This window comes from Alosa pseudoharengus, unplaced genomic scaffold (genome assembly GCF_046254945.1).
Source record: "Alosa pseudoharengus isolate Yale_2024_CS ecotype anadromous, Long Island Sound unplaced genomic scaffold, YU_APseudo_1.1 YU_APseudo_1.1_scf_5, whole genome shotgun sequence".
Lineage (NCBI taxonomy): Eukaryota > Metazoa > Chordata > Actinopteri > Clupeiformes > Clupeidae > Alosa > Alosa pseudoharengus.
In genome coordinates, this window is record NW_027468837.1 from 41,627,641 (window position 1) to 41,699,729 (window position 72,089).

Genomic DNA, 72,089 nt, shown 5'->3' on the forward strand with positions numbered 1-72,089 from the left:
ACTTCACATTACACGTCATTACGTAGCAACATTGAGGTCAGCTTAATGTAGCTGTGTAGATCAGCTACACAGCATTTGGAAGAACACCATGGGTGGCCACGTAGCATGTAGCCTACGCAGCGTGTAGCGCAATGTGCTATTTGGTTACCAACTAACACTGTTAGCTAATTCACTAACTTAAGACTTCAGTGCCATCATATACAACGTTTTTTTGCACAACAAATACAGAAAGGATGGAGGCAGCAAAAGTAGAGGAGTAATTTCAGATGGGGCAAGAACAAGGTGAATTTGTATGCTTGTCAAAACGTAGTCCTACCCTGCATTAGAGGAGCTGATCATCATACCGAACACACTCGCTGTTTAAAGTCATACACCACGGTAAACTAAACCTAAAATGTTAAAGGTGGCAAAATTAATATAGGCTATTATTAGCCATGACATTACTAGGCTATGAATCGTTCGTTCATTTTTTTTTTGGGGGGGGGGGGTTTACAAACTTATTCAAAATCATCCCCCCCTCTGGTTTTTACACATCGCACCCTGCATATAACGTAACGTTCTGTAATTTTTCTCTGGGGATGAATAAAGTTAACCTGATCCTAGCCAGATGAATTTCGCTCCGCCTAGCTCCACTCATCCATCTGGGACCAATCCATTGAAGTGTTGCTTCAGAAGGCTGGGCCTAATCAAAAAATGCTTGCATATGATTGAATAAGCCACTTGTCCGTCATCTATTGACGTGCTACTTCAACCACTCACATCGAAGCCAACCCGTGACGCTGATAACAGTCTCACGGTCGCTTCTCCACTACGTCACATCTATGAAACTCCCGCCCTGCGTCCTGATTGGCTGAACCATAAAGTCGGTTGCAGAAATCACTCTCAATGGAAGAGGTCCCAGATGGATGTGAGTGAAGCTAGGCGGAGCTAAGCGGAATGAAATTCATCTGGCTAGGGTCAGGTTAGAATAAAGTATCTATCTATCTAACGTAGCAATTAGCTTACCTTTAGCAGGTTAGCAGCTAGCTTCTAACCTTTAGCAGGTTATCTAATGAGCTAAGCTAACGTCTAGCATGTTAGCAGCTCATTAGCCTACCTTAGTCTACGGCAACATACAGTTTATGAAGTTGTGCGTCTATGAACAAAATAGGTTCATTGCAGATATGTAAATTATGTAGCACTTACGTTTTGAGTTTAACGTTGATGTATAACGTTACAAACTAGGGAATGGATTTTTTTCAAATTCATGTTAGCTGATGTGATGCTTGGTGTACGTTAAAGGGAAACTTGGCAGGATTTCCCCCTCTGCTGGAGAAATTGTGCATTATGCTATTTCAAACTGTGGGAAAAGGTAACGATAAAGTACATGGATTTGTTTACAAGCTAGCGAACGGTTAGCATAAGTTTGGCAGAACTATGTGGATGTTACAAGGTAAGAAACACGATTTAAAACAAGTTTCTTGTTTCTCTCTTCTCTCGGGACGGTAGTCTCAATGTTGCAAGGTTGGTTTTCCGCCTGGGGACGCTAGGCGCAGCGGGGAAAGTCACCATTTTCACCGGAACAGGTCATTTAACCATCCAAATGATTTCTAAACGGGTTTATTACATTGAAATAGTTGCCAATATCCCCTTTAAAATGTGCATTTCTTCAGATAACTGTCATTATGTGATGCATGAAATATGCTCTAAATAGGCAATGGTTTATCTAACCTAGGGTGACCAGATTTGGGTTTGTGAAAAAGAGGACACTTCAGTGGTGGGGTGGGGGGTGGGGTGGGGTGTCAACAGACAAGGTGACTATGTATGATAATGAGCTTGATTGGCCGGCCCAACGCTAACAGAAAAACACTGCCTCAAAAGACTATTTTGAACACTTGAAAGTTTTCAATGTGCAAGAACAATAATTACAATAAAAGCGAGCTCTATACGCGCAAGATATATTTGGATGGAAACCCATCTTTAATGTTGCATATCTCTAAATTTGATCCAAGGTGTTTCTGAAAATACAAACTGAATCTTTTACAGTAGCCTAGCTCTATAATTTTGAACAATCTGTTTTAGAGTTTAATAATCCTGACCTGTGAAAACAGTTGTGTTGATGGCGACTGATGTGGATATGTTGTCCATTTTCTTATATCTATTCAATCATGTCTGGTCTATTATTAGGCTTAGCCTACCTCTTTTCAAACCATTATTATTAGATATGTTTTTGTAAAGAAATAGGCCTATACATCTATCCCTTATGTTAAGCCAACATATTTAATTCACCTGCATATAGGCTACAGTAGCCTAGATAGAGGATTATTGATATCTGCTGTTGTCAGTGTCCAGGCTATCCCTTAAAGGCAGTTTAAAGGGATAAACAAAGTGCAGTTTCCTACCCAAAGCTAGAAAGTTGGTCGGTCCAGAGAAGGCCGCTCAGACAATGGCAGAAGTGTTCGTCATGTTACAGTCTATGGTTATGATTTGATGTGCCATCAACATGTTTTTGGAGACGTAATGTTAAAAGGTCGAAAAACTCTGTCACTTTAGCTGATGAGCTCTCACCCCTCGCTGCCGTTCGATGCTTTGCTGAATATTGTGTAGCCTACCTGTAGGTCGGTCGTTGGCACCTTTATTTGCGACCGACATGTAAGTGCCTGCTTTGCAGGTTAGGCACTCAGCTTTATGTGGAGTGCCTAACCTGCATCGTTGGAAACGTTTTAGTTCGTCAGTGAACTTACACTAAACAAGGAAGTTTGCGCTATTGAGGTGACTGACTGACCAATTAAATGTTTGAGATTACTATCGACCAATGACGGTAGCGGTCAGACTCAACACCCTACACTTTCCACTCAATGCAAAGCGAACTGTAGGGGGAGGGCGTGACTAGTAAGACAAGAAAGACATAGATATATAGGCTATCCATGAATGAAACTTGAATGAAAATGCAAATTCGCTGTAAACCCGTTTGAGGCTAAAATAAACAAAATCCCGGACGACTTTGAAATTCCGCCCGGACACATTTTTAGGTTTCAAAAAGAGGACATGTCCGGGCAAAAGAGGACGTCTGGTCACCCTAATCTAACCTAGTCATGTACTTATTATCTGTTTTATTTTGAGAACCACACACACGGCCGAATTGGGGCTGAACCAAGGACTTTTGGAGCTGAATACGATGCAATAAAACTAGAGAAATTTTAAAAACCACGTAGCATTTGTTTAGTGTTGCCTAGCAACAGAAGTAACTTCGCTTAATTTGTAAAACAAAAACGATCTGCATTGCAGAAGAATTAAGAATACTGCTTCTTCATGACTTGTTTAAATGTCATTGTAATTTATTTGACGCATGCTCGCGTTTAAGTGTCAAGCATTGCTGTCCCCGATGTCACAGCAGCTCCTTGTGGAAACAGCAAAGAAGAGCGCACATATCCAATGACATTTCTGATGAGGAGCAGAAGATCTCTGGCCTTACCAGAGCCTTACTGTTTATGAATAAAAAATAATATGGAATAGAAACATCTGGAATATATTTCGTTCAGCTTAATGTTGGCTACAAAGAGCATTCATAGCCTAGAGAAAACGATAATTTTTTTTTATCTGAAATGTTCCAGGAAGATAGGCTATTTTAGGCTGTCCCTGTTTGATCACAGGTTCAAGAAAACGCCTTAGAGTGGATATAACTTCATTCTGCATTCTAGTTATATTTCATGTACTTTATTTCATGTTGAGTTTTGCTTCCCAGCATGCATTGCAATTCATTTACCGCATTTTAGGCTATTATTAGTTAGTTTTGAATTTTGAAACAATATGTTTGGAACAATTTAGCTTAGGCTAGCCTAGGCCTACTCTGCCTATTAAAAAATCGTATTAGTTATTATGAACAAGACATCGTAGATGTAAAAAGTATCATATCTAGCCCGGTATAAATGTCCATGTCTACTTAACAACCTTATAATGCATAAGGAGGATGTGATATGCTCTCGCTTTGACCACTCATGCATGAGTCCAACGGTAAGTATAACTGATTGTGTAGTTGTCGGGCAAATCATAAATGCGATCTCATGTTAAGATATCGCTCTCCTAGCAGTCTATGTCCATTCATATCGAAGCTTTCATGAAGCCTACAGGATGTAATAACATCGCCGAAATATAAACGTTGCGCACATAACGTTGCGGTGACCATTAGAAGTACGTTCCCTCAAAGTTTCAGGGACGTCCCGAAAACAGGTCCGCGGGACGTCAAGGGAACCCTACACAATGTCGAGGAGGGGACGTTTGGCAGGGGACCTGTAGAGGACTTATTTTGTTTGCTGGGGAGCTTAATAGACACATTAGCGCTTCCAGCCTAATGACTTTCACACATTATTTGAATGATTTACAGTAGACACATTAGCACTCCACGTGTAGAGTCTGTGCAGAATACAATATGTGAATGGTGTTCAATGATTTGCCAATATAATAGTCTTCTGCTGGGTTGCATGTAGCCTACATGTTTTTAGGCTTTATTGGTTAAATGACCATTTTTATTACGAAAATATTTCTAAAACTTTAAAAACTCAGTGTCTGAAACTCAGTGTCGTTCAGACTCAACCCTCTTGTTGCTTGCAGTTTGTTAAATAAAGCGCTGCAGATTACATTATTTATTTCTGATTAATTTCGTCTTTCGATGTCTTTTGCAACATCTGCTTGTTAGGCTGGGCTACTGTCAATGTCCTTGTACAGGTAAATGTTCAACTTCAATTGCTGGTTTACAGGCTATAATCAATTAGCTAAATCATTTGTCCAGCTGTTTAAAAAAAAAATTGTGCTACATTCAAATGCAAAAAGTGCTCTGATATCTTTTTCGTTGTCGTTTGAACGTTGGCAAGTAGGCATGTTGCGTTTGCAATTTAAGTGAAATTTCTACAATATCTCAACCTATCCCACTCTGATATTTAGAGTTGTTTCGTTAAGATAACATTCTTATTTAAATTTTGGGTTTGGGCAATGCTTATCCGCCCTGGCAAACTTCGTCCATTATGCATCGATCAGGAATCAAACCCTGCTCGCCCTCGTCACAGTCCTGTGCATTCTTATTAGTCTGGCAACTCCATGTGAACGAAGTGACAAATGGCTCAACTGTCTCTGACTGTTATACTGACTTGGGTTAAACAATATGAAAAGGCCTTTTTTTTAGAATCTTCGCTGCACCAGTTCCATTGATTATAGCGGAAAATAGGGTACGTCTTTGACTTAACGCATCCGTCTCTGGTGTCTCATGTGCTATCGTTACACTATCAAATCTATAAGTAACCGTGACAAATAGGGTATAAGATATAGAAACTCACGCTATTGTATTATCATATATGTTTGCTAATGCCTCAACTGTCTCTGATTGTTCTTGGAAACTGGATGCGTCATGGAAGCAGTAAGTCAAGTCGCATCAAAAATAGTAGTGGCAGAACTCCCAAGTGCCACCTGGCGGTTGTTAGGGTCAACTGCAGTTTGTGCCATTTCTTCCGAGAATATGGTGCGCGATTCGTGCGTGATTCATGCAGGAAACCGTTCAAACTTAACTGATACCCACTGTACAGAGGGGGGCTCATTGATGCAGCTGAAGCTGAACATAGACATAAACTGTACCACAATGCATGTTCGATCTTCATGTTTGACTTCACATGGAAGCAGAAGACATGGTGGTAGGTTCAGAATGACTAATTTGTTTAGATTACTATAGTGAGAAGTCTGAAGTAAAGATCTCATGTTGCACTTTAACTTGCATCAACTATGCATCGAACATCTATACTTGTAATGAATGTTGGCATTAGTGTAATGTAGTTGCTTACAAATTAAAGTACAATTCAAAAGTATTACTATAAACGTCTGTTTAGTGCATGATGTTTGTACATATGCAGCATTAATGGAGCACTTGAAGATGGGTCATTTGGACGACTGGTAAACGAGGAGCACAAGGCACCAAATTGCAGAATGAAGTTGATCGAAGCAGATGGGAAGCCACGTCTCTGCCTTTCTGCATTGAAGGAAATTACGTCTGGAACTGAAATCACTTATGACTATGGTGGGAAAGAATGGCCCTGGCCTAAAGAGTTGGGTCATTTTGATTTTCTCCCCTATGAATTGATGTCAAGGTTTAAAAAATATAGCCTATATTTTGACATCTTGATAAAAATGAAATCATCTCTTTGTGTTAAGCTGTGTCAGTTTCATGATGCCACAGAGATTACACAATACCTATCACTTGTTAGTGCCAACAATCATAACCAAAAAACAGAAGTCAATGCTTGGTGAGAATTCACATCTTGGTGGTCTTCAATCTGGTTTTCAGTCAATCGTGTCTCTCTCCCAGATGATGCCAGCAAGCTTATCTGTGTCTTGTAGATTCCCCCTACTGTTACAAGCACTGCTGCCCAAGAGTCTATTAAACACTGCTTCCAAGAGTCTATTAAAGACTGCTGCCCAAGAGTCTATTAAAGACTGCTTCCAAGAGTCTATTAAAGACTGCTTCCAAGAGTCTATTAAAACTGCTTCCAAGAGTCTATTAAAGACTGCTGCCCAAGAGTCTATTAAAGACTGCTTCCAAGAGTCTATTAAAGACTGCTGCCCAAGAGGCTATTAAAGACTGCTTCCAAGAGGCTATTAAAGACTGCTTCCAAGAGGCTTCCAAGCCCAAATCATGCCATCCAGTCTGTATTGCAGGTCAGTGACTGTTTGACTAAATGTTTTATCTAGTTGTCAATGGTGTGCTATACACGAATCCGGCGAGCGTTTTGTGTAGGCTGCCATCTTGTGGCGACGCCATTACTGAGCTGTCACTGGTATGTAAACAAACCTCCGTGAAAACGCACCCGCAATGACAGCTACAGCCAGGCAGTATGGCTTCTTGGGTTGATGATGTTAGACAGTGGCCTCCAGTCACAAATGAAGGTACAAGCGATCTTACAGATTATTTATGAAAATAGCTTAGAGTAGAGAATAGGGAAATAACGACATAATTGGGACTAGGTTGATATTATATCTACTTAACTACTGTAGCTAGCTAACGTTAGCAATAACTATGCTAGCTAGGCTAGCTAACGAGGAAACTATAAAAATATCTGTCCATTTGGCAACAATAAATAAATAATAAATAAATAAATGGATATCAAATAAACGTATTCATGTGTTTCATTTGTGACCATTGCTTATCTAATTTTCACATTTCAAAAGGAAAGAGTAAGGTAAAAAAAATAAAATAAAAATTAAATGCTGTGTTTGCTGGATGCACAGCTACGAGATATGGTCAATCAGCTGAGCCTTTAGCTAGAAAATGGTTTGAAGAGGCCACAGGGCAGACAGTTGAGAGCACAGGTGTTATTGTACATGAGAAGGAAAACTGGCTTGGTGCCAGTCTAGATGGAGTAGTTGACAAAGATACCATCCTTGAGATTAAGTGTCCTACACCAAAGAAACTTGAGGCACACGATGGCAGTCTGAAAAAAATGATTGAATCAAACACATATGATGTGAAATATGTAAACGGAATGTATGCCCTTAGGCAAACTGCCTCAGGATTAGGCTACTTCTATCAGATTCAAGTAGCAATGTATTGTGCAAAAAAAAATAAATGCATGTTCCTGGTATGGACCCCAAAAGAACAGATTATCCTAGAAGTACCATACAACCAAGAGTGGACTGAAGAACACATCTCCCACCTGAAGAAGGTTTACTTCGAGCATCTCTTACCTGCAATAGCTACCAGAATTTCACATGGTGTAATGACAGTGCGTGGACTCAAGTGATGTAGCTCTTGATTTTAGTAATAATCAACTGAATCAAAAGTCAACACATGTTGGTACGATCTTTTTCATAGTACATACATTTATTCATAGTACATACTGTATGTGATTAAAACTGCCTCTTGTTAAGTTGTTAAATGAGGCCACAACAAAATGAAATAAACATGAAATTAATGATTTTCAGAGCAATGAAAGATTAAGATTAAAATAGAACTGTAGGAGACTGTCTAGACTCGAGTCTATGTGTGTATCTCTGTGTGTGTGTGTGTGTGGCAGGCAGCTCTTCACATCACATATGTAACTATACAGTACACAATAATACTAAAACAAGTGGTTTCCCTCAATGTCCTCTGCCATGTCTCATGAGTATTCATCACCTTCTTGTTGCTCATCAATGTGCTCATCTTCATCCAGATCAGATGCTTCTCCCTCAATTTCCTCTCGAATTAACTGAGGTTGCAAGTTACAAAGCCCCGCACAAATAGTTACAATGTCATCAACATGTTGTATTCTACCTGGGATAATATTACTCAAAATGTTAAAACCTTTCAATCGTCTAATAGCTCTACGTGAATTCTGACATTTGCCAAGCGACGTGTCCGTGTAACTTCATGCTCCGGAAGTTCTTTACAGCCACGTAAACGCTTTACAGCCACGTGTAAACGCTTTACAGCCACGTAAACGCTTTACAGCCACGTGTAAACGCTTTACAGCCACGTGTAAACGCTTTACAGCCACGTGTAAACGCTTTACAGCCACGTGTAAATGCTTTACAGCCACGTAAACGCTTTACAGCCACGTAAACGCTTTACAGCCACGTGTAAACGCTTTACAGCCACGTGTAAACGCTGGTATGGCCAACGTCACTCCTGGAGGCAAAACATCTGTGATGGTGAATCCACGGTCTGCCAAAACTTGATCACCAGGAATCAGATGACTAATAAGACCACTGTTCCGTGTGATAAAAGTATCACTAGCCCTCCCACCAAACAATTTGGACACAAACATCACAAAGCCATTGGGAGCTATGCAATATAGGGCTTTGTATGTGTTATGGTGCTTGTAATTACTGTATGTTTGGGCTCGTTTCCTTAAGTTCTTTGACCTTTGTACAAATATCTCTGTACAGTCTATAATGCATGTTGCTTTGGGATAACGTACACTGAAGCTCTGAGGCCTTATTCTCTCCAGAGTATCTCTAGGCAACCAAGCTATTATTTTTTCTTTCATAAACCTTGCGAGTATAGGTCTCAAGACCGCAAAGATCTCACAAGCTGTAGTCCTACTTATTCCAAACCGCTTTCCTAGATCTGTGAACATCAAGCCAAGGTGGAGCCTCATCAGAACAAGCAACAATTGGTGATGCACTGCCAACTTAATGGTCCTTGGGACCGTTAAAAAATCTGTGAGGGCAAACAAAAGCTGCCAAAAACTGGCGATATGTATGCCTGTGAAAAACCTACTGTCTTTGTCATCCAAGTCATAGGCTGAGATTGATGGTGCAGGATCCGTTTGTGTTGAACTGTCTTTTGTTGACTTGCTTGAACAATAGTTGTGCTCTGAAATCTCTGGCCACTGGACGCCAACGTCACACTTCTGCGGAGGAATGTTCTCCAGATTATCCACATCAACCTCTACATCAGCAGGTTCAGCAGCAAATCTGTTGACTTGCAGGGCGTTGACTGTAAGGGGCTCAACACATCTTTTTGGGGGGGCTCGACCAGGTGGCAGAAGTCCCTGTGGAAGGAAAGGAAAACAACGAAAATTTGCTCACATTATTATGTAACATATAATACACAGTATTATTGGAATTGGTTAGACACAGAGAGGTAATAAGAAAATAATTTTAATTAGGATCTATTCTGCAAAACATTATCACAGAATAAATGAAAAACAAGGATAAAATGTCAGAAAGCAATAGTTCTTACCAGCATAGCTGGATAACCCCATGGTATTCACACCAATTAGCACCCTCTTCCCTGCAAGATACAGCTACAATACCCCCATCTCACAAATGTTCCTTGCCCTCAGATAAGAATAATGGTAAAGAAATCAACTTACAGCATGAGGTTCATATCCCATCTGCAATACTGGGTATGGGTGCTCTTTAGTTGGTCTGCCATCAGGGAAGTGTATTCCACGGACCTTGAATAGTAAATAACATAGACAGATAGATAGATACTGTGACAACCAGGAATCGTTCTGTATTGCTCAGTCAAGTTTTATTGACGTTCAAGCAAGATCAGGTTTATTTTCACAGATGACGAAGCACAATGCTAACAGCAAGGGGTAGCTCTGCCCCAGTTTCCATAACAATGGTGGCAAACTCATAACAACGTGAATTAACTCATCCACCTCAACATTATGAATGTGACATGTACACAATAACATCCCCGTACATTAAACATTCCCAAACAACAGTTTAAAGACATTAACATAAACAACATAACCCACTCCCAGCATGCCCAGTTACAGGAAGTAACAGGCACAGCCCTGTTACACTGCCCCCCTCTAAGAAGAGAAAGACATGGCTTAAAACTTACACACAAAATCCCTCAGGTGCTGAGGCCGCTGCCTACGCCTCCCTCTAGTTCTCTGCTCTAGGGGAACTGGCTCAGTTTGAGTTTCTACAGGGTCACCTGTAGGGGGGGCAAGCTCATTTTCAGTTTCAGACCCCCAATAGTGCTCCTCTTGCTCATTCCCAGCACTATTTTGTGGCACGTCTGGGTGTGTTTCCCCGGTTGTCAATCCGTATTCGTTGCTGTCGGCAAACTCAGTTCGGCCTACATAAGGGGCCAGCCGGTCCCTATGCAGCACCACTACTCGCTGTCTTGTCCTCAGCTTGACTTTGTACACTACCTCTGAGATTCTCCCCAGTATCAGACATGGCCCCTCCCAGGCGCTATCCAGTTTCGGGCAACGGCCCTTTTTCCTACGGGGGTTGAACACCCACACCCGCTCGCCCTCCTGGAACTCCCGCCCCTTGCCGTAAGCGTCGTAGGCCTTCTTCTGCCGGAACCCAGCCTGGGCTAAGTTTTCCCGGGCTACGGCGTGGACGGTATCCATGTGTTCCTGCAGCCGGTGGAGGTAGTCGAGCCCTGGGGCCAACGGGGCCCTTTCCTCAGGAGGTCGCCCGTATACCAGGTCTGCAGGGGTTCTCAACTCTCTCCCCATCATGAGCTGAGCTGGGGTGCACATGGTGGACTCCTGCACTGCGGACCTATAGGAGAACAGGATTAAGGGTAACTGCTCATCCCAATCATGCTGATCCTCCGAGGTGAGTATCGCTAACTGGGTGGCCAGTGTCCGGTTAAACCTCTCTACCAGCCCGTCACTTTGAGGATGCAGGGGCGTTGTCCTGGTCTTTTTGATCCCCAGTCGGTCACAGAGTGCAGCAAAGAGGCGCGACTCAAAGTTGCGGCCTTGGTCGCTATGGAGCTCTAAGGGAATGCCGAATCTGCTAAACATACCCCCCAAGAGGCAATCGATGATGGTGGAGGTCTCTTGATCCGGAACCGCGTAGGCCTCCGGCCACTTAGAAAAGTAATCCATGGCCACCAGCACAAATCGGTTCCCTCTGTTGGACAGCGGAAAGGGCCCCATTACGTCCACTCCAACTCTCTCCATCGGGGAGCCCACCTGATATTGCTGGAGGGGAGCATGGGATTGCCCGGCAGGTCCCTTCTTGGCCACACATTCATCGCACTTACGGCAGAAAATCTCCACATCCTTGTGATGTCGGCCCCAGTAAAACTTCTCCTGAAGCTTGCGCAAGGTCTTGTAGAAGCCGAAGTGCCCAGCTCCAGGTGCTCCATGCACTGCCTTCAGCACGTTCTCCCGTAATGACTTAGGTACCACCAGCTGCCATCTCACTTGACCTCTGGGGGCCTGCCAGTTCCGGTACAGCACACCCTCCTGTAGACTCAGGGACTCCCACTGTGCCAGCAGCCCTTTAATGGCAGGAGAGAATGGAGCACTTTCCTTTCGCCCAGGTTTCACGCCCTCCTGCTTCCACATCAGGATTGGACCGAGGTCTGGGTCAGCCCTCTGGTGGTCTCTGAGCTCGTCGACTGATAGCTCCGTCAGCGGCGACCTGGCTTGTGGTCCCCTAACTTGAGTCACCAGTGCCTTGCTTTGCGCCCTCTCCTCCAACCTGGAACAGTGCCTGCAACCTCCTTCTGCACATGGGCGTCTTGATAACGCGTCCGCATTACCATGCATAGGCCCTGCTCTGTGTTGAATTTGGAAGTCGTACCCCTGGAGGATTTCTATCCATCTGGCCACCTGGCCTTCCGGTTCCTTGAAACTGAGCAGCCAGCAGAGGGCAGCATGGTCTGTCCTCAACAAGAAACGCCTACCATACAGGTATGGGTGGAAGTGTCGGATGGCGAGTACCACAGCTAACAGCTCCCGTCTGGTGACACAGTAGTTTCGCTCTGGGCCACTAAGCGACTTGCTGTAGTATGCAATGACAGGCTCCCCTTCTGTCTGCTGGGATAACACCGCACCCACAGCACTGTCACTCGCATCAGTGTCCAGTACAAATGAATGGTCCAGGGTAGGCGACACAAGGGTGGGTGCATTCATCAGGGCTTGCTGTAGTGCTTCAAACGCCTGCTGGCAGTCTGGGTCCCACTTAAACTCCCTCCCTTTTTCCATGAGCTTGTGCAGTGGTCTGGCAATCTCAGCAAAAGAGCGAATGAAGCGACGATAATAGGACGCCAGCCCGACGAATCCTCTGACTTCCTTTCTGCACCTCGGAATAGGCCACTCCCTCACAGCTCGGACCTTCTCCGGATCTGTCGACACACCTTGGGGACCTACCACATGTCCAAGGAAGTGTGTCTCTCTTTGCAGGAGCGAGCATTTCTTGGGGTTCATCCGGAGGTTAGCTAACTGGAAGCATTCGAATACCTTACGAAGGTTACTCACAGCCGAACTGAAGTTGATCCCATGAACCAACACGTCGTCAAGGTACACGACACAGGTGGAGCGTGGTACAGGCTTTAACACTTTATCCATTAGCCTCTCAAAACTGGCTGGGGCATTACACAGTCCGAAAGGCATGACTGTGTACTGCCACAGGCCCCGACCAATGGAGAAAGCCGTCTTCGGTTTGGCGTCGGGTGACAGCTCTACCTGCCAATACCCGCTTCTCAGATCCAGGGAGCTAAACCACTGTGAGCCAGCTATTGTGTCAAGGGTATCGTCAACCCTAGGGACTGGGTACGAATCTTTCCGCGTCACCTCATTCACACGCCTGTAGTCATGGCACAGTCTTAGCCCACCATTTTTCTTTGTAACGGGTACCACTGGTGACAACCATGGGCTGTCGCTTGGCTCAATCACCCCTGCAGCTTCCATTCGACTTATCTCTGCCTCCACTGCCTCCAGTTTTGCTAAGGGTAAGCGCCTGGGTCTTTGTCGAATTGGGGTGGCGTTCCCAGTATCAATGCTGTGTTGCACTAATTTGGTTCGAGTACACTCACCATCCGTTGCAGCAAACAGGTGACGATACTCCATCAGCAACCCTCTCAGCTCCTGTTGCTCATCCGATGACAGCCCCTCCTTGCTGCGGTTCCACAGGTCTTCCAGTGCGGCTGTTGTCTCTGAGGAGACACCCTCCCAGCACAGATCATCTCCCAGAGCTTGCCCCCCTACAGAAGTGGAAGCATTCACTGTATAGAGAGCATGGTTAGGGTTATTGAGTGTGACAGGTGAACCACCCACTAGCACAGTGCTCTTCCCCACATCCACAACAGCCCCAACAGCCCCCAAACAGTCAACCCCCAAAATGCAATCCTCTTTTATGTTAGCTAACCAAAACTCAGCCATTACATTAACACTTCCCAGCACAAGTGATAAGGTACATGAACCTTGCATAGGAGCTAAATCACCAGTTACAGTTTCCATAACCTTATTAGCAGGCTTAAATGTAACATTTGGTAGCACTCCGGGTCTAACTAGGCTAATGTCTGACCCGGTGTCGATCGATCAAGGCCATACAAAACACGCCTTGCAGCTGGCATGACACTCGTAGAGTTCCTCCGACCCCAAATCTACCCACACACAGTCTCTCTGGTTCCTCCGGGGAGACAGAGGGACTACGGGCCAGCGTTTCCCCGGCTATGCTGACCCGCTGCCGTTTCCCGATGCAGTTGGCCGTCTGGCGTTGCAGTGTCGACGCAGGTGCCCGGTGTCTCCACAGTTCCAACACCGCCGCGGCTCTGCGGGACTCGCTGCGCTGACGCTGGGGTGGCTCTCCTGCACATCCGATGCAGCTCGTACCACTGGATGTTGGGCGACTGACGAAGCTCCGTCCATCAGGATGTCCTCGATCTCCTCCGCCCGGCTCAGTGCTGTCTCTATTGTAGTCGGGTTAGCCAGCCGCACTTGCTGACGCAGTTGACTCGGCCTCAGCCCTCTCAGAAAGGCATCTAGGGCCAAGCTCTGGACTGATGCTGGTGGTAGCTCGGGGTATGCACGACTGGCCAGGCGCAGAACATCAGCAGCCAGAACACCCAGTCTCTCCTTGGCCTGCCGGCAACGCTGGTGGAGCTGGTCTCTCAGGCCTAGAATGGATACAGGCTCCCCAAATCGCCGCTGCAACGCTGCCAGCATCTCGGAGTAGGAGACCCCGCCACGATGACAAATGTCCAGTAGGGCCTGGCGGGCGGTCCCCTCCAATGCAGTCGCCAAACTTGCTGCTTTTTGTGTGTCAGTCCATTTTGCAGTAGCAGCTACCAGCTCAAACTGAAACAAATAGGCTTCCCAGTTACTAGTGCCATCATAACGTCCCAGCTTGGGTATTGCAGTAGTCGGCTGCAGGGATTTTTCTTGGCTAGGCGCTGGTGTATTTAAAGAGTTCATTAACTGTGACAGAGCCTGCCCCATGTCTGCAATTTGTTGCTGTAAGCCAATGATCACATCCTGCTGTTGCACAGGCTTAACACTGCTATTCAATCCCTCGACGGTGTTTTGTGTACCTCCCTCCATCTGGTGGCGCTGCTCCAATACCTCGCTGCCGTGGTCCACATCTCGCTCGCTGCTCGCTGTGGCTCCGAGTGAATGGACATCCGCTGCCGCTGCTCCGCCCCCGTGGCTCCTCTGCGTGGCTGAAGCCGATGTGTCGACGGCCGCTGTCGGTGTTCCTCTCTCCTGAACTCGCGTCGGCGATCCATCTTCTCCTCCGGCAAACCGATCCCTCTTTCTCCTGGTAACCCGTGCAGCGCTCCTTCCATCTGGCAAACGGCAGTACCCATCGAACTCCGTCGGGCGGAGCGCAGCATCCTCGACAGCCATCACCTCCGCTGAAAGATCTAACTTCCGCTCCAGCTCGCTTGTCAACCACTTGTTGAAAATTGAGGCGGGATCCATGATGACTTCTGACACCAATGTGACAACCAGGAATCGTTCTGTATTGCTCAGTCAAGTTTTATTGACGTTCAAGCAAGATCAGGTTTATTTTCACAGATGACGAAGCACAATGCTAACAGCAAGGGGTAGCTCTGCCCCAGTTTCCATAACAATGGTGGCAAACTCATAACAACGTGAATTAACTCATCCACCTCAACATTATGAATGTGACATGTACACAATAACATCCCCGTACATTAAACATTCCCAAACAACAGTTTAAAGACATTAACATAAACAACATAACCCACTCCCAGCATGCCCAGTTACAGGAAGTAACAGGCACAGCCCTGTTACAATACTTTATGGATCCCCAAGGGAGAATTCCAGGTCTTAAGGCCCATTCACACCAAGAACGATAACGATAATGATAACTATATACATAACGATAAAAGCATTCACACTGAACAACGATAAACAAAGTCTCTCCTTGTGTTAATGAATGTGACGGCTAAAATTCGATGGGTTCTGATTGGTTTTAGCATTTTATCATTGTGAAAATCGCTCTGAAAGTGATCCCCAACGATATCTTCATGTCTTTATCGTTATAGTTTATGTGTGAACCTCGTCATTCATATTAATGAGAACGATATTTATTTATAGTTAGATCGTTCTTGGTGTGAATGGGCCTTAAAGGAATTATCCGGAGTAAAATGCACTTTAGATCGATTTCCGGATGATTGGGGGTACATACGTTGAGTTGACATCAAAATTATGTCATTCGGATGTGTTTTGAGAAAGTTCGATTGTACCGTTTTCAGTCACAACTCGTAGCCTGGAAGTGAGCGGGGCATTTCAATTGCGCCGCTACAAAACGCTATTTTTATACCTCTTCTACAGTTCCAAACAACATAACACTTACGTGGTAGTGAGTAGAGGGTCCCTAAAGCCAAACCGAAGTATCCCGAGGTCTTTATGTGGTCGAATAGAGAGTCCAGAATGAATTTCATCAAGCCAGTACCTTTCCGGAAATCTTTGCCGCCACCTTCAGGGGAAAGTCCGTAGGAGTCTTATTGCTGTGTAACACGCTCTGGAAATTCACAATTTCGTCGCCGTTTTAAAAAAAAAAACATAGTCCAGTCCATACAACTTCATTTCAATTTCGAAAGAAATACTGGACTATGTTTTTTTGTTTTTTTTAAAACGGCGACGAAATTGTGAATTTCCAGAGCGTGTTACAACACACTCAGCAATAAGACTCCTACGTATGTACGTATGTACCCCCAATCATCCGGAAATCGATCTAAAGTGCATTTTACTCCGGATAATTCCTTTAAGTAGCTTAGAAACACACACATAAGCTTAGCTGCTATGCCATACACCTTAAACATAAACATAACAAATAAAAATAATAAGCAGGCATGCCTAGTTGGACAGTGAAGTATAATGAATACAGCAGTACACAAAAATAGGGTACTTATCTAACAGTACTGTCGATATTTTACACAAATAACAGTGTTTCTTGTCACTGACAAGCAGTGTTGGGAGTAATGCGTTACAAAAGTAATGTAATTACTGTAATATATTGCTGTTTGCGGTAACTCGGTAATGTAAGGCATTACAAAAAAAAATTGGGTAATATTTACTCGGTACAAACTTCAGTAACGCGCGTTACAATGCAGTTTAACCCAAAATTAAGCGCTTGTTTTGTTTTGATACATATTCGCAAACACCACGCGAGAACAACAGAGGAGAAAAAATCCGCGCAAAATAGTAGAACGTTATCTCCTGATACTGGTTGAATATGACTGTGGCTGCAGCAGACTCGCAGGCGGACTCTATTTGCGGGAATACACCGAAGCCTACGCTCATTATTTTCAGCTTGTCAGAGACAAGGCTATGAAGAACATAATAGTTAATAGCGAAACGGAAAGATCTCTCAACTCGCGAAATAGCACAAGTAAATTAATGAAACATCTAAAGTAGTGCCACGCTAATCTTTTTGATTCTTGATAAAACACAAACTATGCTGTTGTGCATGTCAGCTTTGTGCTGTGAACTTGAATTGAAGAGAATAAAGGGATAGAAATGCAGAAAAAGATTGTGTAGCCTGGCAGTGCCACCGCTCCCACCACGCGCATCACGCACTTTGCGTAGGGCACCAAAGGACCCAAATGTAACCAATGAATAGTGGCTTTACTGCAAACTGTGTTTCACTCTTCATCAATAACGTTTACAATGTCAAAATTCACTAACACGATGTTACATGCAAGTTTGATACCTTTTGGGTTCTCTCAATCACCACGTAGTACTAGAATTGGTGGGTCTTCAATCATTCGTTTTCCAAGCATTTAGGCTACATAAAGCACATGATATGCTGAGTCGATTGAAACGCATTCCATTCAGATACCAGGCTCATAATTCACTTGTATTCGCAAAACGAAATGTGAAGCAACATGTCATTGCATACTTCCATTTCCAAAGCAATGAAGGTTGCTTAAAACAATTTAACATTGTGCATATTATTGTTAATATTGTGCTATCAATGTAACTCAAACAAATAAGGCTTGTAAACAAGAGCTGGCAAAAGGGCATTATGACAACGTAAAGATCAATGCTCTTAAAGTGACAGTGCACCATTTATAAGTAAAACAGCATTTCTTCAGAAATTAATGTTTAAAAATACACAGTAATGGTCTGTAAATAATAGGCCTTTTATTTTACTTCAGGTGTTTGAGTATTATTTAAATGTCACTCACTCAAAGCCACTCACTTAGGGCACCGAAATGGCCAGCAGGCCACCATCTTGACATGTCTTTATTAAAGGAACCGTATGTAAAAAATGTATTTCAATTAATCATAAAATTGCCCTGATATGTCACTAGACATTAAGAAATCATGTTCATTTCAAATACTTCAACTACTACAACAGTAGTCTGGCCAGGATATTGTCATTTAAAAAGTGAAGTTGCAGCCCTCAACTGATGTTGATGTTGTCATGTTGTGTTTTGGCCTAATGTGCCACCCTCCACCTATCTCCTAAACACAAAGTCAGTAGTGTTTCGTCATCCGGTTGCCAACTCAGTCAGTTGAGCCAGTCAGAGGGGAGGGGAAGGGGATACACCGCTCTGCAGTAATTTGAAAGTGATTGTAGTACCCGTTTTGGCCACAATCTTACATACGGTTCCTTTAAGCTTTGATTTACAATATAGTAGGCTCTCTATTGATTTTAATGAGTAGGCCTAGGCCTTAAAGTTACAGTATTTCTATCACAATTTACCAGACTTTGACCTTTTGTCGGTTTTTAACAAAATTCTGACTATGATTGTTCCTTGTATTGCATTATGAGCACTGCGCCTATTGCATTCTACTGTTGCCTTAAGCCTAGCTCAGTCATTATGCTATACCACATCTCCCTCCATTGGAAGAGCAAGCTGCATTGAGCGTAATAAACTGCATTTAGAATGGCAAATCCATATTTCTAGATATTTTGGTGAAAGTAACTTAAAAGTAATGCAATAGTAGTGTAATGCCTTACAATTCAGAGACAGTAATATTATAATGTAACAAATTACTTTGAAATGACAGTAATAAGTAATAATGCATAGTACATTACGATTTTGAAGTAACTTGCCCAACACTGCTGACAAGACAGCCTAGCTTTCCAACAACATCTGAGCCAAGTTCAAGTTAGCAGCTAGCTAGCACTAGCTAGCTAGCAAGCTGAGGTTGACCAGCTAGGTTACCCACATTGATATTGTCACAATTTGAAAGGGAAATGGGATTCAATACAAGCCAAAACTTACCCTGCTGTTGTTATTAGGAACCCATCCCTGTCTGTTGATATTTTTCACCCACTTCTGGCGAATGTCCTCATCTTGTGCTCGCCCAGGAAATCTGTGCAAACCTTATGGTACCAGACAGGGGCAGTCGACCCGGGGTATTTGGTGTATTTCACATTGTTTCTTCTTCCAACTAGTAATTTTATTGGTGCTATTCGAACAATTGAAAACGGAACATGTTTTCCCACTCAACATTATAAAATAATTAGTGAGATAGTCGTATATCGCGGGTTGTTATCCCAGTGGACGCAATTAATCCAATAGGAAGCACTGGTGCAACGCTACCCAGCAACAGCTCAGTAATGGCGCCCGCTTACTTCCGGTAGTTTCGCCGGATTCGTGTATAGATGATTGAGAAACATTTATGCCACATATGGCCATGTTTACTGAGATGGTTTTTACATTAGTTATGGTGAGCGTATAAACATATTGTGTCTATAAAGAATGTGAACCAGCGACAGTGTGGCTGCTTCTAGAGTGATGCACAACCACACCCTCCCTGGCCTTCTTCATATTCAACCCCACCCTCCCTGGCCTTCTTCATATTCAACCCCACCCTCCTTTCCATATTCTACAGCGGGCCTATTCAACTAGCGGCCAGATGCGGCCCACTTAAAATGTCCTGCGGCCCGGGCCCGGTAGCGATATTTTTTTTCCCAGGATGGTAGGGGAAGACTGTCTGTGATTGGCCAATACCGCCCTACTCTGTCTGTGATTGGCTGGGTTATGCATGAGAATACGCCCTACTCTGTCTGTGATTGGCTGGGGTTATGCATGATTGACAGTTGCTGCCTCTCTGGCTAAATCTGACGAGAACGTTAAAAAATCAAAAGACAAAACTGATGGTCTTCTATCGCTAGTATCAGCCATGGGTAATTATAAAATATCCCACCTAAATGTCTGACAATGACATGTTTTAAGCCTGCAGCAAATAAACAGTCCTAAACTCCTGGTAATGTCAGTTCAATTTTATATTACCCTGATAACCTAGTTAGCACTACCTTAATGCTATCCCTGCTATCTAGCACTACAGGTTGCTATGCTAGTTGTCAGTTTGGTTCTGGCTCACAAGGATGCACTAGCTAGCGCTACCCATCGGTTTATAAAAATAAGTTGGTGGGAAACCCCCCAAACCCCCTTAAATACCGTAACACTTATTCATCATGTTGACAACATAGTCTGTAAACAAGCTATTTTACAGTCTTTGGTTGACAACTTCAACCCTAACCTTAATCAATGCAATCCTTGTTAGCTACAGGTTGCTATGCTAGTTGTCAGTTAGATTCTGGCTCACGAAGTTTAGATAGCAGCACCATGGCAGTACTACCCATAGATATATATAGAACACCTATCAGTAGGGAATTTAAAATAAGTTGGGGGGAAAACCCCCCAAACCGCCCTAGTGCTAATACAAACAACCTATTTCACAGTCTTTCGTTGACAACTTCAACTATCAGTTGCGTTAAAATTGTTCCACGTCCACGACCAGAATGATGATTTGATTACTACCCATCTCCATAGAAACGGACAAGGTAGTAGCCGGCCAATCACAGGGCAGGTAGGGCGGGACTCTTCCCCTACCATCCTGGGAAAAAAAATATCGCGGCCCGGTAACAGGCAGGTCGTGTTGCCATGAGGATGGAATGATAAACAAAAATCTGCAGCCGTGATTAGCGAGTAGCATTTTCAAATCATAATCAAAGATTCTAAAGCAGAGCGTGTGAAGTAATGTTAGGCTAATCTCACTCGCTGCTGAAGATGTCTTTGTCTAAAGTTATTAAACGTCAAATTGACGATGAGAATCAGCAGATTAAGGCAGAATGGACTGAAAAATATTTATTTATTCTACCTTCTGCAACAAGTACCAGACCTACGTGCTTATTGTGCAACGAATCTATGTCTGTGATGAAAGAGTATAATGGCAAGAGACTCTTCTCTTCAAATCACGGCTCCTTTTCTACAAACTTCCCAGAGGGCTCAGAGGAACGGAGGAAACGGGTAAAAGGACTGGTAGAAAAACAGTCAAGTGGCTCTTGGACGCTTTTGTACAGCCCAGGAAAGGGCGATGGCAGCATCACTGTGAGTGGCCTGGACCCTAAGCCGTAAAAAACGACCCTTCACTGAGTCAGAGATGGTGAGGGACCGTATGCTAGCTGTCATTGATGAGGTGATAACTGACGAAAAAATTAAAGAAAGTGTATTTTCAGCAGTCAAGAAAAGTCCCTCTATCAGACACGTCAACTCTATCAGACACGTCGTAGAGTGGACTTGCTTGCTAAAGACGTCTCCAAAAAGTTTTTGGGAAATCTTAAAAAAGCGGACTGTATGTCTATTGCTGTTGACGAGTCGACTGATAACAACTCTGCATTTATGTGCGATTTTTTGACAGTACTGGTTTCCGCGAAGAACTCCTGGGGCTACTTTCATTGGAGGGCCGCACAACTGGAGAAATTATATTTCAAAAGATTGTATCGTTGTTTCATGAATGTGAGTTGGAGTTAGGAAAAGTTTGCTTGTTAGTAACCAATGGCGCACCAGCTATGATCGGGAGAGTGCATGGACTCATAGGTAGGCTATCAGCCATTGCCCCACAGATGCAGTTTTTACACTGTTTAATTCATCAGTCTGTGTTATGTGCCCAACTCAGTGGCAATCTTAAAAACACCACGGATACAGCCATGAGCATCATTAATTTCATACGCTCAACATCGAGCTTACATCACCTCTTTCGCCTGCTTTTTGTTGATACTGATGCTGAACACTCGGATCTGCTCCACAATGACGTCCGATGGCTCAGCAAAGGAAAAGCACTGAACCGGTTCTGCGAACTTCGCCAGGAGATTTTGACTTTCCTGAAAGCCTCTCAACAAGCAGGGGCATCGTCGCTTTTGCAGCAGATGACGGATGAGAAGTTTTTGGCAGAGGTCCACTTTTTATGTGACATTTTTGGACACCTGAATACTTTGAATCGCCAACTACTGGGCCGTGAACAGTCTATTGTGGGGTTGGTCGAGAGACTGTGTGCCTTCAATATCAAGCTAACGATCTTCACAACAAACTTGGAGGACTCAAAATGTATGCACTTTCCACAACTCCGTGATTTCATGGTCACAACACCAGGAGCGCACATCACACACGTCATGACAGACTTCATGGCAAAACTGACTGTGAACTTTACACAAAGATTTCAAAATTTCAGCATCCCCAATGAGATACTGCTGTTTGCTCGTGACCCTTTCTATCTTGCACCTGATGCAGAATTGTGTGCAATAGCACAAAAGGTATATTGTGTTGAAGAAAGAATGTTTCAGATGGAACTAGTGGATTTGCGGTCATCCTTTGCTTTAAAACAGCACTTGCAGTCTGATAGTACAGACGACTTTTGGTGTAACCATGTTAGCAAACATCAGTACCCCACAATAAGGAAAGTGGCCTTGCAAATACTGACCATGTTTGGGTCTACTTACACCTGCGAGTCTAGCTTTTCTCATTTGAATGCCAATCAAAATGAAGTCACGTTGATCCCTGACTAATGAGAAGTTACTTGAGTGTCTCAGGATTGCTCTCACCACTTATGAGCCTAATTATCTTGAAATACTGTAGCTAAATCTAGGCAGTGTAATTTTTCCCACTGACACAAATATGGCAGCTATTGATATGTAAGTTATGGTTAGCCTGGGTGTTTTCAAAGCTACTGTGATGTATTGTAGTTTGAGTTACATAGCCAAAAAGTTATAAGTTATTGAGTCATGTACAGTAAATATGCTCTGTATAAATATGAATGTGAGGAGTTTGTTGCTGGCTATGCTTGTGTATCAGCATCTTACCTGACTGAGAGAAGATTTGTTGATAATTGGTTGTGGATACTGTTCTTAGTTTCTTTTACAAATTAAATGTGAATGTGAATTGTTTTAATTGCCCGTTTTCATATTAATCTATACAGTTCTATTTGATATAGAATAAAAATAATTGGCACCATATCCAGTGTTTGTTGCTATATTTTACTCTTCCGTTTTAAACTAGATGTAGTTGGATAGAATGTTTTGCGGTGTCTCATTTTATGCTGCCCCCGAAAACCCAGTGTTTTTTTCCATTCGGCCCTCTTGGTACTGAAGTTGAATAGCCCTGTTATACAGACACCAGAGAGAGAGCAGAGGTCCAGTCCTGCAATATGACATCAGGCAGTTCTGCTTGTGAGGTTAGGTTGAATACGGCTGTCTGTTAAAGCAATAAGTCCCATTGTTTTTACTATAAGTCCCATTGTTTTTACTAAGGAAAGAAGGTCACAACACAAAGCATCACCATGCACACCTGGCGTCACCATGGCACACCTGGCGTAGTTTTATTGAACGAGGGCACAGGAAAATGTAGTGAATTATTTGTATGTTAGCATGCTAGTTAGCATAACTGCTAAAAATGATTAGCTAGGTTAGCTAAATAACATGGTTAACATGTTAGCATGCTAGTTAGAATAGTTAGCATACCTACTAAAAATGATTAGCTAAGTCACATGGTTAGCATACTTAACATGTTAGCATGCTAGTTAGCATACCTACTAAAAATGATTAGCTAGGTTAGCTAAGTCACATGGTTAACATAGTTAGCATTGCTAACATGCTAGTTAGCATAACTACTAAAAATGAAAACATTAGCTAAGTTAACTAAGTTGGTTAACATTATTATCTTTGATAACAAAGTTAGCATAACTGCTAGCAAACATTAGAGCCATTCCAACTGTTATCGTCAATTATCTACCTAAATAATTTAACCATTTAAATTATCCACCTATTTAACCGTTCAATCATTCCAACTATATTAAACCTTATCTACCAAGCAAATCATTTAACTATATAAACTATCCACCTATTTAACTGTTCAGTCATTCCAACTATATTAAACCTCATCTACCTAGCAACCAATATAGTTTGTTTTTACTCTGTATGATATTTTACATCATATTTTTTGCATTTTCATGCACTGTATTTCCTTCAGGAAATGCTTTTCTAGTTTGTAAATAACAATTCTTCCGCAGAAAATATTTTCTCTAGCTGAATTGTTGGCAAGTAATTCACAAATGCAGACAGCGTAACTTTTCTAAGGTGTACTAACATAGAACAAAATGGAGAGATGTGATGGGAATTTCACAACAGCATCAAATGTGACCCAGCCAATCATATTCAAGGGTCATTTTGAATTGTTACTCTGTTTTAGTCAGTTCAACTGTACAATAACACAATTGTGTAAGTGTCCAAGTTCACATGTTGATAGCAATTAATTTATGGTTAAATTTATAATAATTTAACTTCAAGACTACTTTTAGTTAGCCATGTAACCCGTCATGGTTTTAAACAAAGACCCCATCCCCTCCCCCAATGGAATGCTAATGTGCTGGTTTAAGGCCTATCACTTACACAAGACAAAGGATGCTACCTTGATATAATGTATCCATGTATCATGAAATGTAAATGTATTCATGTCTGGTATCATTTTGATAGTCTCATTACAAGGATTGTAATGATGTGATTGTGAGAATGTTTGGAACATTCTATAAGTGATATTTCTGATATATAAGATATCTCTCCTCATGCTATTCTGATAAGAATTCATAGGTGTGAAGTGGGTGTGAGTAGGTGTGTCTGATGCCAACTGGAGAACCAATAGTGGGATTGTACTTGGCGCCATTTTTGTTCTTTGTTTAAAGCATTTAAAAGTAACTAAACTGCAATGTTTGTCAGATCAGATTTTCTAGACTTGGACTAAGGATGTAGCGGAAGAGAGGATAAGTTGGCTACAGGCCAACCTAGGCCTCAGGCCTGGGCTAGGCCTACATAGACCATAGACCTTTTTTTGTACTCTCTCTCAGCTTGTAACATAATAAACCTGATTCCTGAGTTTTTCCTGAAGTTCCCCAGTCTAAGATCAATATTAAGTAATTATTCACCTACAATTACTTTCAATGTGCAATTTGTCTGAATTCCCCCCCAACTCCTCTCTCTTCCTCCCCCCTGCTCTCTCCCTCCCCTGCCCTCTCTCCCTCTTTGTCTTGCTCTGTCTCTCTCTCCCTCCCCCTGCTCTATTCCTCCCCCTGCTCTCTCTCTCCCTTTGTCTTGCTCTGTCTCTCTCTCTCCCTCCCCTGCTCTCTATCCCTCTGTTCTTCCTCCTTTTTGCCTCTGATTCCACTGAGCTGCTTGTTTGACTTGCTGATGGCTTTTTATATGACATATTTTTAAGCAGCGTCCTTGGGTGCTGTGTGTCTGTGTGTGTCCTTGGGTGCTGTGCACCACGTTGGAAATGAAATGTTTTTCTAAGCGAGCCGTCCAGAGAGCTCTGTGCCTACAGTGCGTCCGTGTGTGTGCGTCTGTGAGTGTGTATATGTGTGTGTGTGTGTGTCTGTGTGTGAACGTCTGTGAGTGTGTATGTGTGAGTGTGTGTGTGTATGTGAGAGTGTGTGTGTGTGCGTCTGTGTGTGTGTGTTCCCACAGTCTGCAGGAGACTTGATGCTTCCCAGAGGACAACAGACAGAAGACACTGAACCGTGTTAATGCCCAAACTACACAACCACGTAATCACCGTGTTAATGCCCAAACTACGTAATCACCGTGTTAATGCCCAAACTACGTAATCACTGTGTTAATGCCCTAAACTACACAACCACGTAATCACCGTGTTAATGCCTAAACTACACAACCACCATTTTAATGCTCAAACTACACAACCACCGTGTTAATGCCCAAACTACTCCACCAAGTAATCACTGTGTTAATGCCCAAACTTCACAACCACATAATCACTGTGTTAATGCCCTAACTACACAACCACCATTTTAAAGCTCAAACTACTCAACCACTGTGTTAATGCCCAAACTACTCCACCACGTAATCACCGTGTTAATGCCCAAACTACTCAACCACACATGTAATTAACAGCCTGTGACCATTCAGCCTGTGGCATATTTATTTACACATGTAAAGATATGACCATTCAGCCTGTGGCATATTTATTTACACATGTAAAGAGTGGTGGACATGAGAGTGAGGTGTGTGTGTATGTGAGGTGTGTGTGTACGTGAGGTATGTGTGTGTATGTGAGGTGTGTGTGTGTGTTGATGCACATGCATTAGGTGGACATCCCTCAGTCCCTCCTGATTGATCAGAGCTGAACGTGGCATTTTTACTGTCTATCAGAGCTGTGTGTGAAAAGGCAAAGTGTGTGTGTGAGTGTGTGTATTTATGTGTGCAAGTGTGTGTGTGTGTGTGTATTTATGTGTGCGTGTGTATGTGAGTGTCTGTGTGCGCTAGTGCTTTGTTTACTTTCGGACAGTGTTACCCGCCTGTCAATCAGTCAGAGGCCAACCCCATGCCATTAATCGTTCTGTCATGACATCTCTCTCTCTCTTTCTTTCTCTCTCTCTCTGTCTCTCTTTCTCTCTCTCTTTCTCTCTCTGTCTCTCTCTTTCTCTCTGTCTCTAAGAGCAAAAACACAGCTCTGGGGGTACATCTGTGTGCGTCTGTGAGAGAACATGAGAACACTGTGCATGTGAAGGTACTGTGGGATAGATGTACACCCACACACACACACACACTCAGAGGGCCAGATATACCAACGATTTTGTGCCCACTTGAGGCGTATTTTCTTCGGAACGTGCACGTAAAAATATGGCGTGGTATGTACTAACAGGCTGCACTTGCGTAAAACTGCAGACTGCCTGTCGCAGGAGCTGAGAATGGCAATTGCAGAGAATGACACTTTTCCGTGTCATGCATTTGCATTCACAGGAGGGTTAGTGGTAGAGAGATACTGGGCCCTATCATGACATTCTAAAGCGCATCGTCACTCGTCAAAAGCTTATTCAAATTTAGTAGGATGTCCAGTCCGCATTGGGAGGGGTTTCGTTATCAAACGTCGAGCGCATGGTGCAACAAGGTGTTCCTAGGTTTTTTTAATCAGTCATATGGGTGTGTTTGGGGCGTAACATCATTTAAACCAATGAGAATGACATCTGTCATTCCCTTTAACGGCGCAAAGCGCGATATGTCAAATAAATGCATCAGTATTTTTGCATTCAACGGCGCATTTGAAGGAGGCTGCTTGCGAGACCGTATGGAATAGTCATTCCACTAAACCATGCTTTACCAAAATCTAGCATAGCCTTCACGCATTTGCACTCGTCTATTATTTGAACTCATTGGCAAAGTGAAACTGACTTCACCAAGGAGTCAACGACAAGACAGTTATATTTCACTATTGACTGACAATGGGTTACCATCGAAAACATAGGCTGAAAAAAGCAACACTTACCCAAATATTGCTCAAATGACTGAACAAAACAACATTTATCCTGCAGAGGAGTTGCTTATATCTCGTGACAGCGCGTCTTCAGCTGTGCTCCATACGTGTCTCTCGCCTCTCCCCTAATCACTTTTAACCGTCATTACCAATTTGCAAACGATGGTGAATAACTACTCATAATGAGATGTACAGTATTTCCTAATATCTTTATTCTATTTATGTTTCCCATTGTAATCGTGCAATTTGTAATGTTTTGCATGGACGTGCGCTGGTGTGCGTTCATGAATGATAGAAGGATGGTGCGTGCACCTGCCAATATGACTGTTGACAATGCGCTCTTAAAATAACATATAAACAACTTGCCATAGACTTCTGACCAGGTGTACAATAGCGATTTTTAGATAATGCGCTAGGCCCCTCCCTAGGTTGTTAATTCCCACACCCCTGGGCGCATTGTTTAAAAAATAAACGTGCAAAATACCGAATTAATCTTTGCACGGGTGGAAAACGAGTTTTACGCCATGCGCCAGTGTGCAAAATAGAGCCCATTCTGTCTAAGACTTAAAGGAGAATTCCGGTGTGAACGTATGTCTCATAGCTCATCTCGGCTTGTCCCCTGCACTCAGAAATCTGGCGCTAGTTAGCCAATGCTACAGTTTTTGGATGGGGGTGCCTCGGGCATCGGCCTAGCCATGCAAATGTCATCCAAAAATAATTCCGTGGAAATGCATGGATTCCAGTTGCTGCTACTGGAAGAAACTGGAATCCATGCATTTCCACAGAATTATTTTTGGAATCTGATCCCTTATCATACCTGTTCATTCTTAATCGTCGCTCGACTTATTGTGACTAAATTCAAGATGGCTGCAAACGCTAAACTCTGTGAAGATACTGTCTGTATAAATCGTCTTGTAAGTAAACTACCAGTGCTTTTTCAAAGTTCTCAATGTCTTGTTTTAAATGTCAAGGCCCTCAGAAGTCTACCAATGATGTATGGAGCTACTTTGAGCCTCGTAAATGGTGTAAAACAATGATTTATTTGCATGGCTAGGCCGATGCCCGAGGCACCCTCATCAAAAAACTGTTGGTAGCATTGGTTAACTAGCGCCAGATTTCTGAGTGCAGTGGACAAGCCCAAATGAGCTATGAGACATATATTCACACTCGGTATCATGTTTCAACACACTTTAGGTCAAAATCACACCGGAATTCTTCTTTAAATGTTGCTTTTAGAAGGTTAGCGGTAGAGAGATACTTTGTCTAGATTTTGGCATGGACCTTATTCTTTGTTTATTTTGACTGTATTCTGGACAGTTACGGTGTCCCCATAGGGACATGTGCTTCACACACTTTTTAAACAGAAGTTGTGTGTTAAAGATTGAGCAAACTTGGTCCCCATAAGGAATTGTAATATAGTGTGTAAAATGTTCCCACAAGACCTGTTCAAGATGTTTGAATGCATAGTGAACTTATCTGTGTGGAAAGCTTTATTTTGTATGGCAAAATGTTGTAAAATGAAAAATAATTTTCACTTTTAAACATCAAAGAACTTTGAGAAAATCACCTGTCACAAATTGGCCAATCTCCATATTTCTTGTATATATTCAGTTTATTATCGTGTAAAAAAAACAAAAATAAGATAATTGTGTGGTTTTCAATTAATTTATGTTTTATTTACTTTTCATTTGCAGCTCTACATGCTTCTAATTACAATTATTTCCCTTTCTAGATGAAAGACAAAACTATATATTTCTACTCCATCGGATAGTGACAATGAATATATTCCAAATACCACTAGTGAGAGTGACTGTGACCGAGGGAGTGATATCACCATTCAACCTGGCAGAAAATGCCAGTCTTGTGATGATGTGCTGGATGCTTGTTTATCAAAGACTTCCTCTGTCTGTGACAGCACAACACCAGAACATCAGGCAAAATGACTTGTGAAAGGCACAACCTTAATTCTGAAGCCAGCAGTTTAGAGGAGCCACCTTGTTTGAGTCAGACCATACATGATGACTTTGTTGTTGGTGCGCACCACAACAGAGGTGGCAAAAGAGTGACAACATCAGATAAAATTACCTTTGATAGGCACAACCTTACATCTGGTACTAGCAGGCAGTGTTGGGAAAGTTCACTTTCTACGTGAACTAGTTCAAAGTTCAGTTCACAAATTTTAAAATGAACTAGTTCAGTTCATAGTAGTTCATAATTCAAAATTTTGAATTAAGTTCACACTTTCCAAAAATTAACTAGTTCATAGTTCTTTTTTTTCATATGTTGCTGCGAGCTATTATTTTTCAAAATTATTGCCACATCCCATATAGAATGCAGTTAATTTGGGTTGAGGATCTGTCTTGACAGTCTTTTGATTTTTTATTGGCTTGCACATACCTTGAAAGGCTAGCCAGGTGCTTCAGTTCAATGTGCCGTTTCAGGTTTGCTGTGGATGTGACAGGAGTGCGGGCAAAGTTTGCACAGAAATGTACGATTTTTCCCATCCTCACCGACCTTGTCATATAACTTGTTTAAATGATCATACGACGCCTCCTTGCTGCTTTGTCGTCTACATCAGCCTTTCTCAAACTTCTTTGACCTGAGGCCCAGTCAAGTCATTCTTTGGGGTCATAGGGCCCACCTACATGAACCCACCCCCCATCAAGTTATCATAATGATATCACAATTATTATTATACTATATTGCTATACATGCACTTCAAAACAGTCAATGTTTAAAGTGCTAAGATTGTTCACAAAAGTTTGTGAAAACATGCACATCAGAGTACTGCTTTACTAATGTAAAATATAATTAGGCCTACAATAGTTTCATTGTTTTTGCATTGTTGCATGATAAGTATATATACTCTTTACATGAGAAATACTTCTCAAAACAACAGCAATTATGGGTGCTGTTGTTTTGGGATGTTTCCCTCATGCAAGCATCATACACTGATAGAATATTTATATGCTATTTATTTACATTTCATTTGAATGCCTGAATGTAAGGATTCGGGAAACACAATACCAGCTTATGTGAATGGTAAATGGCAGATCAGATCATATAAATCACTGATCTGGGGATCTTTAACTAAGACTAAATAATAGCTTTTGGCTGACTTTAATACTTAATATAATGCTAGACAGTGTTTTATATAGTCTGTGCTCTGTTTTTTATGGACAGATTTATTGCATAAATCCTTGTCGTTCTATCAAATGTCGTTTCATAATTAACTCATTGAGTGCCAAAAACTATTATAACTAAATATACTAAATATTAAGTTTTTCCTTCCCATGCGTTGAGTGCCAAAAACGTAATATTACGTTTTTTGCTTTTTTTTAAATTACGAGACACTCTAACACACCTTATATGTGATTTTGGGAACTCTGTGATGAATGTAAATGAAATATATGACGATCGAAAACTCATGAAAACGTATGAAAATCTGGACATTTTATCATAACTCGGTTGCCGCTTTGGGTCGAATCAGTGACGCATGTATGTCATCTCAAAACCAGGCCATTTTCGTGGGTCTATCACTAGGTGGCAGTCTCGCCAGGTCTCGCTGATCACTTCCCGGAAAATTTACAGGCAACTAGGGGTGTGAATCTCTCATGTGAAAGACGATACGATTCACATCTAGATACATGGGCACGATTCGATACAAGAAAAGATACATGTTTATAAAAAACGATTCGGTACGATTCGATGCAGTTCAAGAATGGAAAGCATTCTGAAAGATTTTATAATTTGCTCAAGGTGCACATTCATTTTATATTATCAATTATAATGGTCATGGTTGTCAATTAGGCAACAAAATGTGTGAATATGATTATCTAAACCAGTGGCTCTCAACCTTTTTTGAACAAACGCCCCCTGACGTCATCATGAATCTCCTGATGCCCCCCACCCAACAAACACACACAAAGATATAGACCACTGATATGCTCATAATTGCCTAATGATGGTGATAATTATTATTATTATTGTTATTATTATTATTAGCCTACTACTACTACTACTACTACTAATAATAATAATAACAAATGGTTGTATAAGTGTTGGAATCAAAGTGGTCTATGAGTAGTCAAATTAAGGTTTTGTTTGAGATAAGACCTCGAGTGAGTAGCCAAGGCTTTGTGCTTGAATGCTGTTTGGTCAGATCTGTGGAACATGGTCAAATTCTTGATAATACTTCATTTATGTTTTGTGTGTGGTCTACTTGTTTCAGTTCATTAGTAATAAGGGGAAAACATTGCACAAGAATTGGGGAAGTTTGAAAGTATGTATTTGCACATTCAAAACGCAACACCAGAGATTAATGCAGGTCTCTGGTAACAGACATTTTAACATCAATCAATCACGTGAACAGCATGCCTCTTTGACCAATGACAATATCGTTCGGTCACGCACTCAATTAAGCTGATTAGCAGCCCTATAAAATAAAATTTGAAATCGCCGTTATTTAACTGAAGGCGGGGGAAGGCGACGGCAACAGCCTGTCGCCAATTTTAAACAAGAAAAATAGTAATTTGAGGCAAAGAACTTCGATGAAATGGACATTCAGCCACAGAAATTAACAAACTAGTAAAAATGAATTTAATTTAGTGTGAGCCCTGTGCTTGATGGCTAGCTGCCAGCTTTTTAACGTCAGGACACACAGACGTCAGCTTCAGCCTGAGCGCACCGGAGTCTACTAAATTCAGACGGTTGCGGTACTTGGTCTGCAAGTGGAGAGCTTGGCTGAATCCCTGCTCTACGAGGTATGACGTGGGGAAAGCAAGAAGAAGAACACAAGTCTTCTCCCACAGCAGCGGAAAACGCAGACCATGTGTGGCCAACATGGCACGCCAGCCAGAGGTGCGGAACGTGGCCTTGGCCTCTTCATCATTCTGTAGGTCAATGAGGCTTTCCTGAAATGCGCCATCAATGCTGGACGCATCCACTTGGAATGGCTCCGTCACCCATTCTGGGACGTCTAATTCATTGAGATCCCTGAAACGGACCTCCAGGTCCGCTTTCACCGTTTTCAAGTGGTCGGTGTAACGGAGCAGATGGTTGTCTGTGAGATCATCCAGCACCTGAATGTAAGTATAAAAGTTATCTTATTCCCAAAGAAAGTTCAGCCTTCATTGCTTGTCTATTATTATTATTATTATTATTATTATTATTATCATTATTACTATTATTATTATTATTATTATTATTATAATAATACACTATTATTATCAGCCTAATAACGTAGCCTACCTTGGTCAGTTGATTAAAATTATTTAGCTGACGCCTGCCCAAATTATTTCAGTACAGGTCCAGCTTGGCAAGGAGACTGCGCACTGTGGCCTTTGAATGGACAAGCGTCACGGCCTCTCCTTGGAGCTTCAGGGAGACCTCATTCATTTTCCCAAAGAAGTCCGCGAGGTAATGGATGTCGGCGCGACAAGACAGCAGCTTCTCCGTTAGATCGGCATCGACACCTTGTAGGAACTCCAGGACTGTCTGAAACAGCTCGCACAGCCTCGCCAGGCAGTTGCCTTTGGAGAGCCAGCGCACCTCGGTGTGGAGCAACAGACGCTCGAAGGCCTCATCATTCTCGCCACACAGCTGCCTGAAGAGCCTATCATTAAGAGCATGGGCTTTGATTTGATTTATTGCTTTTACTGCTGTGTTGAGTGACTGGTGGAGAGATGGGCTGATGGCTTTGGACGCGAGGTTGTGACGGTGGAGGACACAGTGCACTGTCAACACCTGCGGCACACGCTCCTTAAGGAAAGTGGCGAATCCGCGGTACCTCCCAACCATAGCGGGAGCTCCATCTGTGGCACAGGCGAGGATGTTCCCCAGTGGAATGGACTTCTCCTGGAGGTACTCCTTTAGCGCGTTGAATATCGTTTCTCCTCTTGTGTCCGCAGAGAGATATTTAATAAACAGCATGTCCTCGGCCACATCCCTCCCAGACACAAAACGCGCATAGGCCATTAGGAGAACATTGTTGTCTGCTGGATACTGAAACGATTTTCTCGCAGTGTGGCACACAGCTGCTCCTCAGTGTCCAGCGCCATCTCTCTAACCCTCCGTGCCACACTGTCATTGCTGAGCGGGATGGCCCTTAACACTGGCGCTGGGTCTCGCTCCATCACAGTGGAGATGACCTCTTTAATCGCTGGGAGAACCAGCTTTTCTCCTACAGTAAATGGTGTGCCAGACTTAGCTATCAGTAAAGAAATATTGTAGGACGCCACTAACCCGTTCTCTGTCTGGTTTGTCTTCCGAGCGAACAGATTCGAAATGGTTTGTCTTGAATGTTTCTCTTTGAGGGCATTGAAATAAGCCGCATCATGAGATGCCTTGTCAGGATGCATTTTGTTCAGGTGATCCTTTAAACGTGAGGGTTTCATCGCCTCATTAGAGAAAACCTGCTCGCAAAGCAGGCACATCGGGAGCTGAACATTTGTAGGTGAGGGAATAAAGCCAAAGTTTATGTAATCGACACTGTACTGTCTGCATTTCTTCTTGTTTGCCGCCATGTTTTTTAAGTTTTGATATTAAAAAAATATGTATACGTAATTGTGCTTGTGTACACATTTTGATTGGATATGTAATTTTAACCCGCGAAGCAGGGTTCGACTGTTGCAGCCGTCAGGAGCCGTCAACCCGCTCTGCGGCGGTCAGTCTGCTGAATTTGTTTATAGATGTTGCCATGGAAATGACATGACAGTAGCCTAGAGCGCTCCGCTGTAGAATCTTCGGCCGATTCTAACAAAGAAGATTCTACAGCGGAGCGCTCTAAGGAGGAAACTAGACGGAGCCACCAGGCACAAATCATTCCATTTCGTGTCAAAACAAACAAATGTAATGCTTAAACATTATAATAAATATCAGTGATCAACGCCCCCCATTTGTGTCTGATCGCCCCCCTCTCAGCTACCTCATTCACAACGCCCCCCGACGGTGTTCAAACGCCCCCGTTGAGAAACGCTACTGTAGGGGCAAGGGGGGCATGGAGAGAGTGATTTAAATGTAGCGGGAGAGATGGATAGGAAGAAGGGAAGAGATGGAGTGTGAGAAAGATAATGAAAGATGGGGTACCCCTAGGTAACTGCAGGGAGGAGAGGGGGTACCCCGCTAGGTAACCACGGGAGGGGGGGGGTTAGTCCACTAGGTAATGGCAGGGTGGAGGGGGGGTACTCCACTAGGTAGCTGCAGGGAGGAGGTGGGTACCCCACTAGGTAACGGCAGGGAGGAGGTGGGTACCCCACTAGCATCATTTCATCATTTCAAAGGTAACTATGCAAGTGACACTAGCAGCCCAGCCATACAGCAGCGTCCACTAGCAGCCCAGCCGTACAGCAGCGTCCACTAGCAGCGTCCACTAGCAGCCCAGCCATACAGCAGCGTCCACTAGCAGCCCAGCCGTACAGCAGCGTCCACTAGCAGCATCAACTAGCAGCCATTATGTGAACAGAAATTGATGATAAACACAGAAAAAAATAAATAAATGATATAAATAACACACCATCTGGATCTATCTCGTCCAAGTTCTCTCTGACAGCCCTCCTTGCTCAAGGGCCATTCAACTTCAACTTGGCTGATCTTGGCAAGTTGAAGGATCTTCTCTGGGAGTCTATAGAATTCACACTGTATTCTTATATCGTGCCTAAGAAAATTTGCCAACTGATCCATCTCTGTCTGTCATGTTCAGCACTGTTGAGCGGGTTGCGGCATGCTTTCGCAGTCTGGTAAGTGTCAGTGCTTGGGACACTTTGCCGTACATGTGTTGTGTTCAGTACACAGTATATGTTGTCTTGTTTTTTGTGTCACAAGAATTGGAACTGGGCGACCACGTTTTCCCCTGATGACAATCCTTGAAAAGTGTCTGCAAAGTTTTCTGTCCACTTCAGAGAGTACCCAGTCCACATCCTCATGTGGATCCGAAGTGTCTCTGGATGTGAATGCAGGTAACGGCAGCTTGCTCCTTCCCTACACCGGGGGAAAGAATGATCTGGGCCAGACATACCTTTGCCAGCATTCTCCAGGCATTTGCACGGGGAGGTTCCGAGAGCGAATGGCACCTTTTATCTTGCACTTGAGGAAGATGTCCATGCAATGGTTGCACATCTTCAGTAAAGGGCATGAGAGCTGGCACATTCCACTTAGCTTCCCTGATGTTTCTCAAGGCTGTAGCTGAGATCCTCTTGAAACTCACTGGCATTCTTCACAAGCTCTTTCTCTCAGTAGCAGGTTGAAACACTTTAGGCTACTATTGTAAGCTACTCAAATGCAGCACAAACAAGACATTTTAGTTAGGCAAACAGACAATCCTAACTACTATTGACTATAACGTAGCCGACTGCTTTAAAGCTTCCAGTGTGGATAAACAAATACAAAATCACAATAAATTGCGAAAATCACCGGAACAAAAGAAAAGCTCTCCAAAACCAGAGTGCACAAACGTGATTCGCTTCGAGTTTACAGTTTAGATTTACAATTAAAGGCAGCCCGGGCGCCAGAGGAAAGGAAAATGTAGAAATAAAAATATCCCCAAAAGAGAAAATAATAATCCCCAGGAAAACCCCTAAGGAAACCTCCCCGGTAGCCTATGTAATTTATACAGTATATTTATATATACATTTCTTTTGCCATTTCTGTTTTTGGTGTGCACCAGTAACTATGTTGTTATGTATGGTCTGACTTGAACAAGGTGGCTCCTCTGACCTGCTAGCAGTGTTGAACAAAAGTTCATGAACTCGTTCATATTTTGAGCTAACATGAACTGAACGTACTGTATTACTGCCTGATGAACGTTACTGTGAACTCGTTCATTCTGGTGTCTGTGAACGGCACGCTCTTTTAGTTTAACTTCGTTCAATAGGGTGCCAGATTTCTACAGAGCCTTCCACGCGAAAACCCGGCTAAAACACACCGTAAAAAGGCCTTAATATGGCAGCATGCAGGTCACCATTTCTCAAACTATGGACCGCGGTCCGCAACGTGGTCAATGCTGGTCTGCACAGTGAAATTATTCCCGGGGCATCGTCTGATAATTTGCTGCGCAATTGATCAAGGAACCGCGGACAGAAAAAGAAAACAAAAATTTCTGCAATTAGTAGGAAATACTTGTTAAATTGGTGTCATCAAACATAGAGGCATACAATTAAGTCGTGGTATGAGCGTTTATTCAATGCATGCGTGTGCACGTTGGTAGCAAAGCTAAGCTTCAACCTATTGGAAGGCTATTTAACTCATTGAATGCCAAGCTGTTTTCGGAAGCTTTGTCCTAGAGTGCCAGCAATCTAGACCAGCGGTTCCCAAACTTTTCCCCCCGCGTACCACCGCCTACATTCCGACTCGGCTCGCGTACCCCCACCATCCGACACATAAACACATAGCCTAAAAACGTAACGCATTCTATAACACCCCCCCGCGTTGACAATATTTGTCCGTTTCCCGGTTTTAGGTGCGTGCATTTGGTCAGTTAAAAAGTTATGAAAATTAGCCTGCATAGTAGCCTAACTACATCCACATACAATATCTTATCTTATAATGGGCCTACAACAACGCATGACAAGGATGTATTCGTTTGTACAACACTATACAGCCTAGAAAGGCTAAACTTAGGCTACCTTAGTTTGTTAAAGCCTAGCTTAATGTTACCTTGCCCATCTGAAATAACTCCTAGCTTTGCTCCTTCCCTCCTTTCTGTTTTTGTTGTTTTCAAAAACCTGTTATATCCGCGAAACTTTCCCCCACGGACCATCCAACGCATTCAAAAGTAACGCATTCTATTAGCTATTCCAGGCGTCATGTTTAATAATCTGCCCTTTTTTTGATGAACACATACAGAGTTTATAAATGATATCCTTTAATTTCATGTTTTCATATCATTATGACCTGATTCGAAATTATGTATTTATTCATGAATTAATTACAAAAGATGTAAAATTTTCATTTTATAGGCTACCTGTCCGCCATAGCCCTTTTCATCTCGCGTACCCCCTAGAAGCAGCTCGCGTACCACCGGGGGTACGCGTACCACAGTTTGGGAATCCCTGATCTAGACCATTGTTGATGATTTTTGTACAGCCACAGCATATTCTGTGTTATAGCTATAAACACATACAATGGCTCGTTTAAAAGGTGAGACTTTAAGCTCTCAGTGGGTGCAAACCGTGTATTTCTACACGCCTCTGTTCCTGAGAAATTCCAAGCTAAACAGTGGCTAGTTTTCATCAAAATCGCTGTTTTTTTCTAGAAATGGAGATATAATGTCATCCGTTTTTAACGTGTAAGATACGGCTACATCGATACGTGAAGCCCCGTATCGGAAAAAAACTTAAATGAACCGGTCGTTATATCGATTTACTTGTTATGAATCGGTGCACAACCTTTTCTGCTCGCTCAGACTCATTTACGTTCCAAGCAGCGCGTTCATCCCACTTCCGGTTTTGAAACTATACGTGGCACGGAATTGTGGGTAATGCAGTTCGTTTTTGGTTATATTCATTGCCCAAAGTTGTCAAATGACCTTATTACCCATACATCTATTGCAACTTAACCATGTGACAACTTGCACTCGGTCGGCTTTTGTTTTTCGAAATCCAGCGCGAAATTAAGCACTTATAGCATTCCTAAACAGCAACGATAGTCTGTAGAGTAGCCTTACCTTTGATGAAGGGATTTCCTTAATGTTAAATAATAATTTGGCCCTTGCTGCTAAAACGATGCATAAATTATTAGCCAATGATTTTGTTCATATTCACTCAGACTTGTGGCATTTTAGGTTTCTGCATTAGGTCTACTGTTGGAACAAAATAAGCCCAGAGTTCATTGATTTGTAGGCCTTTTTTATTCTTGTAGGGTAGGTTAGGCCTATATGAGAAAAGGCCAAGAGTGTCTTAAGCACTGTTTTATTTTATTTCGGTATTGTCTTACCTCAACAAAGCTACAGCTCAGATATAACTCTATAAAATCTGTAAAGTCTATAAAAATGTATTTTTATGTTGTATTTGGCTGGCTTGACTGAAATGTAGACTATTCTTTTTTCATTTCAATACAGTATATGAAACAAACCTCAGTTTAGATTAGCGTTTCTCAACGGGGGCGGTACCGCCCCCCTGGGGGCGTTTGAACACCGTCGGGGGGCGTTGTGAATGAGGTAGCTGAGAGGGGGGCGATCAGACACAAATGGGGGGCGTTGATCACTGATATTTATTATAATGTTTAAGCATTACATTTGTTTGTTTTGACACGAAATGGAATGATTTGTGCCTGGTGGCTCCGTCTAGTTTCCTCCTTAGAGCGCTCCGCTGTAGAATCTTCTTTGTTAGAATCGGCCGAAGATTCTACAGCGGAGCGCTCTAGGCTACTGTCATGTCATTTCCATGGCAACATCTATAAACAAATTCAGCAGACTGACCGCCGCAGAGCGGGTTGACGGCTCCTGACGGCTGCAACAGTCGAACCCTGCTTCGCGGGTTAAAATTACATATCCAATCAAAATGTGTACACAAGCACAATTACGTATACATATTTTTTTAATATCAAAACTTAAAAAACATGGCGGCAAACAAGAAGAAATGCAGACAGTACAGTGTCGATTACATAAACTTTGGCTTTATTCCCTCACCTACAAATGTTCAGCTCCCGATGTGCCTGCTTTGCGAGCAGGTTTTCTCTAATGAGGCGATGAAACCCTCACGTTTAAAGGATCACCTGAACAAAATGCATCCTGACAAGGCATCTCATGATGCGGCTTATTTCAATGCCCTCAAAGAGAAACATTCAAGACAAACCATTTCGAATCTGTTCGCTCGGAAGACAAACCAGACAGAGAACGGGTTAGTGGCGTCCTACAATATTTCTTTACTGATAGCTAAGTCTGGCACACCATTTACTGTAGGAGAAAAGCTGGTTCTCCCAGCGATTAAAGAGGTCATCTCCACTGTGATGGAGCGAGACCCAGCGCCAGTGTTAAGGGCCATCCCGCTCAGCAATGACAGTGTGGCACGGAGGGTTAGAGAGATGGCGCTGGACACTGAGGAGCAGCTGTGTGCCACACTGCGAGAAAATCGTTTCAGTATCCAGCAGACAACAATGTTCTCCTAATGGCCTATGCGCGTTTTGTGTCTGGGAGGGATGTGGCCGAGGACATGCTGTTTATTAAATATCTCTCTGCGGACACAAGAGGAGAAACGATATTCAACGCGCTAAAGGAGTACCTCCAGGAGAAGTCCATTCCACTGGGGAACATCCTCGCCTGTGCCACAGATGGAGCTCCCGCTATGGTTGGGAGGTACCGCGGATTCGCCACTTTCCTTAAGGAGCGTGTGCCGCAGGTGTTGACAGTGCACTGTGTCCTCCACCGTCACAACCTCGCGTCCAAAGCCATCAGCCCATCTCTCCACCAGTCACTCAACACAGCAGTAAAAGCAATAAATCAAATCAAAGCCCATGCTCTTAATGATAGGCTCTTCAGGCAGCTGTGTGGCGAGAATGATGAGGCCTTCGAGCGTCTGTTGCTCCACACCGAGGTGCGCTGGCTCTCCAAAGGCAACTGCCTGGCGAGGCTGTGCGAGCTGTTTCAGACAGTCCTGGAGTTCCTACAAGGTGTCGATGCCGATCTAACGGAGAAGCTGCTGTCTTGTCGCGCCGACATCCATTACCTCGCGGACTTCTTTGGGAAAATGAATGAGGTCTCCCTGAAGCTCCAAGGAGAGGCCGTGACGCTTGTCCATTCAAAGGCCACAGTGCGCAGTCTCCTTGCCAAGCTGGACCTGTACTGAAATAATTTGGGCAGGCGTCAGCTAAATAATTTTAATCAACTGACCAAGGTAGGCTACGTTATTAGGCTGATAATAATAGTGTATTATTATAATAATAATAATAATAATAATAATAGTAATAATGATAATAATAATAATAATAATAATAATAATAATAGACAAGCAATGAAGGCTGAACTTTCTTTGGGAATAAGATAACTTTTATACTTACATTCAGGTGCTGGATGATCTCACAGACAACCATCTGCTCCGTTACACCGACCACTTGAAAACGGTGAAAGCGGACCTGGAGGTCCGTTTCAGGGATCTCAATGAATTAGACGTCCCAGAATGGGTGACGGAGCCATTCCAAGTGGATGCGTCCAGCATTGATGGCGCATTTCAGGAAAGCCTCATTGACCTACAGAATGATGAAGAGGCCAAGGCCACGTTCCGCACCTCTGGCTGGCGTGCCATGTTGGCCACACATGGTCTGCGTTTTCCGCTGCTGTGGGAGAAGACTTGTGTTCTTCTTCTTGCTTTCCCCACGTCATACCTCGTAGAGCAGGGATTCAGCCAAGCTCTCCACTTGCAGACCAAGTACCGCAACCGTCTGAATTTAGTAGACTCCGGTGCGCTCAGGCTGAAGCTGACGTCTGTGTGTCCTGACGTTAAAAAGCTGGCAGCTAGCCATCAAGCACAGGGCTCACACTAAATTAAATTCATTTTTACTAGTTTGTTAATTTCTGTGGCTGAATGTCCATTTCATCGAAGTTCTTTGCCTCAAATTACTATTTTTCTTGTTTAAAATTGGCGACAGGCTGTTGCCGTCGCCTTCCCCCGCCTTCAGTTAAATAACGGCGATTTCAAATTTTATTTTATAGGGCTGCTAATCAGCTTAATTGAGTGCGTGACCGAACGATATTGTCATTGGTCAAAGAGGCATGCTGTTCACGTGATTGATTGATGTTAAAATGTCTGTTACCAGAGACCTGCATTAATCTCTGGTGTTGCGTTTTGAATGTGCAAATACATACTTTCAAACTTCCCCAATTCTTGTGCAATGTTTTCCCCTTATTACTAATGAACTGAAACAAGTAGACCACACACAAAACATAAATGAAGTATTATCAAGAATTTGACCATGTTCCACAGATCTGACCAAACAGCATTCAAGCACAAAGCCTTGGCTACTCACTCGAGGTCTTATCTCAAACAAAACCTTAATTTGACTACTCATAGACCACTTTGATTCCAACACTTATACAACCATTTGTTATTATTATTATTAGTAGTAGTAGTAGTAGTAGTAGGCTAATAATAATAATAACAATAATAATAATAATTATCACCATCATTAGGCAATTATGAGCATATCAGTGGTCTATATCTTTGTGTGTGTTTGTTGGGTGGGGGGCATCAGGAGATTCATGATGACGTCAGGGGGCGTTTGTTCAAAAAAGGTTGAGAACCACTGCCCTACAGCATATCTCCCTCTCCCTCTTTGTCTCCTTCCCTCCATCTCCTTCTCTCAATATACCTAATTGATGACTTCCACAGAAGTATGGATGTGGACGACACACAGGACCATGACACACAGGACCAAGACGGGGGGGGGGGGGGGACTGTGAACCGAAAGAAAAATAAACTAAAAGTTTCCCCGATCAAGATATAGGTTACTCCTTAATTTGGTGTCATCAATTGTAGAGGCATAAAGTTAGGTGGTAGCCTAGTGGTATGAGTGTCTAGGGGTTCACTCTTTATTACGACATCCCGTTATTACGACAACCCTCTATTACGACATACCGTTATTACGACATCCCTATATTTAGACATGCCCCTACTCTTTTTTAGTACCGCTATTCCGACATTACCAATCCTCATTTTCAATTTATCTCAGTTCCTGTATTCTATCAAATTCCAACATCCTAGATGCATGGATGAGCTGTAGTTATGTCATCTGCACCTGCAGCTACATCAACAATCCACCCGCCATCCACTCCAAACAATGTTTTTCCCAATAATTGATATCGGCACACATTTCAGTCAAAACCTTAGGTGATTTTGAACTGGCCATGTGAATAAATGTTACACATTATATGTAAAGCACAGGTAGCTCTCCTCATTTTATTCTCTAAGCTCTCAGGGGAAAACGGTCGGAAACTCCATGCATCAAACAAACTGTGCGTGCAGGCCACCTATATTAATTCATTAATGGCCGTCAATCAATGGCCAATTGCGCAAAGACGGGCGGAATTCTTGCTCCAGTAGCCTAAACCACTTCAGTGAACGTTCAAATAACCCCAGAGTTCAGTGTCCATCAGGGTGTTCAAACTGGGTGTGCGATATATTCAAGTTGCTTATATTCAGAGCCGGACAGTAACAGAGTACATTTACTTGAGTACAGTACTTGAGTACAATTTTGAGGGATCTGTACTTTACTCGAGTATCATTTTTGGGGAGTACTCATGACTTTACTCAAGTACATTTGAGAGGCAAATATTGTACTCTTTACTCCTCTACATTTCTATCCATAACTGTGAGTCCGTTACTTATTCTAAAAAAAAAGGAAAAAAGAAAAATCTCGCAAACCCTCAATTTGTTGTTTCCCTCTCAAACGTGATTGGATTGTGCAGGCACCACTGATTGGGACAGCCTATCAGCAATCACCTTCAGCTTTCCGCCAAAGTCAACTCCATGGTCCGATTTAGATAAGAGACGAAACCATGGACGAAACAATGGATGAAGACGCAGCAGGTCCATCCCGGGAATGTGCCAACCCGTGGCCCCACCTCGCCAGACTATTTACATTTTCTGAACAAGTTGATGATAGTTTTCGCTTCAAGTGTTTCAATTACAAAATAGTATTTTGTATTTGAAATATGTAGTTTAAATACATGTATTAGAAATACTGCCCATCCCTGGCAACATGGTAAAAAGATGAAAATTACTTGATTTTACTTTCAATTCCTTTTACATTCTCCAAGGTATTAACATTAACATTTTTCATAACTCCATGTAGGACGTTTCTGTACATAAATGTAAACACTGTGGCAGTAGTAATGCAATATTTAGAAAATGTAGGCTACTCTTGTACTCTTGATACTCAAGTAATTTTAAAACAAATGCTTTTAAAAACAAGTACTTCAGTACTTTTACTTAAGTAGACATCTGACTGTTGTACTTTTACTTGTACTAAAATTTAGCAAAGGGTATCTGTACTTTTACTCAAGTAATGAAGCTGTGTACTCTGTCCGCCTCTGCTTATATTGCATTTTAGAGGACAATGATAAAGCCATGTGCAACGCATTTTGGCTTGCCAGCAGGTTGGATAAACTCAATTTACTATACAATAATGTAGGCTAGGAATATATCTTTTATAACATGTCTGCATATTTATTTAGTCTTCTTTCTCTCGACTCTAGGCTATCGCATGCATTATCATGGCCCTATAATTGTGCAAAGACAGGCGGGATATCCGACGCTCCTTTTACAGTAAAACACTTCAAATAACATTCAAATAACCCCCAGAGTTCAGTGTCTATCAGTCCCAACATTTAGAAACATAATCGAAAAGTCCAAGCGTGAATTGGGTGTGTTTTGATTTTGAGAGAGACTGGAGAAGGGCCGTATGTCTCACAGCAACTGCGATAACCTTGTTTCTTGAAGGCTATCCTAACCTCCAAATATCCACATCTAATGAGGGTCGGCGACTATCCAATACCCAATACTATTTGCAATACCCTCGATATGCATATTATTGGAAAGTTTAGTTTATGGCCGTTCGTGTGAGTACAATAACTTAATTTTGTAAATTTTACCAAAATGACTGGTTTCGCCTTGCAGGGTCACATTTCATTTGTTATCTTATCTTTTTTTATTCAAAACAATTCATAGGTATCTATACTCAAGTCTAATTACCACCAGACACAAATAATCATCACCTAGGTTAAATCTTCTCTCTCTCTTCAAAATCTCTTCCTCTGAGATGCACGCACTATAGGCTATAATTTAGACTACCCAACATTTCAAATGTGACTCTCTAATCAACTGGTTGTTGTCAGCTGTGCTTGGTCCTCTGCTGTTCACCATCTACATGTTACCCCTGGGTCATATTATCCGTAAACATGGACTCAACTTCCACTGCTATGCCGATGACACTCAGCTTTATATCAGCACAAACCCCTCCTCCCATCTCCCATCCATACATCTTGTCAACTGTCTGCAGGAACTCAAATCATGGATGACCACAACCCTACTCAAACTCAACAGTAATAAGACAGAGCTCATGGTGGTGGCCCCTGCACCACTGCTCAGGAAAATTGGAGACCTGGCCCTGGTTGTGGATGGCTGCTCCATTTCCCCATCTACTGAGGTGCGCAACCTGGGTGTTATTCTGGACTCCACTCTCTCCTTCCGGTCTCACATCAACAATGTCACCAAGTCTGCTTTCTACCACCTCAGAAGCATCTCACGACTCCTGCCTTCACTCACACCTTCAGTAACTGAGACACTCATCCACGCCTTCATCACCTCCCGTTTGGACTACTGTAATGGTGTCCTGTCTGGACTGCCCACCAAGGCCCTTAGCAGACTCCAGTATGTCCAGAACTCAGCTGCCAGGGTTTTAACCCACACAAAGCCCTGGCAACATATCACTCCCATTCTCCAACAGCTCCACTGGTTGCCAGTCAAGTCACGCATCGCCTACAAGATCCTCCTGCTCACCTACAAATCTCTCCATGGACTCTCACCACAATACCTCACAGATCTCCTCCACCCCTACACTCAGTCACGCTCCCTGCGGTCCTCTGACAAGCACCTGCTGGCCACCCCCCGCACCATGTTGCGGACTTTTGGGGGCAGGGCTTTCTCTGCCAACGCTCCCACACTCTGGAACAGTCTACCACTCCATGTCCGCTCTGCCCCGTCCCTGCCCATGTTCAAAAAGCACCTCAAAACATTTCTTTTCACCAAGTCCTTTGACCCCTAACCCCCCCCCCCCCCATTGTTAAGCGACCTTGGGTACCATGAAAGGCGCTATATAAGTCCAAGTTATTATTATTATTATTATTATTATTAAGACTGCCAACATACATACCTGCCTACATACCTTCAGTTGTCAGCGATCAGTAACAGCACATCAGTAATACAGGAAAATAGGTAGGCTTCCTGCATTGCCCATTCAGAATGAGTTGTTATAATAAATGCAACACAATGGGATTGGCAAAACATTTGGCAATACTACATTCACACAAGTGATGGCACCCCTGACTACCGCCCAGTCATTGGGCTTCTGTTTTATAATAGACACATCTGTCTGAATGTAGTGTGTGTGGAAGTGTGTGTCTGTCTGAATGTAATGTGTGATTGTTGAGTTGATGTGAGTGCTCTGTGTGTGTTTTAGGCTGCTGGGTGGATATGTGTGTGAGGGAGAGGAATAGTGTGTTACAACGAGATGTGTGAAGTGCTCTGTGCGTGTGGATAGGTGTGTGTGTGTGTGTATATGTGTACGTGCGCGCGTCACTGAGAGGTGATGGTAAAATGTTTTTGTGCAGGAGTGTGTGTGTGTGTGTGTGCAGGAGTGTCATATCTTATGTTTGTCTTCGTCTCCTGGTCTGTCCGACTGTTGCACTGCACTGAACCTGAGAGTCTGCCCTTAAATAACCTCCCCACATCAGCACACACAGACACACACACACAGCAGGCGGAACAGCACTCTTGGAGTCATCACCGCCCTCAATCTGTAGTGCTTCTGCTCAGGCAAGCACACACACAAAGACATATTCACATACACGCACACATGCATATTCACACACACACACAGACATATTCACACCCACAGTCATATTCACACACACACAGCCATATTCGCACACACACAGACACATACACACATTAAACATGAAGATAGTTTGAAACTTTGCTTCTTTGCTTTTAGCAATTTCAGTCAAATGCAGTTGCACCAACATTGAATCAGTCACATACCACACAGTAACAGTAAACTCTTTTGTACGGTGGCCCTGACGGCTCAGCGAACTACAAATGCTACAACACTTGCAAGTAAGTGTCCACAACACGTGCAAATAAGTGTTCACAACACGACCCTGACGGTTCAGCGAAATACAAACGCTACAACACTTGCAAGTAAGTGTTCGCAACACATGCAAATAAGTGTTCGCAACACTTGCAAATAAGTTTTCACAACACTTTCAAGTAAGTGTTCACAACACGATCCTGGCGGTTCAGCGAAATACAAACGCTACAACACTTGCAAATAAGTGTTCACAACACATGCAAATAAGTGTTCACAACGGATATGAACCCACAACGGAAGTGAGCAGCGTTCTGTTTACTGTCTATGGGTGGAATTGGCCGCGCTTTTTAAAAAACAAGTTGTAACTTGGAGGAGTTACACGAAAGAGGACATCTCTTGAGAGACTTGTACAAGTTATACAGATGTACGTTTGTAGTGTTTTGATAATAAACGAGTTAAATATCAACCCCAATGTCTGTTTTTTCCACGTAAGTAAGGCTAAGGCTTTAGTCTTACTCGCTAGCTGTTTTGCTAACAGTTTGTGTAGCTAGCTAATAGCTCTAATAAGTGACGGTCAGTTTTAAGAAAACCAATAGGCTTACTTTATGGTTTTCTTTTCTTTCTAACCCTCATTTCCCTCCCCAGATATGAATAAACGTCATTCTTTGATAGTATATGTCTGTGATTGGTGGGTAAAGTAAAGTGGCATTCTAATTGACTCCATGACTTACTCGATAAAGTCGGACTTCACCGTAGGCTAGTAGGTGAAGTCCGAGGCATTAACCAAACGAAAGGTTAATGTAGCCAATTTTATCCACATAATGCTGCTACTATGTGACTACAGCTCAATGCCCTCTGGGCAGGCTAGTAATGCACGAATTTGCGAACCTTAAATCATAGAACTGCCGTTGGAAATGTACATTAAAAAAATGGAGATGACAGGCTAACTTAAGCAAAAACCATTGTCTTAGCTCAGGAGCTCACATCTACAATAAAACACAGATCTCACAAAAACCTATAACGTTATAGGGACAGACAGAACTCTTACTGAAACTTCTGAAGTTTTCACTTTATTGTACACAAACAGACTGCACTTCAAGAACTGTAAACAAGTCAATATACAACGACTTTCAACTGCAGACAGGGTGGTGTGTGTGTCAAGATGCCTACTATGGTCTACTACCACTAGTATGGTTTCTCTATCACTCTAGTATGGTTATGTTGTCAAGAGGATGTCAAAAGAGAGGATGTTATGAATCAGATGAGGGAACTATGGTCTACTTCTCATACCAGAGATTACAGTATCCACTCAAAGACAGAGGACAAAAGTGTGTAGAACAAAACATCAGAATTTACGATTTTGTCGTCCCTGCGAGGGCTTAACAGGTGGGATAATTTCAAATCCCCATATTTTTTTCAGAAGTCTATGGAGTGACCAGAGGTAAACCTCTAAAGGTGATTGTGCACTCCTTTATGTGTGATGCTTCAGCTCTGCACCAATCAAGGTTCTTGCTGTCTCCCAAGACGCACTCAACACCTCACAGTGGCACAGGTCTGCCAAGATCGGCACACTTGACTTCCAGCTCGAGCCCTTTCTGTATGGAGCATAAATAAAAATAATGGAAAGTAAATATACATTTGGCTATCCTAACCACTAAAAAAACCCCACACAATTAAGAACACTGAGACATGGTATACCCCCCCAGCAATTAATATACAATTGTGATACGTTCAAAACATTTGATCTACAGTACTTCATAGGTGTTCAAATAACAATGTTAATGGTCATTCTAAATTATGTAGGACAATGGGAAATCCAACCAAGCAGTGGAATAAGAAGTTTTATCACCCGGAGAGAAGAAATACTCTTTCCTGATTGGCTGGTGGGGTGGCTATTAATTCTGAATAACAGGACACCGTCCCATATCAATGCTTACGAATGGTAACTAGTGCTCTAGAATCTTTGGTTGCAGGCTTCGCAACAATGGAATCAACTGTAAACAAGCTAACTGTCCATGCTAAAGTTGTAAAACAAGCTGAACTAGTGAGCTTCTTTTTAAACGGAACCGCGTGTTTCCTTTGCTTTACAGTGGCAACCGGGTGATAAGCGGAATAACGGCCTTCGAGGTGTGTCCAGTTATACGGAATTAATGGACTCGGGCAGAGGCAACTCCACTCCGCTGCGCGTCGGGGAGTTTTTTGCCCCTGGCCCTCATCCATTAATTCCGTATAACAGGACACCTCGGCGGCCGTTATCCCTTACATAATCCAAAACGTGTTTAAGCTGCTGAAAGTGAACAAGGTATATGAAAGATGAGCATGAAAGCACAATTCTTACAACAGGGTTGCGCTATTCAGTGGCAGCAACAGCTTCAAGTATCCTCTTCCCAGGTTGACCTTCAGTTGATCTTTGTTCCTCCTGAAGGTCAGGAGCACTTCACAGAGTAGTGTGGTGTGCATCACAAATACTCCTAAAAGGAATCATAAAAGATAATAATTTTAAGGATACAATTTCAAAAGCAGTGTTATGCATGAACCAATTTCATTTCCTATTAACTGAATTCAACTTAACACATTCCTAACATAATAACTTGATCTAGCTCAGATAGTTCAGACTCAGAATCAATTTAGGTCCAGCTTGGTAACACATGATTATTGTTTTAGATGTGATTGAAATAGTAACACAAAAGTGACTAGGGCTAGTTTACAGCTTGACATTTATTGTGCATATTAATCAATTTGCACTTTAAGCAAAATATATTTTAACAAATAAATACATAAATATTTTGTTATTCGATGAAATAATCACTAGCATACTCGATTCGATTCCAAAAAGACTCATAGCTGCAGCCCTAGTTTATTTGAAGAGAGAAACCAGAAGCACTCACTGTCTTTCTTCATTTAAAAAATATGAACTGAATGAGTCTCAATTGAAAAGAACCATGAAGGTTAATTTATGCATTTTCTAATCACATCACGACCTGAAGAGTGATTTCAAATGGCATTCCCCGAACACAGAAGATGGACAAAGGAGATGCATGAAAGAGGCAAGCCTCTGGAATAAGAAAGATATTTACTGAACAAAGGTTGTAATGCATTTGATGGTATTGCCTTCCATTGCTTAGGTGCTAGGTCAACCTTAGTTAGCAGAGGTGTAGCCCGTTACAATTCAGCAAAATGATGGGGGGATAAATTGAAGTTCAGCGTCATGTGAGCACTTCACTTATCAGATTTAACAGAATACTGCACATCTAAAAGTCGCGCGCTTGCCAACCAGCCGCAACTATAATAGCCCCAGCTACCAACAATCTGCGCAGACATTGGTGGTGATAACAAGAGACAGACAAGAGACAGCATTTTTTAGCGATACATAGCGATATTTAGATTGATTTGTTTTTATATTAATGTTAACTTTAGCTTAGAATAGGAGATAGGTAGAATATATTTTGTGTGTGTATATATATATATATATATATATATATATTTGTTTGTTTATATTAATCACATTGTGAGTTTTAGATTAATTTAGATAGTGTATAGTATTAGATAGCGTTATATAGTTTAAGACAATTTTTCCCTCCGTGAGCTGTTGAAAAGGTAAGTGTAATGATAGTGACCACAATGTTAAAAAGTCACTTTAGTGTGCTAACGTTAACGCTAGCATGCTAACGTTATTAGCCAACGGCATTAGTAACGTTAACCCTTAGAACGTTTGCTGCGCGAGCACCTTTGATCTCCATTGATAATGTCAACAACTCTACCTGTCGTTAACGTTATCCAATAACACGACATGTAGATAATGTCATGAATAATGTAAATGTTGTACATTTACGACCAATATGGGTTATTTCTGTACCAAGCCATCAGCTATGGCAAACGTTAACTTTGGCTTGATTAACGTTAGACTTGATATCTAACGTTAACAAAGTTAAGTTAACGTTTAAAGTTAGTCCTCACTAGCAATGCAACACATGACATGTAAATAAATGTCATGAATATATAAGTTAACTATTGTATGCCTAACGTTAAGTTACATTTCCGACGGGTATTTTGTGTATCAAGTTAATACTAGAGACCTTGAATTTCCCCTTGGGATATAGAATGCTATGATTGGCTATTAGGCTAAGTTACATTAACGTTAGCTGACGAACTTTAATCAAAACATGCTTTAGTTGGCCTACATGTACTACCTTATGATAAAGAATAAATGTCCGTTAATTCAGCGAAAATGCTCGAGGCATAAGCGGGCAACTTAGCCAGGAATCGTTCGATTCAAAGTTCATGACAGTTTAGCTAACGTTACAGCAGTTAACACAGCAGTGACCAATTCCATGTTTACAAATTTGTTCCGTTTGTTATACTACGGTATTACTATACCAGTATTACTACGAATATCATCCATAATATTGTTTTTTAGTACAATTTATTTCTAAGAGAGAACTTTATTGAGTGATGTCAGGATGGCGCGCTGCGTTCCTTACTAAATCCCCGGGAAACTGTCGAAGCTAATGTTAGCCCATGCTTAAACACATCTAACTATACTAAAATAAATTTAAGTCATTAAAAGGGTCGATTCGCTATGGGAAATCGATTCGTGGACATGTTGGTCCATTCTACATAATATTGTACCAAGACCCAATTTTTAAAATTACGCTTAGGAAACAATTCTGCTAACCTTGCTATGCCACGTGAAAATCCATCCACCACCAACAGCATCTGCATCCATCCAGCTGGCAAATCCGGGGCGCAGCATCTAGGCCAGGGGTGTCAAACTCATTTTGGTTCAGGGGCCACATACAGCCCATCTGATCTCAAGTGGGCCGGACCAGTGAAATAATTGCAAAACATCCTTTGACAACTCCAACTACATAATCACAAGGGATATATTAGATTATTACACATTTATTCAGAGAGGCCCATGAAATTTTTATAAAATGCATTTCACTCTCATAAACAACTGGTTTATTTTTTATAGTTGAGTGGATAGGCCTACATTTTTACATCTGACCACCTGAACCAACTCACCACACTAAACTCAAGTGGGAGCTATGAAGAAAGTTAACATTCTGCCTTAAAAATGTAAATGTGCAAATGTATGAAAAATAAAATGAATTTAACAAACATAAGTTAGCAGTGCATGAGCAATACGATCAACTGATACGATTAGGTTACATCAGATCAAATAATTTTGTAGGCTAGGTGGCGGTGCTGTGTAATAGGCTATCCACCATAAAGGCCAGATCCTGCACCCATTCCGGGCATTTAAATTGCTACTGGTCTGCCTTTTTTCTCCAAGAACTATCCAATTTCCTCTCGTAGTTCAAAGAAACGCTTGAGTACGGCTTAACCAGCGTACTACAGTGTGGTATGGTAAGCCAGACAGAATGCCATTATCACTAAGAAAACAGTCAAACTGACGGTGAGTCAGACCTCGCGACCTGATTAAATTTACAGTTTGCACAACCACACTTTAACATGATCCAAGTTTAGTGTTTTACAACACAACACTTCCTGGTGCAAAATACAATAAAATGCCCAAACATCTTGTCCTCCGTTTGCAGGCTGCACTTTGTCTCTGAATTTTGTCGCAACGCCTGCTTTTCTCCCGACAATGTAGCCAAACTGACAGCACAGGACCAGTCAACTCCGAACTTTTTTTTTGTTTTTTGGCTGCGCCTAGCGGCTGAATTGAGCATTTCGGTTATTTCTTTGAAAATTCATAACTCCTCACAGGAATGGGCTAGAGATTTTTGATGACATCGTCAGAAATTTATTCTCTACAAGTCTGGGCCGGATTAAACCATCTAGCGGGCCGCATCCGGCCCGCGGGCCGTATGTTTGACACCCCTGATCTAGGCGCTGTGCCGCTCCCCCTCCGTTTTAAAGACATTAAACCGGAAGTGAATTACAGGCAGCCTCTGGCTTTTAACCAATCTGAGCGCACTTGATTACGTTGTTTGGCATATGCCTTTTAAGAATGCATAGGCTTTTTTCGACGTGGAGGGACTTGGGCAATACCATTTTAATATATTACAAAACTAGAAATCACGTTATTTAATGTTAACACTTAAATTCATCCTAATTTCACTGTGTCATATTAAATGTAATTGTCAATCGTTGCCACGCTATGCCATTGAAACTAATTTTGTGTTTGTTTTTTTTGCATATACACCAATAGTGACTTTGGTGTGTAGATTAAGACAGATAGATAGATACTTGTAATATAGGAAATTCTGGAAATATATTTCTGAGGGTTATTTTTCACACATTCAAAACTGTTGTTCTATTTCAAGTGTTTCATTCGTTCAGAAATATTATAATATTGAGGCAAACCAAAATAATAAATTCAATGTTTTAATTTCTCTTAAACAGATATACAATGTACTGTCCATTTTGTGGAGTGAACCTACAGTCCAGTCCATCACATTGTAGCTCCTGTGGAAAAGATGTGCAGTTTCTACAGAGTCTTCAAGGTAAAAGTGCACTCTCATTTTGATTGTTTATCCATTTTCTTGGAACTTCGTGTAATTCTAATTTCTAACATTTTAATGCAACAGATTGTCATTGCTGTGCTATCACTGAAATCTTCCTACTTCCAGATGCTGAAGCTCCTGTGGATGAACTCATCTGCAAATACTTCAATGAGGGTCATACCTACATCATTCTAGACATGTTGGTCACAAAACACAATGTGTCCATTAGCTTGAGCACATTAAGGAGGTTAGAGAACCTTGATCTGACCAGACGGACAGGTTACACTGTCATGCGACTGTCATAGTCGAGGAGCTGACAGAGCCAGGGAGACTCCTGGGCTAGAGCTATGTGGCAAACTCTTAAAACAGAAATATCAGTATGTTGTCAAAAGAAAAGACGTGATGATTCTGATGCGAGAGCTTAACCTGTCCGGGTTATTGTCTCGTTCCAGCCGAAGATTTGTCCGAAGATCTTATCACTCAAGGGGACCTAATGAAGTCTGGCATGTCGACGGCTACGACAAATTAAAGCCTTATGGATTTGCCATTAGCGGCTGTATAGACGGATTTTCCAGAAACATGATGTGGCTCAAATGTGGAAAATCAAACAACAATCCTTGCATCATAGCTGGATATTACCTTGAATGTGTGGCTGAATTTGGAGTTTTTCCAATGCACCTACGCACAGACTGTGGCACTGAAAATGGATTGATGGCATCATTACATTGTGCCTTGAGATCTGAACACACAGATGAGTTTGCAGGTGCAAAAAGCCATATGTATGGGACCTCAACATCAAACCAAAGGATAGAAAGCTGGTGGTCCCATTTCAGAAAACAACGGTTTGCTATTTGCCCAAATACCATTTTCCAAAGACTCTTCATTACTATCTGCCATAACCCTGTTTTCACCCTTCTACTCCTCTCTCTATGTTGTGCTCTTACTAGAACTCAGGTTTGGATGGTCCAGTTTGGAGAGTTGAGGGAGAGACATCTTTTCAATGAAAGCCCCGCACACATGAGTTTGATGAGATACTGCTTTATGGATGTCCTTCAAAAACAACTGAATGACTACAAGCAGTTTTGGAATACTCATACAATCCGCCCAGTTAGACAATCAAGATGCCCCTCTGGAAAACCAGAGGCTATGTACCATGTACCTCACAGGTGAGCAATATGTAAGGGATAATGTATTGTCCACCGGTAATTATCAGAAAATAAGTCCCGCCAGGGAGAACAGATGCTTCGACCTGAAGGGACTTAATTTCTGATAATTATTGACATGACATGGTGACTATGTATGATAATGAGCTTGAATGGCCGGCCCAACGCTAACAGAAAAACACTGCCTCAAAAGACTATTTTGAACACTTGAAAGTTTTCAATGTGCAAAAAAAAATAAATACAATAAAAGCGAGCTCTATACGCGCAAGATATATTTGGATGGCAACCCATCTTTAATGTTGCATATCTCTAAATTTGATCCAAGGTGTTTCTGAAAATACAAACTGAATCTTTTACAGATTTAACATAGGCCCTAACGTTGGGAAGACCCATTCATGTGAATGGAACTTTCTGCAGCACTCTGAAGAGCCGTGTAATAAAGTGACAATTAAATTATACTGTACGGTCTAGTAATGGTTGTTGCATTTAAGTTTGATATTATACTGACTAATGATGGCCATTTCACTTACCCTTTTAAAGATTTCATGCTAGCAACTGTGGCTTCCGTGCTACTGCACAAAGCCTACACGAGCTGCAAAGCCTCCTACCAGCACCAGGAATTCCTGCCAACAATGAGCTGCAAACACGCATGGAAGAAATCGAGAGGCAGCATGGTTTGACATCACTGCCACAGTGGGATTCAGCCATGGAGAAGTATCTCAGACTTAAAGATTTGGCTGACCTTTAACCCATAGTCAAATTTTTTGTCACTAGCCTACCCCATTTTTTTTTTTTTTTTTAATGGGACTGATCCTTACCTTGTGATCAATTTCGATATCCTAAATAAATATATTATTCTTCAGTACATTTTGAATACCGGTACTTCTGCTTTACTTTTACTATTTTAGTTACCTCAAGCTCAAGTTAATACAAGTTCATGCACTGATTCTCACCATTGACTTCGTATTATGTTACATTACAATTCTTACAATTAAGCAATAACCCCCAAGAGGCCGTAGGTTACACTGATTCTACAGCTAAGGGGCGTTGTTAGACATTGTGTATGTCATTGTGGTCATTACAAACAGCAGTTGCACAATTCAATTTGTAAGTACTAATGAATTATCACCTCAAAAACACACACAATAGATAATATTCATAGGAAGATATGTAATTTAATAAATTAATAATATTATTACATACTCTAAATACACACACATATCATTACATCATTACCAAATGATTGAGTAGCAAACTTATAACATACAATGTGACAAACGGTAGGCGTTTTCAATTCAGATAAATCTAACAAACAGTGACATGTTACTCATGTAGTACCATGCCTGTCATTATTTATGCTGTTCCTTTGCAATTAAATTCAGGTCCAGAAAGGTTCAGAATGATTAAACATAAACACCCCTGTAGTAAAATGTAACAATAAATATGAATTATAAGTTCTTTTTTCTGATTGAGGGGCAGCCGTTGCCTACTGGTTAGTGCTTCGAACTAACCGGAGGGTTGCCAAAAGAGATTTGAACAAATAAACAATATCAGTTCAAGTTTTGTATAGATTTCTAAAAATGAACAGCAAGACCTCTACACTGGTAGAGATTTGAACAAACAAACATTAAATATCAGTTCAAGTTTTGTATAGATTTCTAAAAATGAACAATAACTGATTGGAAGAACTAATAATTTGAACTGATTGAAACTGATAATTTTAACTGATTGAAAGAACTGATAAAAGAACTGATCCTTTGAACTGATTGAAAGATGATAATAAACAAGACAGCCACATCACACCTTTTAGGGAAGCCCGAACCCAGGTGAATTCTGGATCCCAAAGTCCATGGCCTTCTCAAAATCGTCATATGACTTGCTCATGGGGATCTTGAAAGTGTTAGTGCACGTTGATGCTGCCGGGAAACGAGAGGTGTGGAACTCTAGTTGGGGCTGGGGTTGGATGCCAGCAGGGGGGAACCCTGTGGCAAACATCAGGATGTCCTCCAGTGTTGGACCCTCCTTTTGATCTGTAATTAACAAAAGGTGACAGCAAGCACAAAGGTAAAAATGACATCTTATAATACATTGTTTGGTTTTCATGTCAATGTCATTGACAACAGCATAAAATTCACTACCTTCTTTACAGAGGAGATAATCTCTCCAATACCCCAACACTCTGGCCTCGTCCAGTCTTTTCGAGCTTTCAAGGTGGTTCAGTGAGTAGGCCTTTTTATTTTCAGCTAGGTGGTCTGTGATTGTTTTTTTATTGGTTAAGTGGTCCTTGGTCTGAAAAAGTTTGAGAAACACTGCTGTAGAGGAAGTACCAATTCAGGTAGTCCCTTGCTATTTTCAATTTCTCTTCCACTGTAGCAGCAAACCTGAAGCATCCAGCGGTCTGCAGCATGCTGGCATTTTTGTCAACAACCTCACGAAGGTCGTTCAGTGACACAGCAGCCAATACCTAGGGTAAAAGATTATGGAAGAAAACCAGTGGTTGGTGGTTCAACAACCACGGCAAATTGATATATTCAGTATACGTTACCTCAAGAACTGCACTTCTGATGTCTGCGTCGGGGATATCCTCAACTGAGGCCTCAAATTCCCTTTACTGCACCAGAAATGTACGAGTACAAGTTTGGCGCAAGGCACCTTAGCCCTGGTCCCCCATGAACAATCGATACGGCCACCATCCGTCCAACAAGGAAATATTCGTCTTCGTCTGTGGCTGTAAAAACAGGTTGGATATGGGTGTCCTTACTGTTATTATAGTACACCTACTAGACTTGTATGCTTAATCCATTACCGTTTACAAGACCTTACAACTTGCTAAGGGGTATTAAACATTACCTTTACTGTCAAAAACAAGGTATTTCCTCTTTTCTGTGCCACCGAACACCCTGCGTGTTTTGATCAAATCCATCAGAAGTGTAACTCCCTTGTCGGGCCTCCTGTGTCTACCGCACCTTCCGTTTGTCCCATATCAACGGTGAATCTCACCAGCATTGACAATGTAGGATCATAAGTTGACCGCCTGAACCCTCGAGAAGCGCCGTCCCACACATTGGACCGGCAGACGTTGAACCGGCTGCATGAGGCGTTGTTTATTTGCATGGCAAGGTTAGCGACAATGTCCATTGCAGAAATAGCTTCTCTGTAGACCGCAAAAACAGAGGAAGACAGAGGAAAACCTTACAACTGCGCTCTCCTTTACAACAACCAATAGCTTTTGTCCAAATGAACATACAGAATACAACATACATACATATAAAAGAATAATTACATTTTAAAATAGATATGTAAACTTCTTACTCTACATCCATTGAACTCTCACTCTCCTCGCTGGATGGCGGTATTTCATCCTCAGTGTCAGTGAGGACAACTGGTGCAAATAGGTCTGTGTATGTGCTGAGGAATGAAACCGTACACACTGCTTTAATCACTCAGAATGCTTTGAATCATATGATTTGAACCTTAAGGAAGACCAACAATACCTATAGTATGCGCTCTGTGCTGATGTCCCTGGTGTTTCATCAGAATCAGAAAGGACCTGTTTCATAAATAATGTCATGGGCTTGGCTTGTTACTATAAGTTCCTTATTTGCATGATTGTACTAGGTTCACAGCTACAAATTCACACATCAACACAACTCACTACTGGCGGTGGTGGCTGTGGTGCAGATGCTGGTGCTGGTTCTGGTGTTGGTGCAGATGCTGGTTCTCCAGAGCTGCTGTTCAAAACAGGTTCCCACTGCTAAAGGTAACAATAAGATGTTACAAAAAAGGTAGCAATGACATGGTTTCAAAAAAGACAACATCGTTCATGAATTTGAATGGTTCGGTGTACATCTTTGTATATAGGTGTATCATGTGGACAATCTATGCTTATATTGGCCATTATGACAATTTATGTATTGGCCTCTACATCTGATTTAACATACAGCGAGACATGTCCCCCCTTGTTCCATACAATATGACTAACCTCAGAATCTAAATCCAGGACTTCTGTGTCTGTGGATGATTCCTGAGCTGTTTTGAACAAAGTTATACAAGAGTAGTTAATATATTGCTGTTGATGTTCAATACGTAAGGTGTAATGTTATTTTGTTTTACAATAAAATAGATGTAAAAAATGTTTTAATCCCATTTATTATTTTTATTCATTTACTCCTGAATAAAAAATATGGACCATGGACCAGTTCTAATTTGGTTATTAATTTCAGAATCACTTACATGAAGGAAGTCTTCCGATGCGCATATATAGAGGGTGAGTCTTTGATATGCCTTCCCCACTGCATCTTTATAAAGTTGCAGTGAGAAAGGCATATCTGTCCCGGGAATGTTGACGACTGGTGTCGTGTTAGGGTAGAGCAGGACATACGAATCACCCTGTATGTTTGTATTGAAAGTTTTAATTTTCATTTGAGCTGCTTTTAGCAGCTGTTCTGCTCTGATCTCTGGCGACACTTGCAGGGGGAGGACCGTTCCCCTGACAGGTCTTATGCTCCCATCCTCATCACTGATCACTGCAATTAGGTATGCGGAATTCAGTTAGGAACGTGCATTGTTTGTGTAACGAAGATTCTAGAGTGCTACACAGGTAAGACAGATAGAACTTTTACACCATGAAATGCTGGGAAATTGCACATTTTAACGCTGAAATAAAAAAAAAATCTTCGGCGGGAGCCCCCCTAATAATAATAATAATAATAATAAGCTTTATTTGTATAGCACCTTTCATACACAGAATGCAGCTCAAAGTGCTTTACATTTGAAGCATGTAACAAAGTAATAGTCAGTCAGTCATTATCAATCACATTTCTTCATTGCTGGGGCCGTTTATGATCCACTCAGCAACATATCAAAAATATAGAAAATGACATGTCATAAGACTGGCAGCCTTAACCCTCTTACCCCCCACAAGCACGCCATATGGCAACTGTGGCAAGGAAAAACTCCCATATTCCAGGAAGAAACCTTGAGCAGAACCTGACTTAATAGGGGGAGCCCATCTGCTTCTGGCTGGCTGCGCCCTCCAATAGCAGCAGATGTAGAATAATCTGAAAAAGTAGTCTACAGGATAAGACGAGTTAACTAAAAGCTTTCCTGTACAGGTATGTTGTGTCTTGATGTACAGAGGCAGGGTGTTCCATAGTTGATTATTCTTGTCAAAAAAATTGTCGTCATTGAAGGCCTAACCACTATTTAACATAATATATACAATATACAAATAGGCTAGGCATTGAAGGCCTAACCACTATTTAACATAATATATACAATATACAAATAGGCTAGGCATAGAAGGCCTAACCACTATTTAACATAATATATACAATATACAAAAAGGCTAGGCATTGAAGGCCTAACCACTATTTTACATAATATATACAATATACAAATAGGCTAGGCATTGAAGGCCTAACCACTATTTAACATAATATATACAATATACAAATAGGCTAGGCATTGAAGGCCTAACCACTATTTAACATAATATATACAATATACAAATAGGCTAGGCATTGAAGGTGCAGCAACCAAGTCATATTTACGGTACCTTCACTGGAGCCAGGCCCACTGTCCTCACGGAATTTAATGGCCTCAATGTTCTTCCCACATGTTGTGCAGTATGTGGCTTGAAAACCAAACTTTGGAGTGGGTAAGACTGTCTTTAGTGGCAGGCTAGCACATACCGTTGACCGGCGCTAGCCTAGCACCTGCGAACCTGCGAACGTGTTGAAAACGGTCTCCACTGATAAATATCACACTTGCTTACTTGGAAATGAGGTCTTATGTCCAAAATCCTGAACCACCCCTTTAATGTCAATTTATTTTACTTCTACATCTAAAGGCTAACAAGGTACTTATCTGAAGAATTTTCCCATTTTTGCTATAATTGAGGGCACTTACCTTGAATAGGGTCGTAGCCTACAATCTGCGGTCAGCGGTTTCCACCTTCAGCAATTTACCTCAGACTGACAATTTGACAGTTACAAGTTACCTAAAGTTATCATGCATTGGTGACGACATCATTAAAAGAACCAATTAACATGATTTCTTTTACAAAATCTGCTTGTTTCTGGGGAGAAAATACACTGTAGCGATCCTAGGTATCAAGAGAGTATCCAATAGTATCAGATTAGAATGCCACTTTACTTTACCCACCAATCACAGACATATACTATCAAAGAATTACGTTTATTCATATCTGTATCTGGGGAGGGAAATGAGGGTTAGGAAGAAAAGAACCATAAAGTAAGCCTATTGGTTTTCTTAAAACTGACCGTCACTTATTAGAGCTACTAGCTAGCTACACAAACTGTTAGCAAAACAGCTAGCGAGTAAGACTAAAGCCTTAGCCTTACTTACGTGGAAAAAACAGACATTGGGGTTAATATTTAACTCGTTTATTATCAAAACATTACAAACGTACATCTGTATAACTTGTACAAGTCTCTCAAGAGATGTCCTCTTTCGTGTAACTCCTCCAAGTTACAACTTGTTTTTTAAAAAGCGCGGCCAATTCCACCCAAAGACAGTAAACAGACCGCTGCTCACTTCCGTTGTGGGTTCATATCCGTTGCGAACACTTATTTGCATGTGTGGTGAACACTTATTTGCAAGTGTTGTGAACACTTATTTGCATGTGTTGCGGACACTTACTTGCAAGTGTTGTAGCGTTTGTATTTCGCTGAGCCGTCAGGGCCACCGTACTTTTGTTTTAAATGGTGTTTACAAACGGAAGTTCGGGAGGAGCGTGACGGAATTTGCCAAGCCTCCTACTTCAATCACTTATTCGTAGTCTACCTGCCGAAGTTGCAGCATCGGTGTTAATGTGCTCACAAAGACGTGACCAAACCAGTTAATATGGAGCTCAACTTACATGCGTCCGGTAGTGATTTCGAGGATGACTCGTCCGTCATTCCTCCCACTCTACCAGCTCTTCCTGGTTCTGCTGCTTCTGGTCGGGGGCGGCCGCGTCAAGACGCCGGTCGCCCCGGTTGGCTTCCCCAGCCCCTTCTCAGGCATCTAATCGCTCGCCTGGTTCGCAGGGCAGCGATAGTCGCACAACCCGAAGAAGATGAGCTAATCCGTGGACCGTTTCATCCATCAGAGCGGAGTTGAATGCGCGTGGGATCCATTTTCCTCGTTCTGCAAGGAAAGCTGTCCTGTTGCACCTTCTCCAATCGGATTCCCAGCAGCAAGCTTCCAGAGTGCTTCTAACCCATTCTGCAACTTCAAACCAAGGACGATATCTCATCAGCCCCTTCCAACTGCTCACACTCAGTCAGCCAGCCACCCATAATAACCATCATAGCTAGTTTTATTGCCTCTCCCAATAAAACAAAAGCCGAAGTGTTATCACTACTAGGCCATCTCAATTTCGCTATGCGCGTTATACCTCAAGGCCGACTTTTTGTTTATCACCTCATCACTGTAGCACATTCGGTCCCGGCTCTTCAAGATCCGGTAGCGCTCGATTTTCAGAGTTTAAGGGACCTCGAGTTGTGGCGGCTATTATATAGGTCAGTCCCCCGTAGACCTCCAGCTCTTCACCGGTTGGATTTTGGGGTTATTTCAGTGGTCGTTGGTTTGCCAGTACTTGGCCACCCGAGCTCGCTAATTTATCACCAGAAGGAGCCTCTTCTGCCGATTATGAAATGTATCCCATCGTCATTGCAGCACTCCTGTGTAGCGAATGGTCGGGCAAAAGCGTCCTCATTCACAGCGACAATCAGGCAGCAGTCCATTAGTGATGGGACAACCGACTCCGCAAGTTGGTTCAACCGGACGGTCGTTGGTTGGCCTACCGAGTTAATAGATTCAGTCACCGGTTTGTGTTGTGTTCACTTACCAGTAGATTCCACATTATACCACTAGGTGGTGCTGTGATTAGTTCGACTGTAGTGATTAGACAGGAAGTACTGTAGTTGAGGTGTCTTACTACCTGCGTGTGGATGGGGAATGTGACATGCTGCTTGAATTAAACATCCATTACCATCTGACTTGATATTTCATTCTTGGACATCCAAACCTTACAAATTGGCGACGAGACAACCCAGTGAGCAATTTTAAGTGAGGATGGCTTTGAATACTCCATTTCCAGATTTATTTCTGCCATGCCCGGGAGAACCGGCAATTCCTTTCAAGGTATGGGTGAGGATGTTTGAGAATTATCTTCTAGTGATCAATGCAACCGGAAACACTTGGCCGGAGGCAAGAAAAAGAGCATTATTACTGCATTGCTTGGGCTCAGAAGGGCAGAGAATTTTCCATACTTTACCAGATTCTGGAAACGATTTAGCAACTGCCATTACTGCACTACAGAACCATTTTACTCCTGCTATTAATGTGGTTGCTGAGCGCCACGCTTTCAGAAAGAGTTCAAGGAGCCCAGGAAACAATAGTGCAATACATTGCTGCATTAAGACAACTCGCTGCAACATGCGAATTCCCAAATGGAGATGATATGATTCGAGATCAGCTTGTTGAGCATGTGGCTAACCCTCGTATTAGAGAGAGACTGTTATTGAAAGAGAAACTTACATTAACTGAAGCCATTACTATAGCCACTCAAGTTGAATCAGCAACTCAGCAAGCTAAAGCTATTGCGGGTGACCAGCACTTACCTGTACAAGTGGTCCAGACTAAAAGTGTAGAGCGCAGACGAAGACCTCAACGTCAGGGCACCACTACAAAGTTGCGCCAAGATTCTACTGCAAGACCAGCTTTAAAACGTACCTCAGCTCCCTCTGCACGTACCTGCTTCCGCTGTGGTTCAGACAAACATCTTGCCAATTCACGTGAATGCCAAGCAGCAAAAGCAACCTGCAGGAATTGCAATAAAAAGGGACATTTTGCACGTGTTTGCCAGTCTATGCAGACTCATTCAGTGAAAGAGGTTGAAGTGCCTGAATATACACTTTTGCTTGTGGAAGGAACAGACACTCCTGATAAGATACAATGTACAGTGGACATTCAAGCTGCACAGACTGTGAAGATGGTGAAATTAACTGTGGACACTGGTGCTTCAGTTTCAGTCTTACCCAGATGTATCTATGAGGAACATTTCAAGGAAGCTCCTCTCCAACAATCTTCTGTTCGTCTGGTGACATATTCGCGAACACCTATCAACGTGCTGGGCTGTATGCAAGCAACTGTTCATATGGATGGCATTAAAGGTCCAGCCAACTTCTATGTTGTGGACTCAGGGACTGCACTGATGGGCATGGACCTAATATCTGCTCTCCACCTGCGCATCGAGGGCAATACCGTGTACCCACCATCTACATCAATCTCTCCTCCACCATTCACAGCGTTAGTGGGGCATCTGACCATACGTCCAGCCTCACCAACAACAATAGGATGTGCTATAGGCTTTATGCATCAGGTGAAGATTTCACCAACTGCTGTTCCTGTGCGTCAAAAGCTGAGACGCCTTCCTTTCTCAGTGAGATCTGCTGTGTCAGAAGAGCTGAACCGTCTCCTCTCAGCTGGTGTGATAGAGCGCATTGACTCTTCTCCTTGGGTCTCGCCGATAGTGGTCACACAAAAGAAGACTGGAGGAATCCGAATGTGTGTAGACCTTCGCGAGCCCAACAAAGCAATCATCATAGACAGTCACCCTCTTCCTCACATGGAGGAACTGCTCGCCACACTGACAGGAGCTACTTTATTTTCAACCATAGACCTGGAAAGTGCATATCATCAAGTACCACTTCATCCGGAGAGTCGGGATTTAACAGCTTTCATCACACATGAAGGGCTGTTCCGGTTTTGCAGAGTTCCCTACGGCCTTGCATCAGCTCCTGCTGCGTTCCAAAAGCTGATGGCCACAGTGCTGAGAGGCGTGTCAAATGTACAGAACTATCTGGATGACATTATTTGCTACTGGCGCACAGCACAAGAGCATGACACTGCTCTGGAAACGGTATTGCAAAGACTCAAAAAAGGCAGGCTTACAGCTTAATGACAAGAAATGTCACTTTCGTCAATCTAGTCTGAAGTTCTTGGGACACCTGGTGACCGCTAATGGAATCAAACCTGACACAGAGCATTTGCAAGCAATCACACAGGCTCCTCCTCCCAAAAGATGCTGCCAGCCTTCGCTCTTTCCTAGGTATGCTGTCGTGGTATGGGAAATTCATACCAAACTATGCCACAGTTGTAGAGCCGCTCCGCCTCTGTCTGCGTCAAGACGCCATATTTGAATGGACTGATAAGGCTCAGAAATGCTTCCTTGCCGTGAAACAGCTGCTAATTGACAGCCCTGCTCTTGCTTTATTCAACCCAGACTTTCCAACGATAATTTCAACAGATGCATCAGATTATGGCCTGGGTGCCGTGTTGACACAGTTGCATCCAGACCGCACGGAACGCACAGTGGCGTTCGCATCAAGGACACTGACGCCGGCCGAGAGAAAATACTCAACAGTTGAGAAAGAAGCTCTCGCCTGAATGACCGGGTCGCCTGCGTCTGGGCTGTGGAGAAATGGAGCACGTATCTGTGGGGCCGTAAGTTCCCACTCCGCACGACCATCAGGCCCTTACAACGCTCCTCTCTCCGCACGACCATCAGGCCCTTACAACGCTCCTCTCTCCGCACGACCATCAGGCCCTTACAACGCTCCTCTCTCCGCACGACCATCAGGCCCTTACAACGCTCCTCTCTCCGCACGACCATCAGGCCCTTACAACGCTCCTCTCTCCGCACGACCATCAGGCCCTTACAACGCTCCTCTCTCCGCACGACCATCAGGCCCTTACAACGCTCCTCTCTCCGCACGACCATCAGGCCCTTACAACGCTCCTCTCTACAAAAGGGGCTGATCGAGCAGGGATGCGTATTGAGTTCACACTCCGCACGACCATCAGGCCCTTACAACGCTCCTCTCTACAAAAGGGGCTGATCGAGCAGGGATGCGTATTGAGTTCACACTCCGCACGACCATCAGGCCCTTACAACGCTCCTCTCTACAAAAGGGGCTGATCGAGCAGGGATGCGTATTGAGTTCACACTCCGCACGACCATCAGGCCCTTACAACGCTCCTCTCTACAAAAGGGGCTGATCGAGCAGGGATGCGTATTGAGTTCACACTCCGCACGACCATCAGGCCCTTACAACGCTCCTCTCTACAAAAGGGGCTGATCGAGCAGGGATGCGTATTGAGTTCACACTCCGCACGACCATCAGGCCCTTACAACGCTCCTCTCTACAAAAGGGGCTGATCGAGCAGGGATGCGTATTGCACGCTGGTCGGCTCGTCTCCTCTGCTTCACATATGACGTCGTCTACCGTGCCGGAACATTGAACCATACAGCCGATTGCCTCTCACGCTTACCTCTGCCTGCTGCCTCCCCTCTTATCGCAGACATGGAACCTGAGCTGGTGGCCTTGTTGTCAATGGCCCCTATCTCAGTGACTGCTGGTGAGTTTGAAGCTGCTTCCTCTTCCTGCTCCGAACTTGCTTCTCTGCGTCAACAAGTTACCCAGAAGTGGCCTCCTTCTGTAAAGACTGTGAATCCAGTGCTTCAACCGTACTTCAAGGTTAGGCAGGAACTAAGTGTGAAGGACGACTTGGTGTTTCGAGGGTCACGCCTAGTTGTGCCTGTCTCCTTGCGCAGCACGCTCATTGCCCTGGCACATGAAGGCCATCAAGGCATTGTGCGGACAAAACAGAGACTGCGCGAGCTTTACTGGTTCCCAGGTATGGACACACTGGTTCGCTCTGAGATCTCTGCCTGTTCACTGTGTCAAAGGTCAGACAAGTCAGCAAGAGTCTCCAAGGCACCATTGCCGCCTATACCCTTACCTGAGGGCCCCTGGAGTAAGCTGGGGATAGACATTGTTGGACCATTTGAAACTGCAACATGGGACTGCAAGTTTGCAATCACCCTCACTGATTATTACTCAAAGTGGCCAAGTCGCTTTTGCATCATCTGTTACTACTGAGACAGTACTGGGTTTCCTCAGAAGTCTCTTCAGCCGCTACGGTAACCCAGAATCCGTGGTCACAGATAATGGGCCACAATTTACAGCTGCTGCTTTCTCTGCTTTCCTCAAAGACCGGGGTATCACACTTATCCATTCATCTGTGTACCATCCCTCCTCCAACGGTGCCATAGAGCGATTCAACAGAGTCTTTAAAGGCTGTATCCAAGCTGCAATCCTCCAGAAAAAACTGTGGAAATCTACAACAACTGAGTTCCTTCAGGCATATCGTGCCACCCCTCATGCCATGACCAACGCATCGCCATTTGAACTCATGTATGGCCGAAAAATGAGAACTAAGCTCAATGTTCTTGCTCCTCCTAGAATTGTTGAGAGAATTGTTTAAAAAGCTTAAACTGTTTACATGTTAGTCGTTAGGTTAAAAATGTGTCAGCCTAATGTAATGTAACAACTTCACTTAAATAAATGAGTTGTATTGAACAATTGTACAATTGCAGACATTCCTTGTATTGTTTTGGTATAACTGTTAAACTTGTTTGCTTTTGTCTTTTAGGTTCTAGACCAGACCAGTGGTGATGACCGTCCGTGCATGACATTACGTGTGTGCCTGTCTGTGTGCACACCTGTCAACCAATCTCTGACAATGTTGCTAGCAACATACCTACTAACATACATTCTTACAAACGTGACTATCACAACATATCTGTGCACATACCATTTAACCATACTGAGACTTATCCGAGATCTACACTGAGACATTCTGAGAACTATATTGTTGTGTGAGGACTATACTAACTATACGGAACGTGTATACTTGTGAATCATATTTGTCAACCATTCATACCTTTGAACCTGTGCTGTAACATCTGTGAAACTTAGCTGTGCTGTTAGACCTCTTTAAGACCTGAGCAGTGTGAAAATTAAGATTCTAACCTAAGTTCTGTCTAAAACTGATCATCTGAAGGGCTGACTCTTTATTCTTCAGTATATATCACCATCAAATTTGACCTATCATTAACTGAGGCCTTTAGCTGTTGCTGCCAGTTCAGAATTAAAACTGATAAATAGATCTGTCTTAGGATAATATGATTGGCATCATCAAGTTCTGTAAGAATGCAAATTCAGTAGACATCTGGTTTCTCCCTTATCATTATTGGTTAACTTTAAAATTGGTTTCAACAACTTTGATTTTTTGACTTCAAGCTTGCATTGCTTGTTAAGTGCTCATTAGTGTGTTCTGAGTATCATTCTGCTGTTTCTGCAGTACTGTATTAAAACAAAGAAGGTTGATCAATATTGAATTAACAATTTATTTGTACTGACTGTCATATACTGACTGTCATGTACTCTAAACTAACATCTAACCAAGTAGGCCTAATTGGTTTTCAAGAATACTGTAAGTCTATGTAATCTGAATAATCATACTGTAAGTAATGTTATAGGCTACACAGCAGTTTTTTGCATTTACATGCAATGGTAATTCCCTGGAATTACATTTTCTAGTTACCATTGGAACTAGACTGCATTTCCGGCGGGAACTGCGAAAGTGTGCTTGCCCTGGTCCGGTCACCAACGTGAGCAGACAGTGACATACGCTATGCTGAACCTGGCTTGATCCAAGCATTCTAACAGTGCCTTTCAGTGTTGGAGCAGTGGCAATACCTCAAAAGCTCTATTCAACTATTGCCTTGCGGGGTGAATGCGGTTCGTTGGCTTTTACCTGTGGCCTGCCTTCGAATTTAGCTTCTATGACTAAAATCAAATCAATAAAATAAAACAACAGCAGTGATTGGCTGCAAAAATAAATAATGTCACGCGTCTTGCACCTCTCAAACTGGGCTATCAGGTAACCTAGAGAAAAATGTGAAATTATGAAATATGACTAAGGCATTAAAATGCTGCTTGTTTGTCAGGATACTTTTTCACTGATTTATTTTAGAAATATGAGCTATGAGTGAATGTTATATATTCCATCCCCTAATTCTGTTTTACTGGTTTATTTGACAAATAATCTATATGGATTTGCTCTATAAAGACCTTATGTCTGTTTGGGATTGTTTTAAGAGCCTATTGATGTATCTCAGAATAAAGGAATGTCCACAACATTAGTGATGGGTTTTTTTTTGTGTGTGAATGTATTTTACTTAACTCATTGAATGTAGCTGGATACTCATGAACGCATGTCTCTAATAGCCACAATAGGAGTAATTTTAGCAACACTGTATTTTGTGTGGCCCATAACGACCCAGTGGATCATGAAAATGTGCCAAAATTCACATTCCTTGCTTCAGTATAGGTTTAAGGTCTGGGGCAAGGATTTGACTTTCTTTGACTTCTTCATTGAGGGCTTGCTTAGCAGCACTGTCCGCTTTCTCATTTCCCCTCAGACCAACATGGCCTGGGACCCAGCAAAAAACTACACTCAAGTTCTGGTTCTTTAGACGTTCTAGTTGATCAAGCTCAGCTTTGGTTGTACTTTTTGTGTGACATTAAAGCCTACTGGAAAGATTTTTAATGGCAATTTAATTGAATGCAATTTACTTTTACGATTAAATTAAATTAATTTATCCCTCTCACCCATAGTTTTCTATTTATTTACAAATGTACATAGGCCTACTGTAATTACATTTATACAGTTATTCTACTGATCTTTATACTATTCATCCTGCACATTAACTTATTCTTACTACTCTTATAATGTTGTTTCTGCACTACAATGACACTGTTTCCACACGGCACATAGCTGTATGTTATGTACATATCTGTTATATATTTGTCATATTGAATATCCATATTTATTCTGTTTTATTATATTCTGTTAATACACTGCATATATCTATATTATTATTTCTACTATTATAATGTTACTGCTACATCTACATAGCCTACATTATTCTACTTATTGTATGAGATAACTGCTAATACACTGTACATATTTATATTTAATTCATATTTCTCTAAACCACGTTCTGTAAATCAACTGTATACTACTGTCTACACTGCACTATATTTCTTGACCTGTCTCTGTATGTTTCATCACCTTTCTATACTTTGCCTCACATTGCAACACAGCTCAGATCTTTGGTTGCTATGAAGGCCAGTTGTTCTAAATGGATGGTTGCTATGGCCAAAGGCCAGTTCTATCTCTGCTGTTGTCAAGCCGTTGTCAAGCGGGCATATCGTAGAATTCTGATTAACCTTATCTTATTGAAAACATCTCTATTTTACTTAGCCCACTTCCATACAGTGGGTCCCATTAAGAAGTGGCCACTTCATTCACCGTGATTACCGTGATTCACACAGCAGCATTATTAAATTAATCTGTCACCATACGCCTATGCCTACGTTTGCAAAGAAAACATTTTAATTTGATTCACATGAAACGTTACATTTCATGTACATGTTGACAATGAGTAGGCTAGTTTTGGTTGTTGGTGGTGTTATTGCATCCCTTAGTTATGCCTACAATGCAAGTTCCCTCGCGATTGGAAGCTCCTGTAGACAATAGTAGACGCATTTCAAAACATCGCGTTAGGAGTCCTTGCCACTTCTTTTAAGCTGTCACAGACATGTGTGCTACTTTTAGGGCTAAAGTGCTTCGTGAATTACTGTTAGTAAAAAAAAATAGCAGTCCTAAAGTTACACGTGACGAAGTTACGAGTGCAAGCATCTCATATCAAATGACCATGGCATTACCTAAACAACATAAATCCCAATTGGCAACATACATCTCCTCCCTATAGCTAGCCACACAAGAAATGAATGATACTAAATCTCTGCTTAGCATGCTTCTCCGCTTAGCATTCTAATAACAGAAGGGGCACATTTATGTTGACCACTACAACATGACTCATTATGTCTGTAACGTTAACTGTATAAAACACTTTCATAAAGGACGCACACCATCCAGCACATGGAAACCGATATTTTAGGTTCTTGGCCACAAACTCAAAACGTGTCTCTCTGAAGCCCTGTTCTAGAATCTTTGCTCTGAAGGCTGTTGCTAGGCGACATCAAATAAACGAAATGATAGTCTTTCAGTATTAAATGTGTGAAACGTGTGATTCCGAATGGATGTGTGTGGTTTGCAATTAGGATAAACAAGAAATAACATTTCCAATAATTTCCCATGATAAATTACATAATATTTGCACCTTCCTTACTTGTGAATCTCACACCGTATTTCAAGTAGGCTACACTAGTGAAATGTAATACAACGCTGCCACCTAGCGTTCAGATAGGTAGGCTATTTAAAGCCTGTGGTGCAGGTTAAACAACACTTTCAATTAATGGGTACATTAAGCATTCAAGATATGTATATAAAGTTAGATATGTCTCCAAAATGGTGTTAAAGTCCAGTTTTTGTAATTTTTTGTTAGTAACGGTTATTTTTTACGCAATTCGGCGATGACGTCATATGAGGTAGACGTGGTGGAAGCTATCTTTTACAGTCTATGGGTGGAAGCAGAGATAAGAAGGAATCCGACCTGCAGTCATATCCCTGTCCCACCCCATCTCTCTCTCCCACTTACTTACTGTCTCACTATTCACTGTCCTATACAAATAAAGGCAAAAAGCCCAAAAAATATACTATACTATAAATATAAAAAAGATCTTTGGTGGAAGTAGCCTCAGCCTTATAGCAGCTACTAGAACTAGCACTGGCGTCTAACTGGGATGAGGAAGAGGTGGCAAGACCCACAGTTAACATTTATGATGGCCCACAGCCATATCATTTTGAACCGGTTAGACGTGAGAGGGCGAATGGGGAAATACCGAGAGCTGATGGCCATCAAAGAGAAATAAATGCATGGTCAGAGGAGAATCACTGGAGAGTTGGTGAAGTGTCCTGGTGAGTTGCTAGCGCAGCAACGAGCGCTGGAGCTAGTCTATGAATAGCAGTGGGTAGGCCTACAATAACAACTTTTTTTACTGTCGAGTGAAAGTCAACGTTTTCTTTATATCTAGTGACAGTGATTATGTCGTTGGCTTAGATAAGTACCCTAAACTTAGTCAGAAGATCTAGAAATAGAAGGCATATTATGCTAGCTATGTAGCTTGACCCACCTGTGAACTATGTTATTTCTAAGCTTTCAAGCTACCTCTTTCTCCGGTGAAAATGTTGTTTGCAAACGTAGCCGACGCCGAGTAGGCTGGTCGTGTCTTCAGTGTGATTATAGTGCTAGTTTTCCCCGTGATTGACATTGTCGTTGACACCGTCAGGGTACCGCTTACCGGGAGAGAGTAATAAGCGTTTCTGTGTCGCTGTGTTTGGCAAATTGGCAGGTGTCTGTGTGGGCGGTGTCGTCCCATGGAAACTGTGGTGGAGAGCTTGTGTTGTAGGGAGGTGAGCGCGTTTTGGTCGCTGAGGAGCTCACCCCGCGGCCAGCAAATAACGTGCCTAACACAGCGTCATGGATTTGAGGCATGCTGCCTGAATCCGTTTGTGCTACACATAGCATACTCACACTCCAGGCAAGATGAGCCAGCCAGCACGCACGAGTATGTTCATGGTTTATGTTTACTTTACCAATCTTTTTACACTGAGTTCTTTGAACCAACAGTTATAGGAGAGGAGATGTGTCGCATACACAATAAACATGCATAAGACAGGCTTAAAATGACGTCTCCAACCTACTTACAGTTTTAAACTGAACAATCTTTCCTACTTATCCCTATGCAATACCGTGTACAGGCAGGCTATACGCTGGGCTTATGGGGTTTTAGGCAGGAGTATAAGGAAGCCTCTACCCTCTTGTGTGGTTTCACCATCAGACAACAATTCCAAAGTGGTGACCAGACCTATCAGGGCTTTCAATGGCCTCGTTTAGATGAAAATGAATAAAAAGAATTGTTATGCTTATTCTATTGTGATCGCTCCATTGCCCTTAAAATGTTATAAAGTACACAGAACACATGAATTTTGATAATTAAAAAAAACAGTTTATTGGCATTGCTTGTAATGGTTACTGAACATTTAAACATTTACTGAACAAGGATAAAGACACAGGTTGGAAGTAAACAAATCTCTATAAAAAAAAATGGTTAGGCACAAAACATACAAGGATACAAGGAAGTTTATTGTCACATGCATTTAGTTACTGGAAGTAAGAAATGCAGTGAAATTATGTCTGGTGTCAGCCTATTTGTGCATTAATGGGGGGGGGGGGGGGGGGGTTAGGAGGGTAAAAAGTGCAGTAGAAGAGGGGTTTAGTAGATTAAGTGGCAAGGGCTGCATAAGAAAGGTGGGGGAGGATTGCGATTGGGGGGCACCAAGGAGCACCCATAAGCAACAGGGGCAAGGGAAAACTCCCTTACCAAGAAAGAAACCTTGGGCAGATCCACGGCTCAAGGGGCTAACCCAACTGCCAGGGGTCTTGGTGTGTGTGTTGGGGGGATGACAGGGGAGATGGGATAGTGTACTGTGTATGTGGGGAGAGGGCAGTGTGCAATATGTGTGTTG

General features: G+C 42.4%; 2 protein-coding genes across 2 annotated transcripts; one reads left to right on the forward strand and one right to left on the reverse strand.

Moving 5' to 3' along the window:
- Positions 1 to 31,845: 31,845 nt before the first annotated feature.
- Positions 31,846 to 33,217, reverse strand: LOC143104931 (zinc finger BED domain-containing protein 5-like). The gene is made up of 2 exons (XM_076269261.1): positions 32,576 to 33,217; positions 31,846 to 32,322 (listed from the first exon to the last, which is right to left on the reverse strand). The coding sequence occupies exons 1-2, from the start codon at positions 33,215 to 33,217 to the stop codon at positions 31,846 to 31,848; spliced, it is 1,119 nt and encodes a 372-aa protein (XP_076125376.1).
- A 6,125-nt stretch (positions 33,218 to 39,342) lies between these two features.
- LOC143104932 (zinc finger BED domain-containing protein 5-like) lies at positions 39,343 to 40,714 on the forward strand. The gene is made up of 2 exons (XM_076269262.1): positions 39,343 to 39,984; positions 40,238 to 40,714. The coding sequence occupies exons 1-2, from the start codon at positions 39,343 to 39,345 to the stop codon at positions 40,712 to 40,714; spliced, it is 1,119 nt and encodes a 372-aa protein (XP_076125377.1).
- Positions 40,715 to 72,089: the final 31,375 nt, after the last annotated feature.

What these genes read in the sequence shown, in the direction of transcription:
- LOC143104931 (XM_076269261.1), bottom strand. Translation starts at nt 33,217, where the DNA reads ATGGCCTATGCGCGTTTTGTGTCTGGGAGGGATGTGGCCGAGGACATG. An exon ending in TTGTCCATTCAAAGGCCACA is followed by an intron (nt 32,323 to 32,575) that starts GTGCGCAGTCTC and finishes ACTTACATTCAG; the next exon opens with GTGCTGGATGATCTCACAGA.
- LOC143104932 (XM_076269262.1), top strand. Translation starts at nt 39,343, where the DNA reads ATGGCCTATGCGCGTTTTGTGTCTGGGAGGGATGTGGCCGAGGACATG. An exon ending in TTGTCCATTCAAAGGCCACA is followed by an intron (nt 39,985 to 40,237) that starts GTGCGCAGTCTC and finishes ACTTACATTCAG; the next exon opens with GTGCTGGATGATCTCACAGA.